This window comes from Schistocerca serialis, chromosome 3 (genome assembly GCF_023864345.2).
Source record: "Schistocerca serialis cubense isolate TAMUIC-IGC-003099 chromosome 3, iqSchSeri2.2, whole genome shotgun sequence".
In the NCBI taxonomy this organism is placed as follows: Eukaryota; Metazoa; Arthropoda; class Insecta; order Orthoptera; family Acrididae; genus Schistocerca; species Schistocerca serialis.
The window spans coordinates 382,741,130-382,813,218 of NC_064640.1; positions in this window are offsets into that span (position 1 = coordinate 382,741,130).

Consider the following 72,089-nt stretch of genomic DNA (forward strand, 5'->3'; position numbering starts at 1 on the left):
TATCATCTACAACAGTCCGACCCCTTGTATTCACTGTCATCAATCATCCTTCTAAGATGAAGGTTTCTCGGGTCTCCAGCCTGGTAGTAGCATTGATATCTCGCGACATTTCGGGAAGTGTCATACTACTCATCTTCTGGCGAAGTATCGAGATTCGCAGAGAGCGGGCTATTTATATGCGCGGTCACCCCCCCCCCCCCCCCCGCCACTAGACCTCGGGTGGCTGCGGTAGACCAGCGGCGTGCGCGCGGTGGTGGGGATGGCGGTCGCCCCCGGCGGCCGCGTTCGGTTCTCGGTGTAAGCATTCTGTCTGCGTCCGCGGTGGAGGACGTTGACGGGTGCGCTCACGACGGATTGCTGCTATCGCAGGGTTCCATGCTGCGCTGAGTTGGTATCCCTCATTTCTGTTGACCAGATTTTCGTGAATCCTTATTTCTATGGATTCTTTCATAACGCTTTCCCAGAAGCCAGATGCTCGGCACAGTACCTTCGAAAATGCGAAGCTTTTACCGTTGTTGAATCTATGCACAGCATTTGCACGTTTGTCATGGATATGTTGTTAATGCTTCATTTTTGTTGAGCAGACGTGTTTTGTATGAAGCGAATCGCTGAGGAAAATAAATTATAAGTGGCGGTTCATTCAGTGTGCTAGGTAGAAAGGAAGCGTCCCGTTAATTAACAGTTGCAATTCAGTAGCAGTTCAGCTCCATAAATAAGTGGTCAGCGTGAATGAGATTTTCACTCTGCAGCGGAGGGTTCTCTTATATGAAACTTCCTGGCAGATGCAAACTGCGTGCGAGACCGAGACTCAAACTCGGGACCTTTGCATTTCGCGGGCAAGTGCTCTACCGACTGAGCTACCCAAGCACGACTCACGACCCATCCTCACTTGCCCCCGAAGGCAAAGGTCCCGAGTCCGAGTCTCGGTCTGGTACACAGTTTTAACCTGCCAGGAAGTTTCAAGTGGTCAGCGTGTCTGTTAAGTGGACGACACAGTTCCGATTCCCGGTATTGCCAGGAATGTTTCGTTGGTGGGAGGGCTGGTACGGGGAGCACTCAGCCTCGTGATGTTAGTTGAGGTAGCTGCTCTGATATCTGAGGAGCTGTCAACGGCAGGGAGAGCGGTGTGTTGATCCTATGTCCTTCCATACCGCATTCGAATGTCTCCATTGGTCGAGGACGATACTTAAGTGCCCATCAGGGAAAGTATACGAAGCTGTTTTTTATTCAGCTGCGTGGTTTTCGTTTTACTAGAGAAACCGTAACTGGTCCGAAGACGATTCTCTCAGGAAGGTAATTTCTGGACAAATGTTGACTCCAGAGTTCAGCTAACAGCAAGAAAAATTTGTCCGCCACGAAGCTGTCCGCAATATGGAAAGGCATCTCCACTGTTTTGAAGAGTAGATCGTTGGTCGTTGTTGAAGGCACGGTTCCAACGCAGATTTTAACGAAGTTGTACTGTATTTTGTGTGAATTTGTTAGTGCTAACTTGACGCCACCGCCACAAGGGATCACACTATAATGTAATTGAGGTAGCTCCACCGATCGATAGAGGGGGAGCATTGTGGCGGGATCCGCACCCCATAACGAGAACGCCAATGCTCTGACAACGTTCACTACTTAGCGTAACCTCGGAAAGAGGAAGCAAGATGCTGCCACACCACATCAACTGTCAGAAGTGAATCGTAGATTAGTCCCAGCTATCGTGATATGGAAGTTGAGGATTTATGAAGTATCACTATTTGTAAGGACACATACTACAGTCCGGCTCTTGATTTTTCCCAAGATTAGCTTAGACGTCTCACTTCAGTTGACTCCTATTTCGATTTATACATGAGTGGTGTATCTATATCTGCTTAACTATCGAGGTAACGAGTGAGGAGAACTCGACACAATGTCACATTATGGCCACTAAAAGCCTTCGTAATAGCCATACCTTCAAATCCATTTCTCTGATTTTTCACTTACCTTGGCACCACAGTCGTATTTTTTCTATGAAGTGATATTAATAGAGTTTTGACGGTAGTAAAACTGGGACGAAACAATGAAGCACTGTCTTTTGCTCGCCTTTCCTACAACATTACCTATGTGATCGTTCCAATTTCATTTTTCGTAATTGTATATTCCTAAGTTCCTCACTTAATTCTGGTTCTGCAAATTTTGCAAGCAAGATGTTTCTCGATAGTTGATGTCTGTCTTCAAGCATCTGCCAGTTCAGTTTCTTGAGCAATGCTGCTCTTCTTTCTATAAATTCAGTACCTCCAGCTATTTCTATTTGGTACGTGTCCTACGTACTTGAGCATCATTTTAGAACAGTAGTACGAGTATCTTGTATGGACTCCGCCTTCCTGCTAAAATATGATACAATGAAAGTGACATTTATTTCCAATCCATCTCAAGCGAGAGGAACAGTTGATACCGAGTGTTTGGTCGAAGTAACCAGGGACGACAGACGCACTTCATTCCAAAGGCATCTGATGAATTTCACGTCGAGAATGTAATCAGACGCATTCGCTCATCCATAAACTTTCAGTCGTCGAGTTTCATCGCACACTAGAGGGTGCCCCAATAGCTGATTATGCGAAGAATATGTCGTGATGTCCGCCGTAATTCTGAGCGTGCAACACCATTACATCTCGAAGAACTTCATTTGCTTTTCGTAGGACAGTATTCTGCGGCCTCAAAAATTCAACACAGTGTTTTGCGTTGCTCGCACTTCTTCTGGCGCTGACTCAATTTATATTGTATATGACGCATCACGCCTGAAGGATCGTTCTGTTCACACACCTATGGTACGCCAGCGGTTTTTAAGTGTATATGGAGGTATTAGTTTTGAAGCTCTTGATTATAGAAACGCACTTAAAGCAGCTGATGACACACAAATGAGTTATTAAATATTAACCAGTCAACTTAAAATTTTTAAGCAGTTGAGTTGGTAAAATGCCTTTAATGAACAAAAAAAAAAAATGTCGCTCAGTCGTACATTCAGGAAAAATTTGTGTGCTATGAACTGCATCAGTCACACGAATGTTATTTGAAATGGCATTCTACGGTACTTTAAAAGCAAGAACAGCGTTCCTTTTACAAATTTTGTAACGAAATATCACGTCCACCTAATCGTAAAAACAATTCGCTGTTTTTGTTGTTTTCAGGTATACGTAGAGCGGTAATGATAGCTTAATTATGCTGTAAACTTGTTCTCTGGGTGAAAATAGTGAAGAAGTCATTTTCCGGCGAAAATTGTTCAAATGGCTCTGAGCACTATGGGACTCAACTGCTGAGGTCATTAGTCCCCTAGAACTTAGAACTAGTTAAACCTAAGTAACCTAAGGACATCACAAACATCCATGCCCGAGGCAGGATTCGAACCTGCGACCGTAGCGGTCTTACGGTTCCAGACTGCAGAGCCTTTAACCGCACGGCCACTTCGGCCGGCGCGAAAATTGTCATCTCAGTAAACTGTGGTATATATATGCAACTTCAAACACAGCCCGTTCGCATGGTATGGAGGACAGAGACACTCCTCGGTGATGAATGTACATGAAAAACTTACTTTTTCTTCACTCAGTATTTTTCGCGAAGTGGATTTTAAATGCGAGCATTATTTACTGCATCGTACGCTGCTCAGAGAGAGAAAGAGAGAGAGAGAGAGAGAGAGAGAGAGAGAGAGAGAGAGAGAAGGAAAGAGAGAGCGACTAGGGGTGGGGAGGTATAACGAGAAGAGTGCTAATGCAGAGACTGACGAAGTGTGTGCGTGGAGGAGCGCAGTTAATCTCAGCTGAATTGCCACTTCATTATGGCCAGCTCACCGTTTACGGAAAAACTTGGCTGTCTGCAGACGGTCACCTGGCACACGCCCAGATGAAAGCAGGGCCGCGCAGTCATTTAACGTGCGAGTTTTCATCGCGCCACGTGTGCGCGTTACAGACGCGTCGTTCCAAGGCGTCTTTGGAACCCACAGCACCTTTGGAAACGAACAGTACGACATCCTGCCCTTCATCCTCGTGTTTTTGCGGCGTGTGAATAAAGATTCCAACGTAAAATGCACATCACCGAACGAGTTTCTCTGCGAATAGAAACGAGATTGCTACACAGATAAAAAGCCTTTAAACACTGCCTAGAACGAGGAGACGCAATAGTGAAGACTCTTTAATCGTGTTGCATGTATTCAAAGATTTTCCCACGCGTTCAGATAGTTTTCTGATCGTGCTATTCAAAAATGGCTCTGAGCACTATGGGACTTAACATCTATGGTCATCAGTCCCCTAGGACTTAGAACTACTTAAACCTAACTAACCTAAGGACATCACACAACACCCATAATCGTGCTATTATAATTAGGTATTATTTCATAAACGAAAAAACTTCGCACTCTCTCTAGCGATCTAGAACGTTATCATCTAAACGCCGAACGGTATTCAACTGAGATGGGTAACCTCACGCACGGTGTTGGCCGGTTAGACGTCAGCTCTTCGGCCTAGAAAAATGCGTCCGCAGCGACTCCCTTCACATCGTGCTGTACGTCTAACAACTACGCGACAGATACCCTTCTTTGACTGAAGTTGTTGTTGTTGTTGTTGTTGTTGTTGTGGTCTTCAGTCCTGAGACTGGTTTGATGCAGGTCTCCATGCTACTCTATCCTGTGCAAACTTCTTCATCTCCCAATACCTACTGCAACCTACATCCTTCTGAATCGGCCTTTTGTATTCATCTCTTGGCCTCCCTCTACGATTTTTACCCTCCACGCTGCTCTCCAATAATAAATTGGTGATCCGTTGATGCCTCAGAATATGCCCTACCAACCGGTCCATTCTTCTTGTCAAGTTGTGACACAAACTCCTCTTCTCCCCAATTCTATTCAATACCTCCTCATAAGTTATGTGATCTACCCATCTAATCTTCAGCATTCTTCTGTAACACCACAATTTGAAAGCTTCTCTTCTCTTCTTGTCCAAACTATTTATCGTCCACGTTTCACTTCCATACATGGCTACACTCCATACAAATACTTTCAGAAACGACTTTCTGGCACTTAAATCAATACTGGATGTTAACAAATTTCTCTTCTTCAGAAACGCTTTCCTTGCCATTGCCTGTCTACATTTTATATCCTCTCTACTTCGACCATCATCAGTTATTTTGCTCCCCAAATATCAAAACTCCTTTACTACTTTAAGTGTGTCATTTCCTAACCTAATTCCCTCAGCATCACCTGACTGTAATAAAAAGTCTAAAATAAATAAGTCAAATGACTTTGAAACGTCGCAAAGTACAGCAGAACCCTACATTCGATTTCCCAATGCTATATATTCAACAAGTATGAAGGTAGGAACTGGAAGTAAATTTTAACTTTTGTTTCCATCCCTTCGAAAATCGAAACTTTTGGCTCATTTTTGTAGTTGTGTAAAAAGATAGATCTTCAACATATCCAGGAACGCGAGTGCAGTAATTTATTGCTGCGCAAGAACAGGCAGTAAGCCTTTTCTCGGGAAAAGGTGCAAAACACATGAAGCTTTGGAGAGTCTCTCTGCACGTCGAAAATGGTGCGTGCCTGGTGTGTATCCCATATTGTACGTTGTTACTGTTCACTCTTCCATATAAATGGAATGTAGCCTCATTGTTGAACCCGATATGTGAATGGAAGTTGTTATCTTCATCTTTACGTCCACAATCAATTCATTAAGCGCAACATACCTTTACCATCACCAACATAAAAAGCTTGTAGTAATCGAATTCTGCATGGTTTGGAACACAAACATCGCAGCTAAACACGCCAGACACACAAGGAATGATTATAGTCCGATTAAAATTACTGGGTAGTAAACACTTCACTGGCTAGCGCTAGTTTCGTCCAGTCAGAGCGCTGAACATGACGCCTGACCCGTTCGCTGTTGCCAGGCTCCCACAAAAGGTGGTCAGTTCACTTTGTACGGCTTTCTTCCTACTTGTATTTGGATCCGGAATCCTTTATCTGCCCCTTTAATTTCGTATTTCATCACACACAACAGCCACGTACACACACACACACACACACACACACACACACACACACACACACACACACACACAACGATGCTAACTGTATACAAGCGTTCCATACGCAGCACTGACTAAACACTGCTGGATGCATCCGCACTAGACGCGATTCAGGGTCACATATACAGTTTTTATAATCACAGTGATCGGCTTACGTCAGAAACTTTACGCAACGATATTACGTGAAACCAAAGTTTTGAAGACTGTAAGACATCGTTGCTATTTGGGTATCAGTTATAAATATTACACCGTTATCCACCGTGTCGTAGTGCAGTGGTTAGCGCATTACCTCTCGTGTAGAAGGTCATGTGTTTGAAACTCGTGAAACACCGCGGGGTTTTATTTTCTATTTTTACAGCTAATCAAAAGACTTTCAATATTATTTTTATTCGGTTAGTTCATTAAAATTTTTTTTAATCTTAATACTTTGTCGCAGCATTTTCATTATCGTATAGAATTATTGATTTGCTCTTATTTTTCTTCCTATCATTCCTTTTTCATTTGGAATCTGCCGATATCTCCTATAATCTACAACGATGTGCCAACCAGCATTACTGGTCGGTTGGTAAGATTGCAGGCAACCAATGAATGATAGCAAGAGATTACAATTTGAATTTCAGCACTGAAACTGAAATTTTTCCGTCTTGAGTCTGCTCATAAAGGTTAGCTTTAATCTGCTTGAACAAAGCGAGCGGTATTTTAGTTCTGCCGCTGATTTCTAACCGCCGTTTTCTCGGATACATTCCGCATCACGACGATGTAGTTAGGTTTGAATATGAGTTTAAATTAAGGGCTACAACACGCGTCGTCTGCCGAAGTTCAGTCATTGGGCGCTTAAAATCAGCTGTCGACAGAGTGCCCGCATCTCGTGGTCGTGCGGTATCATTCTCGCTTCCCACGCCCGGGTTCCCGGGTTCGATTCCCGGCGGGGTCAGGGATTTTCTCTGCCTCGTGATGGCTGGGTGTTGTGTGCTGTCCTTAGGTTAGTTAGGTTTAAGTAGTTCTAAGTTCTAGGGTACTGATGACCATAGATGATAAGTCCCATAGTGCTGAGAGCCATTTGAACCATTTGTCGACAGAGTATCTCGCATTTCTACTTCTTCATCTACATCTACATGTTGATGTAGATTTCCTCCGTACCTTGCAGCGACTGCTTCCAACACTGCTCCACGTCATACATTAACAGCATTTGTGAAGTGACACGTCGTGTTTGTGTGTGGCGTATAACCGTGTGGCAGCCGGCAGCCGTTGCAGTAACGCTGTAGCGGCCACTAACAGGCGTCAACTGTCAATTAATTTTAATCAAACTACAATTTTCGGCTGCCACGACTGAAAGGCTTCTGTAGGGTATGTGAAAAAATCTGTTAAATGTGCTCTACGTCATGAAAGAGCTAAGACGTCGACCTACGGATTTTCCCTTACATAAGTAACTAATGCCTTGAAACCACTAATGCATCTTTGAATTCTTTGAGCTGTAAGAGGTCCAGTGCTGTTCTACCGACTAAAATTACACCACACAGTTGTAACTGAATTCTGCTTGTTGAAATGGTGATTGCTTAACTTCTTTTGTTGTTGTGTTGTCGTGTTAATGACTAGACGCATTATGTCTAATGAATGAGCGAGCCAATGAGCTAGCCAGATGCACCACGGAGAGCTCTACCGGGAAACTCAGAAGAGACAACTGAAACCTGGCACGACGGTAAAGTCTTAGTTTCGATACTCAAGTCAAAATTCACCCGAAGTTTCTGTCTTCATTTATGTAGAAGGTATAGTTTCCTGACATCCTATTAATCTTCGCGAAAAACTCTGTATTAGAATCTAAGATTAATAAGTTTCCAGCTCATAAATAAGTAATTTGGATAACAAGGTTCAGAGACCAAGAAACAAAAGACGACGAAAACGTAAGGCAAACAAGAAATAGCGTTGTGAACACGAGATTCCGTTTACATATTTGAGTACAAAACGAAAACATTGGAGGCAGTATCGAACTTCTCGTAAGCACTCTCTGTCTCCTGTAACAGCTGGCACAGCTCCCATGAAACGAAAACACCAATAAGATTAGCAACACCGCGCGTACGTCTAAAAACTTCAGTCCATAGAACAGGAATCTGTGTATACTATCTCATCTGAAAAAAAATACTTTCTTCAATGTACATTCTTTTTATCGAATTAACGAGCTTTACAAAATTAACTTCGTTGCACGTTGAGTGAAAAATGGGATAAAAATACGGTTATTATATTCATTGAATTAGGTATTCTGCAACCCATTGCTGTAGTACAGTGGTATACCACAGGCCAGGCGAGAAGTTATATTCCACATGTAAGAGTACAAATAAAATTAGGGTTATTACGATATCTGTTGATAACTTGCTCATGTAACACAACGCGTAGATTGGAATGTAGCAACCCCCATGGGTTATCTTGACCCACGTACCGACATCTGGATTTATGAGTGTTAGTCTGAGTCGTGGGTCAACCGGAATGTGTGATTCAGACCATTTCAGCTGTTTAGTCGAATGCAGGAGCAATTCGTAATATTTGCCTCAGAAACACTAGTCTCAAATGTCAAAAAAACTAGGTACAACAAAGTGTACACGTTTTTCTCACAATTATCATACATAACGGTACTGCCGAAAAGGGAATTAAGTGAAAGAATCCTGTAACAGACAAACATTTAGTATCTGTAATGAGCACGCACGCATCTGGTGTACACTTAATGACGCATCATTTTGAAATACCAGTTCAGTTCCATAGTAAAATAAATGGTTCAAATGGCTCTGAGCACTATGGGAGTTAACTTCTGAGGTCATCAGTCCCCTAGAACTTAGAACTACTTAAACCTAACTAACCTAAGGACATCACACACACCTATGCCCGAGGCAGGATTCGAACCTGCGACCGCAGCGATCGCGCGGTTCCAGTTTGTAGCGCCTAGAACCGCTCGGCCACTCCGGCTGGCAGGTCCATAGTCAGAAATTGAGATTTGGGGACATTCCACTTTGCTGACATTGGCTATATCCTAGAGGACAAGGTTTGCCATTGCTTTTTTCCAACCTTTTGTCAGGTGTCAAGCGTGCAGCTGTGTCGTGTGAATGACCGTGATTAGTGCTTCTGCAACGCCGTGTTGTGTTTGTGTTGATGAAGGAAAGGAAGATGGGGAACCCAGAGCTGGCACGTAGCATTAAGGACGCTGTTAAGTTTAATGAATCGTCCAATGGACAAATTACCACACACTGTCGCATGCCGTCACTCCATGTGATCTACTTACAATTTAATAGAGGATACTGGCGCGAAGTCTAACGATCACGACTTGTTTGCCACTCCCTGTCTTCTCGATGCCGCCAAAATACTGGCGGCGAAAATTTCTTCCGCCACCAGGAATCTGAACGCCTGCCTCAGAATCAAGTGTTACTACACAAGTGTGCGTTAGTGAGCTCGGTTACGGAAGTGAATTATGTGAAATAATGTCTAGAAAATGAGTACATGGTGGATATAGCAGAAGAGCTAGGGGAATCCTTGTAAACCAAGCAACATAAGTCTTCGTCCCATGTGTCGTGTCCTCTATATTCCGCAGGCCACTTCGCGCTGTGGCCGAGAGGTTCTAGGCGCTTAAGTCTGGAACCGCGCGACCTCTACGGTTGCAGGTTCGAATCCTGCCTCGGGCATGGATGTGTGTGATGTCCTTAGGTTAGTTAGGTTTAAGTAGTTCTAAGTTGTAGGGGACTGATGTCCTCAGACGTTAAGTCCCATAGTGCTCCGAGCCATTTGAGCCATTTGAACTTCGAGGTGGAGGGTACTACTGGTATCGCCACCATTTCCCCCTTTCTTGTTCAATGCATGGGAACGACGACTGTCGAAATACCTCCGAATAAGCTCTACTGCCTCTGATTCCCTTGTCGTGGTCATTTCGCAAGTCATATGTGCCAGGAAGTAATATGCTGCCTGACTCTTCTTCGAATGTATGCTTTCTCAGTTTCAACAATAAACGTCTTCCTGATACACACCGCCTGTCATGCAGCTTCGGTTACTGGGGTTTGTACAGTACTTCCGTGACATTCTCGAACTGGCTAAACGAACCAGTGTCGAGTATGTACACCTACATTGAATCCTATCTCTTCTGTTAATGGTACGCGGTAAGGTTCGAAGAATGATGAGCAACACTCAAAAGTCGGTCTCAGAATGTTTTGTAAGCCATTTCCTTATCGAGTGAATTAATTTTTTTAATATTCTGAAAATGAATCTCAGACTGATATTCGACTGAAAGAAAATGCGGAAGCTCACTTATTAACAAACAAATAGAAAACCCGATATATAAGGTGTTAAAAAGAACTATTCCATGTCTTGAGATATCGTAGGATGGACGAAAGCAAGAGCAAAACGCCCGATTGGCTTATGTGCACGTTGTTGAATATCGTTAGATGATTCATGTTCACAGAAACCAGAAAGATTGCCTTCACATGGTTGTATGTTATGTTATATACCTACGTACTCATACGCAGCTATAACAAAGATTAAACTGAGTGTGTTTCGAAAGTGTGATGTAGATTACATAACTTTAAGGCGAGCCAATTTTGTTCTCCATTGTGACACCGCCGTAACACACACGGAGAGCAGTGCACGTTAGCGCGCTTCTTCCAGGATAGGAGACACGCCGGTTTTAAATGACCGCACGCAATATCCATTTTCCTCTGTGACAAATCAAGATTATTTAAATGTTTGATTAGAATAACAAATTTTGTTAAATGTAACGATTTCTAAACAACAAAAGTTCTTGTAAAAAGAAATTATTAAAAGTTTTTGTGTAACACTAGAGAATGTTAAACTTTTCATCATTTTATATATCACCTGCATCTGTGTGAGTAATATCCGAACAAGTTGCGGGCCGTTTCATCTGTGGTCGCGACATTTACTTTTCAAGTGACTGTAGTATGAGAAACTAAAAACAGGTTAGTGATAAAATAAATAACAGCAGAGCAATAATACGTGTCACGTTATTCCTAAAGGTGACAGTAACGGACTGTATGTTGTAGTAAGCCTTCGTTCATCCATCAGAAGAATGGGATAAATCTGTACTTATTCAATTCTTATTCGGTAACCGAGAAAAGATTTTTATGTTTCATCTCTCGAACGTGAAGTGGAAGTGTAAGACAATTTCCAAAATTTTTGAAACGTAGCACCACATCTTCATCTTCAGCTCGGCCGTATTTTCCGTAAAGAGTGTCGGTGCTGATTTATGAAACTTTTGTTGACAGAGTAGTGTCAAATGGCTGCAAGCAATGTCTTTTGCACAACGCTGTTAACACTTCTTGTACGGAAATTCTTTCAATTTCAGTTTATCAAAAGGAAACAATTACACATGAAGGGAAGTTTGTTCTAGGACAATCATTTATCCTGTAATAGGTATTATGGTTCTCATAGAATTCAGAGATTACTGTAATTCGGCAAATGATTCTTCCTTAACAACATGATGCTGTTGAAGTGACAGTATTGTATTCTCTCAATAGAAAGAATCAGCATTCAGGTGTCGATCTGGTCGTACTTCTATGAAATATCTTTACCTTCGTATCGAGAAGGACTCTTATTTGGTCAGCAAACTCCAGTGGATGACGCTAAAAAAATGAACGCCAAAGTATCAAATTACTTTAAGGATTACTCATAAAATGTCGATAATCGCCTTTACAAAGAAATTGTAGAACTTATTAGCTTTCACTTTCATTCTGAGTAATGACTACGGCTGCAAATTTAGAGAAATTTGTTTTCATAAATGTCGTGCAGACTTGGCTCTTCCCGTGGGTCATCTGCGGTACGACGAATCTTTAAAATCCCATAAATCTTGGGAATGATAGGGAAGGAAATCAAACCGCTCATCCCCAGAAACAATCCCAGCATTTGGTTTAAGAGATCTCGATATATTCCGAAAATCCTAAGTCAGGATGTCTGGATGCGCATTGAAACCACCGTCCTGCCGGACACGAGTCCAGTGTGTATGCGCACGGCGCGACAGGAGGAGGAGAGGGGAGTAACAGTATTAATACAAATGTCAAACTTTTAGGGTGGCTTGCGTGGTGCCAATGTAGATAGACATCTATATAGTTGAGTTTCGACTGTAAAAATAATACACTGCCGGAAAAAAGAATTGTACACCTGGAAAGACGAAGTCGGTTTTGATGCAATGACGGCATGTGCCACCTGGGGGATGGTAGATCAATTGATAATGGTTTCAACGTCGTCCGCCAACAAATAGGATAGTGTCATAACTACCAGCGCTCACAGGCAGAACGCTCAGTGCGGTGCAAACGTGTCAAGTAAGCACGCCACCATGCCACGTACAAGCACTCGTGCTTCCTACAGCCAACTAAGCGAGTTTGAAAGAAGCCTTCTGACTGTCGGGATGGCCCTCTCAAAGAATTGCTAGACAAGATCGACGTGCTGCGTCAGTTGCGCACTGATGCTGGTATTAGTGGTCAGGTGCACCCGTAGACGAGGGTCTGGACCTCCACGCAGCGCATACGCCCGAGAGGATCGTCGGATCGTAGGGCAGCAGTGGTAGATCGTACAGCTACCAGAGCACAGATAAGAGGGCTGGTGAGCCCAGATGTGGTAACAGGAACTGTTGGGAACCGGCTTTTAGCAGTACGACTACGGGCAAGCACACTTCTAGCCCGTATTCCATTCACCCCACAGCACTGACGTGCACGGCTTAACAGCAGCCTTCAGAAGATCGCTTGGAAGACGAAATGGCGAGCCGTTGTCTTCAAATGCTGTCTTTTCGCAGAGGATGGTCGTTTGCGCATACGACGTAGCTCTGGTAAACGCTGTCTTGTACAGCGCATTCGTCCAAGACACACTCGACCCACCGCTGACCTTACGATCGGTGGTGCGATAAGTTACAACTCTCGTTCACCTTTGGCGTTTCTGGATGATAAGCCAACCAGTGCTCGGTACGTGCAAAATGTTGGTGGACCCGTTCATTTGCCTTTTATGCAACAGCAAGGTGATGTGCTGTTCCAACAGGATAATGCTCACCAACACAATGTCCGTGCAACTCGCGTGCTCTGCAAGGCGTGCAGCAACTTCCTTGGCCAGCACGATGTTCGGAATTGTCTCCAGTTGAGTATTTGTGGGATCTGGTGGGAAGAGAAGTGACTTACGCGACTCGTCAGCCAACAACTCTTACAAAACTACATGACCAGTTCTAGTAGGCGTGGCATTACGTATTCCAGGACAGTATCCGCCATCTGTACGATTGACTCGATGCCAGTCAGAACCTCTATTGCCACCAGTGGAGGCTACACCATGACTAATAAGGGCGTTTCAGCATGGGTTGATACCTCATACCCGCTTGTGCTACTAATCTACGCTACTGACCATTAAAATTGCAACACCACGAAGATGACGTGCTACAGACGCGAAATTTAGCCGACAGGAAGAAGATGCTCTGATATGCAAATGATTAGCTTTTCAGAGCATTCACACAAGGTTAGCGCCGGTGGCGACACCTACAACGTGCTGACATGAGGAAACTTTCCAACCGATTTCTCATACACAAACACCAGTTGACCGGCGTTGCCTGGTGAAACGTTGTTGTGATGCCTCGTGTAAGGAGGAGAAATGCTTACCATCACGTTTCCGACTTTGATAAAGGTCGGATGGTTGCCTATCGCGATTGCGGGTTATCGTATCGCGCCATTGCTGCTCGAGTTGGTCGAGATCCAATGACTGTTAGCAGAATATGGAATCGGTGGGTGCAGGAGGGTAATACGGAACGCCGTGCTGGATCCCAACGGCCTCGTGTCACTAGCAGTCGAGATGACAGGCATCTTATCAGCATGGCTGTAACGGATCGTGCAGCGAAGTCTCGACCCCTGAGTTAATAGATGGGTACGTTTGCAAGACAACAACCATCTGCACGAACAGTTCGACGACGTTTGCAGCAGCGTGGACTATCAGCTAGGAGACCATGGCTGCCGTTTCCCTTGACGCTGCATCACAGACAGGAGCACGACGAACCTGGGTGCACGAACGGCAAAACGTCATTTTTTCGGATGAATCCAGGTTCTGTTTACAGCATCATGATGGACACATCCGTGTTTGGCGACATCGCGGTGAACGCACATTGGAAGTGTGTATTCGTCATCGCCATACTGGCGTATCACCCGGCGAGATGGTATGGGGTGCCATTGGTTACAAGTCTCGGTCACCTCTTGTTCGCATTGACGGCACTTTGAACAGTGGACGTTACATTTCAGATTTGTTACGACTCGTGACTCTACCCTTCATTCGATCCCGGCGAAACCCTACATTTCAGCAGGATAATGCACTACCGCATGTTGCAGGTCCTTTACGGGCCTTTCAGGATACAGAAAATGTTCGACTGCTGCCCTGGCCAGCACACTCTCCAGATCTCTCACCAATTGAAAACGTCTGGTCAATAGTGGCCGAGCAACTGGCTCGTCACAATACGCCAGTCACCACTCTTGATGAACTGTGGTATCGTGTTGAATCTGCCTTGGCAACTGTACCTGTACACGCCATCCAAGCTCTGTTTGACTCAATTCCCAGGCGTATCAAGGCAGTCATTACGGCCAGAGGTGATTGTTCTGGGTACTAATTTCTCAGGATCTATGCACCCGAACTGCGTGAAAATGTAATCACATGTCAGTTCTAGTATGGTATATTTGTCCAATGAATACCCGTTAATCATCTGCATGTCTTCTTGGTGTAGCAATTTTAACGGCCAGTAGTGTATAAATGTAATCATTTCATGTGCTCCATATGTACTGTTGCAACAATAAATCTTGAGTGAATGTGAAACCGGCAGTGTGTTACACTATTTACATTGTATTTACATAAATTACTGAGGAATTATGTCTATCTCGCGCTCGCTTCCTCTGCTGCTAGATTCATTACTTATAATTTTTTAGTGCAAGACTGAATTGGAAGCTGAGTAGAAATATCCTAATTAGAGATGTAAAACTATCATAGGCTACCGTAAATTATCATACGTAAACATGGACTACTGTAGTTTTCCTAGTAGCCTTGGTCAGATAAGACCCTCCCCACGTTACCTGTACATTATGTGCGATGCATTCCTATTGAGCGTTGCCTGATATCGATCGGTTTATTCATATATGCGATGAATGTCTTACTACATTCTTCTAGAAATCGGAGGCGTTGAACTGTCTAGAAACTGAGCGATGATATAAAAAAGGCTGCTCAACCTATGGAACTTTTTTGTTCTAGATAGTTATGCTCTTCTCTGTCACTTAAAAACAAACACTATTTATAGCAAAAATTAAACTGTTAATGTTTAATTCAGGTTTTATTCGAAAACTGTTGATTTTTAGAGTGAAACACAGGGATACTGTAACAAAAATGAAAAAAGTACAAACTTATCACATAGCGCTAGAAATGCAATGTCCTGAAGAGAAGAGGTAAAACAAAAAGATCAATGGAAAACAATCATGTATCGAACATCGCTTCAAAACTTCATCGAGCTTACATAAAATATGTTTCTGTTATCTAGAAACAACATTTACATCTATAAAGAATAACAGGAATTTCGCGCCTTTGATCATGATGAAGAACGTTCTGTTGAGTACAAAGTAACAACTATAACTGTAAGTATATATCTTCCTTCTTTAATTTATTATCTTATGAGATGTGTCCATGTAACCAACTCAAGGGTAGACTGTCATTTATGACGATATAAACGTAGGGACAACAAACATCAAATCCACGAGCGGAGAAAATATCCGCCCCGGCCGGGAATCGAATCTTGGTCACTTCGCTTAACAATGCGTCACGCTGACCGCGCAGCTACTGAGACACTTCTTTATATTTGTGCATGTAAACCACACTTTTATCAAAGAAGTTGCTTTGGTTGCATAAAATCGCAGAAGTTACCGGAGCAAGTAACACATATTACTTATAAAATGTAATTTATATTCTATAGAGATACAAAATACACAATGGACTAACACTGAAAGATGTGCGTTTCCAATTATGTGCAAAACAAACAATCAAACAAGAAGACGGGTCCCTGTTTCTCTCTTACACATTCATTTATATTTATTTCCCTGTCAATGCTACCATTGCTACCGGTCATTCTACCATTTACTACGTCATTTATGTACTGTGCCAAAACTACCAAACAGTACAATTGGTACCGCGCAACTGTAATTTTAATTAATAGTCATGCAAAGAGTTGTGGGCAACCGTAGCTGAAGTAATCCATATCTGACAAATAAACTAGTTTCAGCTGTGTGGGGAAACTTTATTTATTGGAATACGAAAGGTTTCGTAATATCAGAGCACATCCTCAGCTGCACATATGTCGCTAAAAGATGAAGCCCATGATATGGGCAGGAGGGGGACTCAACCTTATCTAAATGAAATGTTGTTACCCGCAATAAGCAGGGCGTCACGAATCAATTTCACCAGCTGAAAAAACTGGCATGTTAAAACTGAGTTAAAGACGTATCAGGAAGCGGTGGACAATAGCCAGATAATCCCCGAAGCCCCATCCCCCGGGCTCCATTTTTATTGTGTAAGGATCGTCAGCGGGCTGTATCGCGTAACTAGAATTGTCATATGGATACAAGCATACATGAAACAAAACTTCGAAGCACCCTTTTACCCCTATATTTCGGTTGTGGAGATTTTTTTTAACTAGCCACTCTAAGGAGTTTTTTATTATTTGTCCGTAACATGTGTTACATTTTGTAATATTTTCGACCAGTAGTATTTTCTCGATCTCGTGTAACTGTTGCCGTACAGTTTAACAACATAACGATTTTGTAGCCTACGTTTCCACTACTCAACACTAAATTCTTAATTTCGTTTGAATTCAGTGACACTACTTTTTGTCATTTGAATTAGACAAAAGTAACGAAACTGAAAGAAAGTAAAAATACCGAAAATAAAGCTAAAACATAAAGTTAAGAGAAAATGATCGTATGAGCTTACTCAGTACGTGAAACTCAATACATGTAAAGGTCATGTCACCAATAGTCTGCTAGCCTCATGGATATCTCGGGATGAGTCCCGTAATCCTGTAGTGAGAGGCCAACCGGCCGTGTTTACACGCCTTGCTTTTCAATTGCAGCATATTTCTTGGGTACTTTTACGAAAAATTTATTACTCTACTGTACGTTTCGAATGAAATTAAACAAGTACATAGCGCCATTTCTAAAAAAAAAAAAAAAAAAAAAAAAAAAAAAAAAAAAAAAAAAAAAAAAAAAAAAAAAAAAAGATACGTGTTTCAATACATCGGTTGATATAGGAGTTACGAGAATTAGCCCTGTAACTAACTTAGAGACTCTCACAGCACTGTCATTTGCCCAAATCCAGTTTCGTTATCTTGATGTGTTCAGCCAATAAATGGGATATTACATCTTACGCGATTCGCGCTGGATATCTTGTTATCTGCCGTGTTGACAGTTTTTGCAAATGTTTCGTATATTAATGCAGTTTGCTAAGGCCATAAAGTGGCTTTCTGTTTCCCAAACTAAGTATCTACCAAAGTATTGAAGTATTGCATGAAATGTAGTGGTTCACAGCACCTCTGGAAATAAGCATGCAAATTTACTGCATATTCCTTTTCCTGGAATACTATATCGAGATTGGGAACGTCTAGCACTCCTTTTTAAGGTACCTACTGCGGTTCTATTTAATTCGTACGAAATTACAAAAAGAACATGATATCCCATAGTCGTACTCCACGTGACACTTTCATATCAAACAGTATCTCCTTCACACGGATAGACATGAAAAAAGCCTGATCTTCGAAATAGTAGCAAATAAAATTAATAGTTAATACAATGATCAGATACGACCCACATATACACTATTTGATCAGAAGTATCCGGACATCCCCACGCAATGCGGAATTGAGTAGTAATACACTCCTGGAAATGGAAAAAAGAACACATTGACACCGGTGTGTCAGACCCACCATACTTGCTCCGGACACTGCGAGAGGGCTGTACAAGCAATGATCACACGCACGGCACAGCGGACACACCAGGAACCGCGGTGTTGGCCGTCGAATGGCGCTAGCTGCGCAGCATTTGTGCACCGCCGCCGTCAGTGTCAGCCAGTTTGCCGTGGCATACGGAGCTCCATCGCAGTCTTTAACACTGGTAGCATGCCGCGACAGCGTGGACGTGAACCGTATGTGCAGTTGACGGACTTTGAGCGAGGGCGTATAGTGGCCATGCGGGAGGACGGGTGGACGTACCGCCGAATTGCTCAACACGTGGGGCGTGAGGTCTCCACAGTACATCGATGTTGTCGCCAGTGGTCGGCGGAAGGTGCACGTGCCCGTCGACCTGGGACCGGACCGCAGCGACGCACGGAAGCACGCCAAGACCGTAGGATCCTACGCAGTGCCGTAGGGGACTGCACCGCCACTTCCCAGCAAATTAGGGACACTGTTGCTCCTGGGGTATCGGCGAGGACCATTCGCAACCGTCTCCATGAAGCTGGGCTACGTTCCCGCACACCGTTAGGCCGTCTTCCGCTCACGCCCCAACATCGTGCAGCCCGCCTCCAGTGGTGTCGCGACAGGCGTGAATGGAGGGACGAATGGAGACGTGTCGTCTTCAGCGATGAGAGTCGCTTCTGCCTTGGTGCCAATGATGGTCGTATGCGTGTTTGGCGCCGTGCAGGTGAGCGCCACAATCAGGACTGCATACGACCGAGGCACACAGGGCCAACACCCGGCATCATGGTGTGGGGAGCGATCTCCTACACTGGCCGTACACCACTGGTGATCGTCGAGGGGACACTGAATAGTGCACGGTACATCCAAACCGTCATCGAACCCATCGTTCTACCATTCCTAGACCGGCAAGGGAACTTGCAGTTCCAACAGGACAATGCACGTCCGCATGTATCCCGTGCCACCCAACGTGCTCTAGAAGGTGTACGTCAACTACCCTGGCCAGCAAGATCTCCGGATCTGTCCCCCATTGAGCATGTTTGGGACTGGATGAAGCGTCGTCTCACGCGGTCTGCACGTCCAGCACGAACGCTGGTCCAACTGAGGCGGCAGGTGGAAATGGCATGGCAAGCCGTTCCACAGGACTACATCCAGCATCTCTACGATCGTCTCCATGGGAGAATAGCAGCCTGCATTGCTGCGAAAGGTGGATATACACTGTACTAGTGCCGACATTGTGCATGCTCTGTTGCCTGTGTCTATGTGCCTGTGGTTCTGTCAGTGTGATCATGTGATGTATCTGACCCCAGGAATGTGTCAATAAAGTTTCCCCTTCCTGGGACAATGAATTCACGGTGTTCTTATTTCAATTTCCAGGAGTGTATCACGAGAGGCGGATTTGTCAGTATAAAAGGAGGCGGGGAACATTACGTCGTCAGTAGAGAAACACTAATAGAAGAATGGGTCTATCAGGAGGGGTCAGTGAATTAGAACGTAATCTAGTCATTAGATGTTACCTGAGTAACAAATCCTCCAGGGACATTTCAACCCTTCTAAAGATGCCAAAATCGACTGGTGGTGATAGGATTGTGAAGTGGAAACGCCAGGCAACAACCGCAACTAAACCAATACGAGGCAAGCCCCAGATACTGACGGACAGGGTACGTCGTGCATTGTGGAGTATATTTGTAAAGAATCACATGAAATCAGAGGAAGGACTGACTCATAACTTACAAAGTGCCACCAGCAGTTCAGCTAGTACCATGACTGTGAGCAGAAAGTTAAAAATAACGGGTTACAATGATCGAGCAGCTTCTCGTAAGTCATACATTTCTGTGGTCGATGCTAAGCGACCCTTGAGGTGGTGTAAAGACCACTGGACAGTGGATGACTGGAAACGAGTGATGAATCTCGCTGTACCCTGTAGCAATCCGATCGTAGGATTTTAGTTGGAGAATGCCTGATGCACAGAACCTGCCACCAAGTGTAGTACAAACAGTGAGGTACGAAGGAGGTGGTGTAATTGTACGAGGGTGTTTCTCATCGTTGTGGTGTGGTCTCATTTTGTCGCTTTAGAAAATACTAAATGTGCAAGGACTTGAACATAATTTTACAGCATTGCGTACTGCCCACAGTAGAGGAACAGTATGAAGGTGATGGTTTATTGTATCAATATGACAACGCACACTGTCATAAAGCAGTGTCTGTGCGAAAATGGTTTGTGGACAATGACATACCCGAAGTTGGCTCCGCCGGCCCGAACTTGAGGATGAGTAAGAACGTCGACTTCGCTCCATAGCCCAGCGTCCTACACCACTACCTTTTCTAGTTTCGATCCTCGAGAAATGACGGCCTACCAATCCTCCACAGGAAACTTGAGGCCGTCAAAAAAGGCGAGGAGTGGACACTTTTCACATTATCGTCCACTGATAGATGTCCAGATGATTTTGATAAGATAATGTATGCTTAAAAGCAGTAATCACTCTGTTCTTTTTCTTGTTCCAATTTATATATTTATCGCTAACATATAAATACAGTTGGTTCAGGACACGCAGTGATACACATACAAAATCCAACATTTTTCTTTCTGGCAGATTTAATGTTATTTACAGAAGTAAAGAACATAGTACAACGAATGTCAGAGTGAAACTGTATATTAAAATGCGTATGAACTGAACTACTGAACGGAATAATATTGCTCGTCCAGATGACTTTTTTTCGTGGCTTAACTCTTCAGTCTCTGCATTTTTCGCAGCAGTAAACTAGTGGGTCTCTCCTATCTAAGAGACTATTAGCCAGCTGGCAGGAGACGAACTGGAGCAATCTGCTCCCACCCACCCTGGAAAATTCCTCTGGTGTCATAATGAATACCTACAAGATACAAATACGGGTTTGATAACCGTTTTATAATCAGTCAGTTAAAATAATGTCGTTCCTACAGTAGCCCCCGATGACATAAACAAAGCCGTTCATCGTTCGGAAAAATGAATAACGCCAGTAGATTGTAGCATTTCAACACAAATCATGAACACAGGAGGAAAAGTAGGGCAAAAGGGACTTCTAGCTATACATGCAATTGTGTGCGGATTAAGCCAATTCTCAAAAACTCCAACAACATTGCTGTTGACAGTATAATACATTACAGTAAAATACTCGCATAAAATACGTCAGTAGTTAACTCTGTTTGGATACAAAGATATCATTGTATCCTCTACGATAATATACAGTGTAAAATAATTTTTCAGAAATTAAACCTAGAAAGGCAGTCTCATTCTCATCAAAGATTTCTTATAAATTTTAGCAACACACGCACACTGCTAAGCCAGATTTAAAAATTATGTCATGGATTTGTATCGGTCTAAGGGTGCACAAAAGTATGTGCGAGGATCTTGCCAGTAGACTGACAGGGGCGATGTTCTTCAACTCAGTTGTTAAACAATAGTGACATATTTATGTACAACAAAACCAGTAGAATAATGCAATTGAAATAAAGTTGCCTTGCAACCACAGTCAATTCCGAATCCGAAGGTATGGTCGTCAAAGAAGTACAACACTTAGAACTTAAAGCATAACTGAAAGTAAGAACATAATTGAACTCCTGGACGAAGAGTGCAGCTATTTATTGAACATCGAATATTCCATACTGCTCATACAGACAGTGAATATTCTAGAATATAAAAACATTAGAAACATAAGATATTTCAATAGCATTCTAGAAACGATAAATACTAAATAACATATAATGGCCGGCCGGGGTGGCCAAGCGGTTCTAGGCGCTACAGTCTGGAACCGCGCGAACGCTACGGTAGTAGGTTCGAATCCTGCTTCGCGCATGGGTGTGTGTGATGTCCTTAGGTTAGTTGGGTTTAAGTAGTTCCCAGTACTAGGGGACTGGTGACCTTAGAAGTTAAGTCACATAGCGCTCAGAGCCATTTGAACCATTTTGAACATATAATTGGTAGCGGTCATGATTGAACTGGTGGTCCACAGCAAACTTTGTTATAGCCAACCATCTCTCCATTTCCCCTTGTATCCCTTCTTTGCTAACCAATAATCACTACGCCACATTGCGTGAACCAGAGTTCGCGGAATTACTGCCTCTGCTACGTGACGAATGACCCGCTGTTTCGTAAGTTCTCATTGGAGCCGACTATAGCACCTTCTATCTAGATCTTGTCAATGGTTCTCTGCATGGTGGAGTAGCGGATCTTCGCGTTATGGTCGTCTTGTTACATCCTCTTTACTACTATGAGCATCGAAGGTACCCTTGACGACGAATCTTCACGATCGTCCAGTAGCTCTTCAGTTTTCTTGAACCTCGCGTCATCTATCTGCGCCTCACGACTGTAGTAGGGCTTTATACGGAAGACGTCTGTGCTCTTTCTTGAAGAAGCGTTATGATCGACTACTTACTATGTGATGTACGGCAAACGACGAAGGATACGATATGGCCCAAAGTAATGCTTTAGTAATTTTTGTAATAGTCCTAATTATAGTACTGCTTTCTGCATATGTGTAAGAAGCCAAACTAAGTCTCCTAGGTTGTAACGCACTGGTTCGTACTTGGCATTGTACCACTCTCGTTCCTTATCCTGGGAGTCGAGGCTCTCTTGCATCATCAGCACTCATGTGAGGGGTTTGATATAGTAACCCTGAACATCATGAAACAGAAAGAACAATGTGAACCATGAAGCGCCGTGCTTCGCTGTGTTGTATGCGAAGGCAACGACAGATTATATTGTATCCCAGTTTCATTGTCCGACATCAAGAGCATATCTGCCAGTGACCTATTATTAACATGTTTATACGCCAGTCCTCCGTGAATAGTATGCACCTGTCATCCTGTGGGTGACGTCGCAACATAATGTTACCTCTGATACTGGTTTCGACTGCAATAGTCAGTGGAGACTATTATCCATCGTTAGCAATTCGTCGATTTCGGGAACCCCCACAAGAGGTCTATTCCAGTTCTGTTGAATGGCGCTGCTACAGGAGGGATTAGTACCGGATGCCCCAGTGGTAATTGCGGTATATTCATCTGGCGTTGGCATAGCCTTAAACTGATAGAGGCCATCTGGAGTTATGAAGGCATTCTCTTCCCAATCAGCCTCGAATACTTCGATGTACCAGTAGCCTTTCTGCATGTCTGTAGTTGAGATATACTTTGTTCCTTTCACCCATTCTAGGATTCCATCAGTGTGCTGCGAAGGACAGACATCTTTCTTCGTGATTTTGTTTAGCCATCAGTAGTCGACGCAGAAACACCATATGCCACGCTTCTTCACAAGGAGCACAAGAGGGGACCAAAGTGTGGCAGCCACTGCCAAATGTAGATGTTGGCATGCGGTGGAGGAATGTAGGATGTGGATGGAAACTGTCAGGATGCGCCATATTAAATCTCGGCCGTGATCTTCAAATGTTTTATTATTCCCAGTTGCAGTGCCGTGTTCCTCTCTGTCTATGTCACAGGGTCCCACAATGCCGAGGACGCCATTTTGCTGTCAGCAAAACAGCTTGGTGTGGAAGGGCTACTTCAGTGACTCGTGCAACGTACTGCGGCATGCTGGCTGTGTACAGCAGTGGTGTTTTGAGGACATCAGGATGCGCCGGCAGCCGACTCAGCAGCCTCCATCCCCGTTGCCTCAGCGCCCCTCGTTGGGAGCTGCAGGGTGGCCTGCTGCGTGCTTCTTCAACATCATGATTAAGATCGCGGTGACAGCAAGCGCCTATGATTTGACACCCAAATCTACGGCCCTCACCTCAGGATGCTTCTGGCGTGTGCTGGAAGCCAACAAGACTGCCCGTGGTAGCGAGCCATCGACTGGCCCGGCATTGGCTGGCTATGGACCCCGATTTGGCCTCAGAGGGTCGAACTAGCGACCTGCCGTGGACTGGAACGCTGCTGGTGCTGTGTGTAGTCGGTGGTGTGAGAAGCCCCACCGTCCAGGAGAGCTGCCACACGTGAATCCCCTTCATTAGAAAACTGGTACCTATTTATACGTGGCTGTGCGCCTCTGTTTTGCTAATGCGCCACTCCGAGTCATGTATTCATAACACCTAGGTTAGGCCAGTGGGCCCCTTCTTCCAATAATTTGAGCCAAACAAACCACTGCGTTTACTCTTCTTAGCGGTTCTACGGCCATGTGGCCTCCATTCTACTTTGCAACCGCTGGTTAGCCTAACTTACTGTCAACAGGCAAGTTCCTGGCTGTAACTTGTGTGTAACTAGCTTAAACGGTGGTACCACTACATTATTCTCCCCTTTGGGAAGACCCGATCCCCGGGTCAGCCTCTAACTACTCTTAAACTTGTTTGGGTCGGCACGTACTTATGACATATTTACTACTACTATTAGAAAACTTAGATGTGGTTCAAAAATGGCTCTGAGCACTATGGAACTTAACATCTGAGGTCATCTGTCCCATAGAACTTAGAACTACTTAAACCTAACTAACCTAAGGACATCACACACATCCATACCCGAGGCAGGATTCTAACCTGCGACCGGAGCAATGGCGCGGTTCCAGACTGAAGCGCCTAGAACCGCTCAGCCACACTGGCCGGCTACTTAGATGTGGTCTAGTGCTCTTAAAACGTAAAAATTCCTTACTAGATGACCACTCCACTTAATGCTCAATCAACCCCTTACCTACCTGTCTTACGCCCTTGGTATCCAATCCACTGGGATTTGGACCACTGTCGGTTCTCTCTTGGAATTGGGTCCCTGCCTGATGAGAATGAAAACAACACACAACAAAGTTAAGGCTGCGATGGCACTTGGCACAGAGGTGCTCAAAACGATCGTTACTTGTCGTTGCCTTTCCCTATATTGAGCAACATGCTGCACAGGCTGTCTGGCTGATATGCACCTCTCTTGCTCTGAAATGAACTGGTTTATGGATATCAACAGACCTGGCTCCAGAGTTTGATTTAAGAAGGTACGTATTTTACATTTGCTACTTTCAGTACAATCGTTTTTTAATCACAGAACGTAGTCATCTTTAGGTGATGGCGATGAGCATCCGACATCAAATAAAAAGAAGCCCCTGAATCGTCTAGCGCCCGGATAGCTCGGCCGTCTGTGATGACGTCAATGAGATTTCCTAAGATCTTGGTGACTGCCGAACATGGAGGACTTTCTTCTGTGGCGACCTCACCACCAGAGATGGTCGTATGCCCTAAGTTTCCTGAATTCAGCAGCTAGGGAAGCGGCTGCCACCTCTGTACGACGACGTGAAAGGGCTACAGTGAGTTGGGTAGCAACCTCGTGCAAGGTACGGCGATGGAATTCGTCCTACAGGTCGGCTGTAGCCTTCTGCAGCGTTTTCTCCATCCTCTAAATGTCTATTTATATTTTTTTTCTGCGATGCGTTTTGCATGGAGGGGGAGCTGGTAAAAAATGGAAGTCAGCGTTTGGCGTTATTGGCCGGGAGGACCCTGGCGGGGCAGGTCCGGCCGCCTTGGTGCAGGTCTTATTACATTCGACGCCACATTGGACGAACTGCGTGCCGGATGGGGATGAAATGATGATGAAGACGACACAACACCCCGTGCCTGAGCGGAGAAAATCTCCGACCCAGCCGGGAATCGAACTCGGGTCCGTAGGCAGGCAATCCATCACGCCGACCACTCAGCTATCGGGGCGGACGGGGAGCTGGTTGTACGTGCGTTGATAGGTTGCTGGGTTCTCGCTTGACGGATGTGGCCTAAGATGGAGTTGGCTAAGTCGATTCTTCGTGGCGCGTTCGACTAGTGACGGCGATTGATGCCAAAGATTAATACGCCTCTTCTTCGACATTCTCCTTCAGACGTTTGGGGTCTACTTTCATGGCTGTTGTGTAATTAGTACCCTGTCGGACGTTTCTGGCTGCCATACTTTGCTCTGCCTCTTCCCTTACTACCTGACTTACGAGAGAGGCGAGCTCATGGTGGTTTTCCACAGCTGCCATAAGGACCGTTTTAGCAGACGGTCATACCTCTTTCTTCTGACTTCTTTTTTTCCCTCCATTCGCTGGTACCACTTGACGATTTCCTCTTTCGTGACACCTCTTAGCAGGAGAGCTTGATAGGTATCTTCTGCGACTCCTTTCACCATGTGAAGGCTGAGATTTTGCCAGCTTCTGTCATATTTGGCTTTGCGGTGTGCCTTAGAGCCAAAACATTCTGTGTGTACGACTTTTTCATTTCCCCATGACGTTAGGTCTTGTTCAACAATTGGTCTTCCGCTCACCATACTTGGCGCTGATTGTTGCCTCAACGGGATTTTCAGTTAGGCCTGGAATTTGACCAAGCTGTTGAGCTCCTCTTCATTGTTCCCAAACCACTGCTGGGCTGTGCCGCCCATAAAAATGTACACATTTGCCAAACACGTCATGTCAACCCAACTGTTGTCCTCGGAGAGTTGGTAGAATCCTTTCATTCGTTTCGTCTAGCCCTAACCAGCGTCTCCTGAAGGATGCCCGATGTGCTCCTTGTATTCTGGTTCCTATCCATGTAGGCGATAGCCTTAACGTTGCCTAATTAGAGCCACGGTGAAGTACATGTTTTCAAGTACCCGTCGGCTGTACCAATGTCACATCGAAACCACAGTAAAGTCCAAATCCTGAGGCAGGGCCCTTAGTAAAGCACAACACTTAGACCTGAAAACACGGTTACTACTGACACTAGCGTAAGCCGGAACAAAACTGAACTCCAGGACCGGAGTGCAGCTATTTGTACAAACATCGAATATTCCAGAACGCGGGTATTTATACAGACATCCGTAATTCCAGAATATACAAACGTTCCAAACATATTTCACGAATATTCCAGAAACTATAAATACTAAATAACAAATATTATGGAAGTATTCGCTAAAGGTGAGCTCTTTTAACGTCAGTTTTATTAGGTATAAATATACTACCTATTCTTGACACATGAAAATTTGTGGCGGACCGCGACTCGAACCCACATTTCCCGCTTATCGCATACGATCGCCTTAACAATTTCGGCTATCCATGTACGCACCGCGAAGCGTTCAGAGCCTCCGTACGCCATACTGTCTACATTCCCCTATGATTGCACATTACGTGACTCCCGTAACAGGAGATTGAGACCACAATGAAATAAGAGCAGTGTGAGTACCGTCGTTTTGTCCATCGAGGCATGTGTCAAGAACAGGGAGTGTATCTATATCTAATACAGCTGACGTCAAAAGAAGTGGCCTTCAGCGAATAATTCCGCAACTTTTACTACAGCTGTCGGTCGTCAACAATATCTGTTCCTTCAGACATGCATGTCTGAAGGAACAGACATTGTAGGTTAAATAAAAAATAATTGTTGGGGTAACATCCGAAATGGTGATCCGCAGAACGCCAGTCAGCGATGCTAACCACTACACCACCCTGTCTTCATCATAACTTGCTGCAATACAATAAAACATTATTGCTTTTAAAGATATTCCCATAACAACACGCAAGGCGATAATGCGGTTGGAGGTATGATGTTGATGGCAATGCTATTTTTGTTAAGTCCATTGAAATTAGGTCCAAGTAATTGTCGTAGTGGAAGGAAAGCAGAATGTAAGAATGGGGGTCAGTGCGGATGGATCGATAACGATGGACTGGAAACAGTGAGGAGCGATGTGGGTATATAGCGTTTAGGAGTGTGGGAGGAAAGGGCATGGTGACAGGGCTGTAGCTGGCAAGATAGGTAAACCATTCAAAGTAAATAACACTACTCTTCCTTTGAAAATTTTACAGCTAATGCCCATCCCAAGCTCGAGAGTTTGATGATGTAGCTAGTGATCTCGCGGTAGGCGGCAAGTTAAACCTTAGTCTTCATTTTCTTCCATTCATGTAAGTATGATTGTTGCTAAGTTTACTGTAGGAAATACCCTGCCAATAGTTGAGTGATTATTGGTGGATGTTAGATGTAAAATTTTAATTCATTTAGTTCTGTGACCAAAAGGCTTCCTACCCTACTTGGTAAACAAACAATCACAGACTTCGAACGAAATGCTTCAGATATCACCCCGTATTGTACCAATAGAAAATAAATTACTAATCATAAATCGAAGTCAAAGGACAGCCAAGTAATGAACTTCATTCTGTACATCAAACGCGAGACAAAGCAATATCCGGTTTCCTTGATGTGTGTGTTTCGGAAGGTTCTGAATAAATCAGAAGGTGGATTTGATTTTGCTGTCATAATCAAAATTACATTTTCCTCGCCCTCAAGGCCTCCGTCCGTTGAAGGGAACATTAAGTAATTCCTCAGTTAGCGAAGTTGTTAATTTCTTTGATACTGTCCATTGGCAATTACTGTGTGGCTGATCTCGAGACTTGTGAAGGCTGCCTCCCGTGGAGAAACTTTGTTAGTAGGTGGAGAAAAAACTGGCTGTGGCGGGTGCTTAGCTTATCTGTCGGGGGAGCTGCGGCTGGCTGAGATAAGCGCGGGCCAGGCGATGCGAACGCGCCTCTTGCCTCTTGGCTCTGCCTCTTCCAGCCGGCTGCCACAGCCTGGCTTTCGCCACAATTTATACTCCCCCGCTTCCGCCGCCAGGGAGGGCGCCGCTAACACGAAATATTCCCTTCGCGCTCAGCTGTAACGCCGAGAGCAAGCGGCTCCGCTCCTATTCCTCCTCCGCCGAACGCTTCTCACAACGTCTGCTGCTGTGTCGGGGGAAAGCGTCGCAGATATGCGATACAGTGGCACAAGTTACCGCATGCCAAATCCTGGGTGAGGGGCTGCAGGTGATGTAGAGACTTTCAAAACTAGGAACACACACTACTGGCCCCGCCAGGAAAGATGGTAAATAACAAAACTTTATTTATTAATAGCTTCCAGTAAAATAAAAATACACGATTTAATTGATAGGTGATTTACACACATGTTGGGCTTGTAATTAAGTACACACAGTTGCCATCACTGGCGGCAACAAGGGCTCTAACACGATTGGACGGCAACTCGAATTGGGCCTGGACGGCAGATACGGGAACGTCATTTAATGCTGTATCACCTTTATGTCAGACTTCATCAATCGTAGTCGCTGGCCAGTGGTTGTATGCTAGTCTCTTGGCAATCCTGGAGCAGATGTTTTATATGGGTGAGATATCTAGAGAAAGTGCTTGCGAGGGCTTTAATCGAACACCGTTTGCCCTAGCGTTATCGTGTAGAGTGCTGTCTAAGACAGGACACAGACATCGGCCTTAACAAGTCAGAAATCTAAAGACCGCTGTCAGCTTTGGTAGCCTTACGCACCAGAGGTAATCGTGTCGTGTAGCCTACGCCAGATGCTGAGCCTGTATATGATGAAGAATGCAATTTAGCAATATTCGTTCTCCCAGGTGCCTCCACACAGCAATACGACCATTGTGATATTGTACGCAGAACTGGAATTCGTCTGTGGAGATGATGCAGCGTCCCTTCTGTGTCCAGTTTGTAGTTGGGGGCATCACTGCTGATCCACCATTCCTAGCTGCCACATTAATCCTGTCACATTAATTGTTATCGTGGTGCCCCAGACGTCATCGCACTGTACGTGTGGATACATCTCTAGCTGCAAACAAGCCATATCCTCACTCAAGTTATTATTCGCCAAGGCTAAGTGGTAACCCTCCCATAGCAGCAACTAACCTCGTCGTGTTAGTGGCAAGGAAACATTCACAAGTGTAAATAAACGATTCAGATGAAACTTGGCCGATGTGTAGAGGTGAAAAAATAATGCAATAGGTACTTTTTTTTTGTTTGTCGCCAATTTCACTTCTGAAGGATTAAAAACACACCCCAAAAGGTAATCTGTCGTATTAGGTTTAGAAAATATCCTCGAAATCATGATATACATAAAATATTTTTCATGTAGAAGTTAATACGTAATTAACGATCTTGAAAGTTATGTAATCAACTTTTGTTACAATTTAAGAGTTTGCAAAATACCCCACGACCATTAATTAATTTTGCAAAATGGTAGTTTTTGTTACAACATAAGTTAAAAAAGTTTTCAAGCTACAGACAGCCATGTATAATAAAGCTGGGTCCCGAAATAATATTTCTGAAAAATGTCTTGCACACAATATGCTGTAGGAATATTTTCAATATATCTAATTAAAATACATAAAAATTCATATTATTCCAATTATTTATTTTACTTATATTTGTTTTTTCTTTTACGTTGTTTTTATACATTTTATATTCATGTTTTTATGTTTTATTTTATCGTTTCACATATGTGTATTTTGTTAACTGAAGATAATAAGTACATCACTACGATGATACAAAATCATTACAATTCTGATACTCTGTAATGAAAATCTTAAAGCAGAAAAAGTTTTTCCACCATGCACATAAAATGAAAGAAATATATTCACATGATACACACAACGAAGAACACAATTTGTAGCAAATTCAGCAGGATATCAAATTGTCATGAGTGATCCTCTTAATACCCTGATTTGTGTCAAACGTATTTCAGTACACTGGGAAGCTTTGGCAAAGGAAATTGATAACATACTATTGATTGCAGCTTCATTATATTGTTTGTAAGTGGAGACTCACATCATTCTCATTCTACAGAACAAAATCTGAAAATCTTCTGACAAAGTTCTTCCAACGTCGGAAGCCATATACGTCTCATGGCTGAAACTGTGCCAGGAATCCCTTTGGAATCACCAGATGAATAAGTTTTTTGTCCTAAGGTATGACGCTCTAAACGATTCTGTCGCATTCAAAACCCCAATAATTTAACAATAATACAGATTTTTGTTCCTCACTGGGAAAGAGAACATCCTTAAAATATCTTGGGATCTGGTCATACTTCAGTTTACCAGATTTCGATGCTGTCACAAGGCCATTTGGAGCTTAACCCTAGCGTGCATGCCCTGGGACCAATGGACCCGGAGAGAGTTTCAACTTTTAATTGCTCTATGAAAGACTTAAAACTGATCCCCCACTCATCAGCTATGTTCCCTTGCAATATTTAGCAACGCATTAAAAGTGCTATTAGCAAGTATTCAGGATTAAAATTCGGAAATTCGTCGTAAGGTTTTATGGTTCCTAATCTTACGCACTACTTAACCTAGCTTACGCTAAGGACAACACACTCACGCATGCCTGAGGGAGGGCTCGAACCTCCGACGGGGGGATCCGAGCGGACCGTGACAAGCCACCCTAGACAGCGCGGCTACCACGAGCGGCTGAGATTAAAGAATATAGTCTTTTTAACTTAATAAAACTATTAAAAATGATTTCACCTGTCGTCCAGTGTACTGATAAATCTTAAAACAAAATATTCGTGCATGATGGTATCGAAAAAATACTGGTTTTTATTTAAAATCTCGTGTTGGGCATAACAGTTCCAGTGGACCCAGGGTAAATAAATCTGCAAAAGATATAGGCCATGCATTGCAGGGATTAAAAGAGATTTTCAAATTGTCGGTCCAAACCCACCATTAGCTTCTTTTAAGGGGATACGGAATCACCTATCCCCGCAATGTTAATATATGCCTACTATAGGGAACATTTTCTCACAAACTACTGGAGACAGAGAGGTAAAAATTTTACTGTATGTGCATTCATATGTTACAACAATACTGAAACAACAGTTTATTGTCAAAGTATTTTCTTACAGAGATATTGTACATTTATTCTTAAGTAAATTTTTTCCATCGCTTTTTACTAGACTATCACCCCTAAGTCTTTTGTAAATCAAGTAATTAAAAAATCGTTGTTTCAGTATGTAATAGGGACCTATGTCACTACGTCATAAAAATTTCAGACTTCTAGGTTGGCCAGTACCTGAGATAATGTTCCTAGATGAAGTAAAAAGTAAACTTACGGGAAACGGAGAAAGAAGATTAAAACATTCCTGATCCGTAGCTAATACCCCCTTCACAGTCTTCATAATCATCTTCAAGTCTTCTTTTGGCACCCCTCTGCACCTGTCTTGCTTTTTTCACTAATGTCTTGATTATATTATCAGCATGCCTTAGTCTGTGCTGATCTAAAAAGAACATAGCACGTACCGTACGGGAACCAACACACATACCCAACTTTTGAAGGACCTGGCATTTAGTTATATTTCCAAGATTGAAGGTTGCCACAGCATCATACACACCAAAATGTAGTGTATTAATTCCGACAAACACTGTTTTTGGGAGACGATGCCATATCACACTATTCAAGCACTCGTTGGGGTTCTGCGTTTTTCCGTGAAGACATTTCATCAGAAGACTTCTGTCAGCCAGATCTCTGAAAATGGGCTTTATTTCTGCCATGATGGCTGATGGTAGACTGTAGTGGTGAATGTATTTCTCTCCTGTTGTTAGTCCCCTATTGTATTTACACCAGCTGTTTTCACCTTTGGGGCACAAACCATGTTGTGGATGCTCATCCGTGGATGCGGTGTGGAAATATAAAGCCCATATAGCTCTCCTCATTTCTTCAAGATTGCCTGTATTTTGCCTGATTGCAAGGCCATAGCAGTTCTGAATGTGGTCTATTATGGAATCAGTCAATCTTCCTCTGCCATCCAAGGTTTTCCCATCATCTAGTTTTTTCCCTTTCATAACTGATTTTAACCTTCTCAGCCTGGCACCCATTCTCTTCTGCACATGTCCTATACATTCAAGTTTGCTTATATTTACACTGTTCCCATATGGTTTGCTTTCCAAAACTTCTTTGAATGCTTTAGAGTCACCATCTCCCAGATATTTGACATAGTGAACATTATACCACTGTGAAGAGCGATGAAAAATTTTCTTCACCCCAGCAACCTCCATGCCACCACTACTACCATAATAATTAGCAATACAGTCATCACTGTGTTCATTTTTCAGCCTGCCTGTGCACCTACAGTATTTAGACATTATTGCAACATCAATAACCTTGCCAGTATCAACACTAGTTGCTGTTACAACACCATTGTTGGAGGTGTGGCCCCTTTTCTGCCACGTGCCATCAAACGCCACTGTGAGGTCACGACTGCCGTCATTTTCTTCCACTGCTTCTTCCACAGCAACCTGCATTGACTTCTGTGCTACATCTTCAACTGCAGATCCTAGTACATAATTGTAAGCTTCAAACTTTGAAGGTGCACTTGGAAGATTTAGAACACCACATAGCATATCACCAGCTGCTTTGCCCTTACCAATTGCTCGCAATCCATAAACTAACCTAATATTTACACTATAAAGTTCAGTTTTCTTGTATCCATTATTTACACTTACTGAAACCGAACTTGGAAACTTACAGCTGTATTTACAAACACTGCATATTAAATTAAACTGGGCAGCCAGGCCAACATGGGATTCTACTTTCAGAGAAACGTTTCCATGACATTTTTTGCAGCACAAACTGTTTTCAAGAGCTTCACACAATATATTCGTATCAATGAGTTCAAAAACTTCATTCCCTCTATCAAGTAAATTATATTTCTCTTCCAAATCTCTTAGTTTTTTATGAGAAGCACTGTTTTCATTTGGTGTAAGTTCGTTCGGCAAATCAGTAATAAGTGGATTCACATTTTCCAACAGTGATGATGATGAACTGCTTTGCTTTGCTAATGAATCATTATTTCTTTTCTTTTGCCAGTTCACACGCTTTTTAAATACTTTTGCTTTAGCTCTAGGCATTTTCACTGCGAGAAATGAAGCACTAAATACGAAATAACTCAACAACAACTACTTTCTTATATCACACTGTTTACAAAACAGTCCCGCCACAAAGTCAAAGAGTAACTTGAGGAAACCAGAGAGAAACATTTTCGGGCAACTAGTGTATAAATAGTCGCTGGAAACGGGGATATTTGAATTCATGTCACTTTAAAGGTACTGCCAAAAAGTTCATGGTCAGCCACGAGAGACGTGTATAACTAAAGCGCAATACCCAATCTCACAAATATATAAAAATAAAATAGTTATAATTGTAGTAGAGCTATGTATGATACGTCATTTTAAAGAGGAAACATGGCAGAATATAATACGCCAATAAAAAAAATTCGATTTTTTAACCCAAAATCCGATTCCGTATCCCCTTAAAACTATGTAATGGCTGGTTGTCAGTGTGAGAAAAGTATTTTGTTTTGTTTCATATTGGTTCTCTGTCATGTATTTTATGTGAAGAAATTTCATTCATTTTACATGCATGGTGCAAAAAACGTTACGTTTTAAGCATTTCTTACAGATTATTATTACTGTAACAATTTTAAGTATTCTCAGTTACTTATTATTTTGTATTAGCAAAGTACTTAAGCGTGAAACGGTAAAAAATGTAAAATGTAAAATAACATTTCAAAAACCGGTTTTCTCACAAATGGGTGTATGTGGCTTGATAGCTTCTTTAATTTACGTTTCACGGAAGTTTTCATTTTTCATAACTAAATAATGGTGGTAGCCATTTTCCTAATTTTGATATTATTTTAGAAGTTAATTATACAGTTTCAAAAACGTTGATTACGTACCAACTTTTATATGAAAAAATATATTTTATCTGTCATGGTTTCAAAGATATTCCCTCTAAACTTAATATAGCACATTACCTTTCGGAGTGAGCTTTACCCCTAAAAAGTGAAATTATGCACAAACAAAAAATACTCGAGTAAAGAAATACGTGCGCTAGTCACCGAAGTAGCTTCATGTATTTAAAAGGCTTGTAGTAGTGAGACTGAAACACAACGTTCATTTATTAGTGTCAACAGCTACAAAGAGTAATGAACAACTCAAATGACAAAGGACATGTAGGCGATCAAAATACGATGTTACACACATCAAAAAAAGTATTGCATCACCTCGATTCCGAGAGTCCCTAACCTGTAGAGAGAATTGGAATGGAGATCAATATAAACATCATTTCTGCCCTTTTTATTGCTCATGAAAACCACACATTGCATGTTGTACCACCATATGGTGAGACCTTCAGAGGTGGTGGTCCAGATCGCTGTACACACCGGTACCTATAATGCCCAGTAGCACGTCCGCTTGAATTGATGCATGCCTGTATTCGTCGTGGCATACTATCCACAAGTTCATCAAGGCACTGTTGGTCCTGATTGTCCCACTCTTCAACGTCAATTCGGTGTATAGATCCCTCAAGGTGGTTGGTAGGTCATGTCGTCCATAAACAGCCCATTTCAATCTATCCCAGGCATGTTCGATAGGGTTCATGTCATGCTGCCCACTCCAATCGAGCGTTGTCGTTATCCTGAGGGCAGTCATTCACAAGACGTGCCCTATGGGGGCGCGAATTGTCGTCCATGAAGACGAATGCCCCGCCAGTATGCTGCTGATATGGTTGCACTGTCAGTCGGAGGATGGCATTTATGTATTGTACAGCCGTTAAGGTGCCTTCCATGACCACCAGCGGCGTACGTCAGCCCCACATAATGCCACTCCAAAACAGCAGGGAACCTCCACCTTGCTGCACTCGCTGGACAGGAATTCAGCCTGACCGGGTTGCCTCCATACACGTCTCCGACGGTTGTCTGGTTGAAGGCATATGCGACACTCATCGGTGAACAGATCGTGATGCCAATCCTCAGCAGTCCGTTTGGCATGTTGTTGGGCCCTCTGAACGTTGAGAGTGAAGTTGCGCATCATGCAGCCTATTGCACACAGTTTGAGTCGTAACACGATGTCCTGTGGCTGCACGAAAATAATTATTCATAATGGTGGTGTTGCTATCAGGGTTCTTCCGACCCATAATCCGTAGGTAGTGGTCATTCACTGCAGTAGTAGCCCTTGGGAGGCCAGAGCGAGGCATGCCATCGACAGTTCGTGTTGCTCTGTATCTCCTCCATGTCCGAACAAGATCACTTTGGTTCACTCAGAGACACCTGGACACTTCCCTTGTTGAGAGCTCTCCCTGGCAGAAAGTAACAATGCGGTCACGATCGAACCACGGCATTGACCATCTAGGCATGGTTGAACTGCAGACAGCATGAGCTGTGAGTATTGAAACAAGGCGGTTTCTAGCGCAAAGTACCGTTATCCAAGATGGCGGCCTTGACGTTACAGACACACCCCCAGTGACATGTGGAGGTGACTAGATACATTCGAGTACAGTGCTGTATTACGCCTCCAGATTAGTGCATTTGGACTAGATGTTGGTAGCGGTGTTAAACTTACATGCAATTTCAGAACCCTTAACGAGCTTCTGTAAAGTTTGGAAGGTAGGAGATGATGTACTGGCAGAAGTAAAGCTGTGAGGACGGGGCGTGAGTCGTGCTTGGGTAGCTCAGTTAGTAGAGCACTTGCCCGTGAAAGGCAAAGGTCCCGATTTCGAGTCTCGGTCTGGCACACAGTTTTAATCTGCCAAGAAGTTTCATAATTTATTTCCTTTACAACGTTATATAGTTTTGAGCTGTAATTCTTTGGAGCGTGATATTTTGGATGAGTAGTGCAACATAGTAACAGATTCTTCTACACGACATGGCACTGGTTGGAAAATATGGTGGGCTTTCTCCAAGAGTGTGGACTGCCAATCTGCTTCAATGCGGGACTGAATTCATGGGTATAAGTGACGCAGCGCCAGTCTCTGAACAAGCGCATGCAGCCAGCTTAGCTTCAGCGAAGTGCAGCCAACTGAGAATTGTTGACGTTATTGATGACAAGGATAGCTTAGTAGCTAACTAAATTCAGGTGATCACTTTTTATTTACGTTTGTTGATTTTACCACAGCCAATAGAATTTTTTATTTGTAATATTTTATAGTATGTTGAGGGTAATATTGATATTACTGATGTTATTGGCAATGGCCCCCCATGAACCATGGACCTTGCCGTTGGTGGGGAGGCTTGCATGCCTCAGCGATACAGATGGCCATACCGTAGGTGCAACCACAACGGAGGGGTATCTGTTGAGAGGCCAGACAAACATGTGGTTCCTGAAGAGGGGCAGCAGCCTTTTCAGTAGTTGCAGGGGCAACAGTCCGGATGATTGACTGATCTGGCCTTGTAACATTAACCAAAACGGCGTTGCTGTGCTGGTACTGCGAACGGCTGAAAGCAAGGGGAAACTACAGCCGTAATTTTTCCCGAGGACATGCAGCTTTACTGTATGATTAAATGATGATGGCATCCTCTTGGGTAAAATATTCCGGAGGTAAAATAGTCCCCCATTCGGATCTCCGGGCGGGGACTACTCAAGAGGACGTCGTTATCAGGAGAAAGAAAACTGGCATTCTACGGATCGGAGCGTGGAATGTCAGATCCCTTAATCGGGCAGGTAGGTTAGAAAATTTAAAAAGGGAAATGGATAGGGTAAAGTTAGATATAGTGGGAATTAGTGAAGTTCGGTGGCAGGAGGAACAAGACTTTTGGTCAGGTGATTACAGGTTTATAAATACAAAATCAAATAGGGGTAAGGCAGGAGTAGGTTTAATAATGAATAAAAATAGGAGTGCGGGTTAGCTACTACAAACAGCATAGTGAACGCATTATTGTGGCCAAGATAGATACGAAGCCCATGCCTACTACAGTAGTACAAGTTTATATGCCAACTAGCTCTGCAGATGATGAAGAAATTGATGAAATGTATGACGAGATAAAAGAAATTATTCAGGTAGTGAAGGGAGAAGAAAATTTAATAGTCATGGGTGACTGGAATTCGTCAGTAGGAAAAGGGAGAGAAGGAAACATAGTAGGTGAATATGGATTGGGGGGAAGAAATGAAAGAGGAAGCCGCCTTGTAGAATTTTGCCCAGAGCATAACTTAATCATAGCTAACACTTGGTTCAAGAATCATGAAAGAAGGTTGTATATCTGGAAGAATCCTGGAGATACTAAAAGGTATCAGATAGATTACATAATGGTAAGACAGAGATTTAGGAACCAGGTTTTAAATTGTAAGACATTTCCAGGGGCAGATGTGGATTCTGACCACAATCTATTGGTTATGAACTGCAGATTGAAACTGAAGAAACTGCAAAAAGGCGGGAGTTTAAGGAAATGGGACCTGGATAAACTGAAAGAACCAGAGGTTGTACAGAGTTTCAGGGAGAGCATAAGGGAACAATTGACAGGAATGGGGGAAAGAAATACAGTAGAAAAAGAATAGAAGAAGAATGGGTAGCTCTGAGGGATGAAGTAGTGAAGGCAGCAGAGGATCAAGTAGGTAAAAAGACGAGGGCTAATAGAAATCCTTGGGTAACAGAAGAGATATTGAATTTAATTGATGAAAGGAGAAAATATAAAAATGCAGTAAATGAAGCAGGCAAAAAGGAATACAAACGTCTCAAAAATGAGATCGACAGGAAGTGCAAAATGGCTAAGCAGGGATGGCTAGAGGACAAATGTAAGGATGTAGAGGCTTGTCTCACTAGGGGCAAGATAGATATTGCCTACAGGAAAATTAAAGAGACCTTTGGAGACAAGAGAACCACTTGTATGAATATCAAGAGCTCAGATGGAAACCCAGTTCTAAGCAAAGAAGGGAAAGCAGAAAGGTGGAAGGAGTATATAGAGGGTTTATACAAGGGCGATGTACTTGAGGACAATATTATGGAAATGGAAGAGGATGTAGATGAAGATGAAATAGGAGATAAGATACTGCGTGAAGAGTTTGACGGAGCACTGAAAGACCCGAGTCGAAACAAGGCCCCGGGAGTAGACAACATGCCATTAGAACTACTGATGGCCTTGGGAGAGCCAGTCCTGACAAAACTCTATCATCTGGTGAGCAAGATGTATGAGACAGGCGAAATACCCACAGACTTCAAGACGAATATAATTATTCCAATTCCAAAGAAAGCAGGTGTTGACAGATGTGAAAATTACCGAACTATCAGTTTAATAAATCACAGCTGCAAAATACTAACGCGAATTCTTTACAGACGAATGGAAAAACTGGTAGAAGCGGACCTCGGGGAAGATCAGTTTGGATTCCGTAGAAATGTTGGAACACGTGAGGCAATACTAACCTTACGACTTATCTTAGAAGAAAGATTAAGAAAAGGCAAACCTACGTTTATAGCATTTGTAGACTTAGAGAAAGCTTTTGACAACGTTAACTGGAATACTCTCTTTCAAATTATGAAGGTGGCAGGGGTAAAATACAGGGAGCGAAAGGCTATTTACAATTTGTACAGAAACCAGAGTTATAAGAGTCGAGGGGCATGAAAGGGAAGCAGTGGTTGGGAAAGGAGTGAGACAGGGTTGTAGCCTCTCCCCGATGTTATTCAATCTGTATATTGAGCGAGCAGTAAAGGAAACAAAAGAAAAATTCGGAGTAGGTATTAAAATCCATGGAGAAGAAATAAAAACTTTGAGGTTCGCCGATGACATTGTAATTCTGTCAGAGACAGCAAAGGACTTGGAAGAGCAGTTGAACGGAATGGACAGTGTCTTGAAAGGAGGATATAAGATGAACATCAACAAAAGGAAAACGAGTATAATGGAATGTAGTCAAATTAAATCGGGTGACTTATCTTAGAAGAAAGATTAAGAAAAGGCAAACCTACGTTTATAGCATTTGTAGACTTAGAGAAAGCTTTTGACAACGTTAACTGGAATGCTCTCTTTCAAATTATGAAGGTGGCAGGGGTAAAATACAGGGAGCGAAAGGCTATTTACAATTTGTACAGAAACCAGATGGCAGTTATAAGAGTCGAGGGGCATGAAAGGGAAGCAGTGGTTGGGAAAGGAGTGAGACAGGGTTGTAGCCTCTCCCCGATGTTATTCAATCTGTATATTGAGCGAGCAGTAAAGGAAACAAAAGAAAAATTCGGAGTAGGTATTAAAATCCATGGAGAAGAAATAAAAACTTTGAGGTTCGCCGATGACATTGTAATTCTGTCAGAGACAGCAAAGGACTTGGAAGAGCAGTTGAACGGAATGGACAGTGTCTTGAAAGGAGGATATAAGATGAACAACAAAAGCAAAACGAGGATAATGGAATGTAGTCAAATAAAATCGGGTGATGCTGAGGGAATTAGATTAGGAAATGAGACACTTAAAGTAGTAAAGGAGTTTTGCTATTTAGGGAGTAAAATAACTGATGATGGTCGAAGTAGAGAGGATATAAAATGTAGACTGGCAATGGCAAGAAATCGTTTCTGAAGAAGAGAAATTTGTTAACATCGAGTATAGATTTAAGTGTCAGGAAGTCGTTTCTGAAAGTATTTGTATGGAGTGTAGCCATGTATGGAAGTGAAACATGGACGATAACCAGTTTGGACAAGAAGAGAATAGAAGCTTTCGAAATGTGGTGCTACAGAAGAATGCTGAAGATAAGGTGGGTAGATCACGTAACTAATGAGGAGGTATTGAATAGGATTGGGGAGAAGAGAAGTTTGTGGCACAACTTGACTAGAAGAAGGGATCGGTTGGTAGGACATGTTTTGAGGCATCAAGGGATCACAAATTTAGCATTGGAGGGCAGCGTGGAGGGTAAAAATCGTAGAGGGAGACCAAGAGATGAATACACTAAGCAGATTCAGAAGGATGTAGGTTGCAGTAGGTACTGGGAGATGAAGAAGCTTGCACAGGATAGAGTAGCATGGAGAGCTGCATCAAACCAGTCTCAGGACTGAAGACCACAACAACAACATTGGCAATGGCTGGTCTGAAATTTTTCGTGGCAGCATTTACTGAACCTGACAACTCCACCTTTTCAGTAAAAGCTATGATATGTTTGATACAAAGGTTTGCAACACTGCAAACATCTGTTACAACGTATCATTGACTCTTAAATCTATCTGCCACTCCTCAGCTGTAGTCCTACCTGGCTCTTCCTCTACTATATTTCACATAGCCTCTTTAATTATGACAAGAATAAGAAAGAAATAAAGACTAGTGCCAGATATTGTTGAAATTTTACTCAGAACAAGGAGTTGCTGGATTCAGAAAAATTTCAGTAGTTAAGACATAAATTGAAGCCGTATGTTCCTATACGCAGGAAACAGTTCTATGATTTCTTCAGAATAGCCTAAAATTATTATACTTCTATCTGCCGTCTCGTTAACTACATTGCAAAATAGAATTCGGATCATCATTACCTTATAAGACTTCATTTCTATTCCTCTACTAAGCTGCAAGCTGCTTTTATTCTATGTAAATGAATACAGTAACGAAGAAATATTACGGGAAAGATATAACCATCTCTTCATTGTATGTTAAACCGTGCGTATACTGAACATTATTACAAGTGTCTCTAATTGCTCTTTATTAAAATTAATTTTAGCGTATTGCGATTAGCAACAGTGGTTAGATATTTTATGAATAAAGTTTTCACACTACAGTCAACAAGACAGAATCAAATCGCAGCGATAAATATGGTACTTAATATGTAATAGTCCGTGCCTGAGGCTTCGAGCGCTGTGCAGTGTGTCAAATATTCACTAAAAAAGGTCTGTTAGATCCCTGTTAGTTAGAGGTATGACTATCATTACCTTTAAAAATAATTCGGATATGTTACATGTATTTACGGAATATTCCGTCAGTCCTTAGAAGAACATACACTCCTGGAAATTGAAATAAGAACACCGTGAATTCATTGTCCCAGGAAGGGGAAACTTTATTGACACATTCCTGGGGTCAGATACATCACATGATCACACTGACAGAACCACAGGCACATAGACACAGGCAACAGAGCATGCACAATGTCGGCACTAGTACAGTGTATATCCACCTTTCGCAGCAATGCAGGCTGCTATTCTCCCATGGAGACGATCGTAGAGATGCTGGATGTAGTCCTGTGGAACGGCTTGCCATGCCATTTCCACCTGGCGCCTCAGTTGGACCAGCGTTCGTGCTGGACGTGCAGACCGCGTGAGACGACGCTTCATCCAGTCCCAAACATGCTCAATGGGGGACAGATCCGGAGATCTTGCTGGCCAGGGTAGTTGACTTACACCTTCTAGAGCACGTTGGGTGGCACGGGATACATGCGGACGAGCATTGTCCTGTTGGAACAGCAAGTTCCCTTGCCGGTCTAGGAATGGTAGAACGATGGGTTCGATGACGGTTTGGATGTACCGTGCACTATTCAGTGTCCCCTCGACGATCACCAGTGGTGTACGGCCAGTGTAGGAGATCGCTCCCCACACCATGATGCCGGGTGTTGGCCCTGTGTGCCTCGGTCGTATGCAGTCCTGATTGTGGCGCTCACCTGCACGGCGCCAAACACGCATACGACCATCATTGGCACCAAGGCAGAAGCGACTCTCATCGCTGAAGACGACACGTCTCCATTCGTCCCTCCATTCACGCCTGTCGCGACACCACTGGAGGCGGGCTGCACGATGTTGGGGCGTGAGCGGAAGACGGCCTAACGATGTGCGGGACCGTAGCCCAGCTTCATGGAGACGGTTGCGAATGGTCCTCGCCGATACCCCAGGAGCAACAGTGTCCCTAATTTGCTGGGAAGTGGCGGTGCGGTCCCCTACGGCACTGCGTAGGATCCTACGGTCTTGGCGTGCATCCGTGCGTCGCTGCGGTCCGGTCCCAGGTCGACGGGCACGTGCACCTTCCGCCGACCACTGGCGACAACATCGATGTACTGTGGAGACCTCACGCCCCACGTGTTGAGCAATTCGGCGGTACGTCCACCCGGCCTCCCGCATGCCCACTATACGCCCTCGCTCAGAGTCCGTCAACTGCACATACGGTTCATGTCCACGCTGTCGCGGCATGCTACCAGTGTTAAGACTGCGATGGAGCTCCGTATGCCACGGCAAACTGGCTGACACTGACGGCGGCGGTGCACAAATGCTGCGCAGCTAGCGCCATTCGACGGCCAACACCGCGGTTCCTGGTGTGTCCGCTGTGCCGTGCGTGTGATCATTGCTTGTACAGCCCTCTCGCAGTGTCCGGAGCAAGTATGGTGGGTCTGACACACCGGTGTCAATGTGTTCTTTTTTCCATTTCCAGGAGTGTAGACATTAACAACTTGGGTAAAAGGTATCATTGCTCCATAATACTATTTAATAGGTCGTTATGAACCGGTTTTCGGCTTCTTAGGCCATCGGCAGATAACGTAATACTAAATAGGTAGTCCACACTACATCAGGGAGAATTCATAGTTGTACAAAGATTGCTATATAAAAGTACGTGATATTTTACGACTGTAACGATATAAATGAGAAACATAATTTAAGACCAAATAGGCTTTGTACAAATAAATCTTATAGTACAGTATATTCGAATACTGAAACCATATGAATGTATAAACCAAAAATGTAATACAAATGAGTAATTGCACAGGTTACTGTGTCTTATGGACAGCCTGGCGAATGTGACAAACAGACTGGCTGCTGCTTTAATAAGGGCCATTAAGGACCAGGTCAGAATTCACTGACTGGTGTTTATGAATGACTAGAATTTCAAGTAATGTTGGTTTTCTGCCTTTAGTTCCTTTACAGAGAGCATCCCGTTTCACACCATATGAATGACATTCGTACAGAGTATGTTCAGCAAAGGTGGAATCTTTCTTTTTAAGTTCCCAACTCCTTTTATGCATCTAGTCTAGTAGCTATAGCCGTACCTGATTGACCTAAATATGATATGCCACACAGATTTCAGAAAATTCCATAAATTCCACCGTGTTCTAAAGGTAGAATCTTGTCTTTACTGTTGAACAAAACGTGGGAACATCATTCCTAGCGTAAAAATGTGGAGTATATTTCCTGGATTTTGGTTTCCTAGCAAAAACATGTAGCATGTGGACCCTATTGTTATCAGTATGGTTTTGTGCTGCCTAGGGCGGACAAAAGAGTGCTGTTATCTGTGTCTCTCCTTTTTGCTGAGTATGTTTTCGATCAGTGTGGGACTACAAACATTGATGTATGCTCTTTCTTTAATTATTTCCAATTTAGTTTCAAAATATGGTTTGGTTTGTGGTATAGATAGTAGGCGGTCACCATGGAGTGGAAATCTGCATGTTTGTGTCTTGTGGGAAGCTAGGAACTGGCTGGTATTACTGTGTCTGTTGAGGTTACTGTCCTTAAATAAGATAGGCAAGTCTTACATTATGCTTGTGTTTTGCATCGATACAGTCATAAAACATCACGTATCTTTGTAGAGCAATCATTGTACAGCTATGAATTACCGCTGAAGTGGCGTGAACTAGCTGTTTAGTATTAAGTTATCTGACGATGGCCTAAGAAGCCAAAAGCCTGTTCATACCGAACTATTAAAAGAATATTATTGTGGAACGTTAATACTTCGCATTCAAGTTATTAATGATGTATATCTCTTATGAAGCAGTGTATGAATAATACTGCATTAGACATAAAATGCCAGCAATTATACGTTTCATTGTAAGCTCTAGAAATAGGTTGCTTCAATTCGAACAAATATTACAACAAAAAATGAAAAAGTAATCAGTCATTGTGTGCAACGTGACAGTACAAAATGTGAATTTTGGTAACCGAATAGTTTCCTCAAAATCGGTTGAGGAAGAACTATTTCCGACATGTACACTCTCACCATGCAGTGGTTCAAACGTGTGTGAAATCTTATGGGACTTAACTGCTAAGGTCATCAATCCCTAAGCTTACACACTACTTAACCTAAATTATCCTAAAGACAAACACACCCATGCCCGAGGGAGGACTCGAACCTCCGCCGGGACCAGCCGCACAGTCCATCACTGCAGCGCCTCAGACCGCTCGGCTAATCCCGAGCGGCACCATGCAGTGGTGCCGCTGCGTGGCAGCGCAGCAGTGTTGCGTAAAACGCGCTCTGCAGCGAAGCAGAAAACGCAGGATCATGGACAACTCCGACAAAGCGAATAACTCATTAGATGCTGCACGTCAGCAGGAAGAGGTGAAGTTTGAGGCCTTTCCACACTAATTGCGCCGCGGCCTCTGCAAGCTTTAAAATCATTCGTCATTCTTGTGACACGTGGCGTTTTACGGCGCCTTGAAAGCACAGCGTGTTTTCTTTAATCTTTTCATTTTTTATGTTTTTGCGTTGTTACCATCTGAACACCGAAGACTTTATATCGCATCGCGCCGTCGTGTTTTTGCGCACATGTGCTGTTGTACGGTGAATGTATAAATGACGTCAACACAGGAACTAATTTTTCACAAGTGATTTTGAGGAAACTGTTTGGTAACAAAAATTGGTAGCTTCACATCCTATTGATTTACGTGCATCATGAATCATGGGCACTTCCGAGGAGGAGAGGTCGGCGTACCTACGATACGCATAGTCGTACCGTACGTGCAACCACGACGTAGGGATATTTTTGGATCGGCCAGAGAAACTGGTGAGTCCTGAAGAGGGGTAGCAGCCTCTACAGACGTTGCAGGGGCGATAGTCATGGTGCTTGACCAATCTGGCTTTATAACACTAGCAATCATGGGCTTGTGGTGTCGTTACTGCAAACCACTGAAAGCAAGAGAGACACGACAGTCGTTATTTTTCCTGAGGACACACACCCCACTGTATGGCTTACCGATATCATCCTCTTAGTAAAATATTCCGGTGGTAAAACAATCTCCAATCCGGATTTCCAGGTGGGTACTACTCAGGACGATGTAGTTATCAGGAGAATCAAAACTGGCGTTTTACAGGTCGGAGCGTAAGATGTTAGATACCTTAACCGGGTAGGTAAGTCGGATAATTTTGAAAGACGAATAGATAGATCGAAGCTGGATACAGTGGGAATTAGTGATGTGCGGTGGCAGGAAGAAGAGGACTTCTGCTTAGGTGAATCAAGGGTTATGAATACAAAATAAAACAGACGGTAAACCAGGAGTAGGTGTAATAGTCAATAAGAAGATATGAATGTGACGAAGCTGCTATGAATAGCGTAGTGAACACATCATTGTAGCGAAGATAGACACAAACCATCACCCATCATAGTAGCATAAGTTTATATGCCATCTAGTGACGCAGATTACGAAGAGGTTCAATGAATATGTGATGAGATAAAGAAAATTATTCAGATAGTTAGGGGAGACGGAAATTTTATTAAGTTGCTGGAGTGGCATTCGACAGTAGGAAATTAAAGAGAAGGAAGAAAAGTAGGAAACCATCGACTGGGAGAAATGGATGAAAAAGGAAGCTGTCTTATATAATTATGCGAAGGTCATAATTTAATCATCTCTAACTCGTGGTTGAAGAATCATCTGAGGAGATTTTATGCACAGAAAACTTCTGAAGACACTGGAAGTTTTAAGAGTTATTATGCAATGGTAATACGAAGAATTCTAAGCCATATGCTAAATTCTAATGCATTTCTAGAGTCAGATGTAGAGGCTGAACATAATTTATGAATTATGAACTGTAGATTGAAACTGAAGGGATTACGGAAATGTAGGAAATTCAAGCATTGAACACGTCCGAAAGAACAGACACCACACATTCATATAACTTGATAGGCTGAGCTGGGTAGTGAATCCACCTTCAGTGCAATGTCCAAATACGTCCGACCTCCTGTTGAAAACTCGGAAGAGCGAATATGGAGGGAATGGATAGGAGCTGCCGATAGGTGACGCTCGATGGGAGTGTGGATCGGTCGTGAGGCGAGCCGAGATAGTCCATGCAATTCTGTAAACATTGTGTCTCGGATGGGCACTCGGTTTTCGGCCGTGGTCGCGTGCGGACCGGCTCTGCGCGCTGGATAGCGCTCCGCAGTTGTTTACCTCCGCGTCGCGTGATTTCGTGTTGTGTAGCACCCATTACTACTGCACCTCATGGAGCACTGTTACCGCCAAGCGACACTTAAAGTAACATTCCAAGCCGAACTTGCACGACCACGTGCTTATGAAATTGAACAATTCATTCGCGAAGAGCTACGTCTGAACCCCCAGGAAGTGATAGGTATTCACTTCTCTATCACTGGCAGTATCGTCTATATTAAAAACGACGACGAAGGAAGCAAGTGCTGAGGTAGTTCGACAACACGCACACGGACTCAAGTTCAAGCATTCTGACGGGCATATTGGAGAGGTAACGGTAGATCACGCTGGTTTCAGTCTTCGTATAATTCGGGTCTTTGAGCTCCCTTTCGAAATGCCACAAGGCGCGGTCGTCGAAGCTTTCCAACCCTACGGCTATGTTGTGGGGCACATCGCGGAAAAGTGGCAGACTTTCACGACATACCACGTGTTGAATGGTGTCCGCCAAATCAAAATCGAACTCTCCAAACATGTACCATCCTATCTGCTGATAGGTGGCGTGCGAGCCATCGTTATGTAAGATGGCCAGAGGCGGACGTGTGCCGGTTGCTGACAAGAGGCCATGTTCGGTCAGACTGCCTCCGCTGGCTTTTACTCGAGCTCCCGATCAGTAACTCAGCTCCCAAAGCGACGGTCACTTCTTTACCAGACAGCTACGCCACAGGCGTACGCAGCCCCGATGCGTCACTTCAGGAAGCGCTTGTTCTCCTCTCGCCACTCCACACCGGAAATGACGGTGCTGCCACGGCCTCACCTGTGCCTACCTCTGCTTTTCTTAGACGGGCGCGACCTCGGACATTGAGCGTCCACATTCTGATACAGAACAGCACATCCGAAAGCAGCAGTCGCCCTAAAACCAAAGAAGCGAAGTCAAACGCCATCCGACGACACACTTCTTCATGTGGCATCACAGGCTATGGAGCAGATACAAGACAGTGATCTTTCTTCGAGCGCCCTGACGACAGGAGTGGCCGCTTCTGATGTCCCATCTGAGGCACAATCCCACGAGACAACGATGGGTTCCATGGAGGGAGAGTCCCTGGACCCCGCTACAGCAGCGTCGCCACAACTCGATGATTGCGCCAGTCGCTTGCCACCTGTTCCCATCTACTGGGCTGATGATGTCGACGATGGAGCAGATCGAGATGGTGGCCCTTCCGTCAGGCACCCTGGAGGTGCCTTACCCACCTTCCAACCAGTTATTGCGGCTACAGTGGCTGCGCCGGATGTTACACGCCAGCCGGACATCTCTGTCGGAACATCTGTGCCAATGGTCGGAGCACGCTTACATCATGACGATGAATCTGGCCACCATTCGGGCTTCCCATAAACTCGCTATGTTCCGAGAGAACATTTATGCTGCTGATGTCGACATTGCCCTCCTCCAAGAAGTCATCGTCGCTGATTTCTACGCCCCTACTGGTTACACGCCACACATCCCCCATGCTGCTGACAACGGTAGTGGCGTCGCCATTCTCCTCCGTTCTGGACTCCCTGCTGAAGATGTACTGTACCTTTCTAATGCTAGACGTATGGCTTTTATGCTGTTCGGCGTCCTCATCCTCAATGTATACTCGCCACACGGCTCCAGTCGACGTCGTGACCGACACATCTTCTTTGCTGACGAGCTAACGCCGCTTTTCGAGGGTCCACTGGATGCAATGGTCCTCGGTGACGATTTCATCTCCACACAAGGGCCTGAGGACCAACTTCCACATCATTCCCCACGTGCAGCCCTCTCTGTCATCATCGACAGACTTAAGCTTGATGACACATGGAAAAAGGTTCATGGCATCCGAGCAGGTTTCTCATACTATACGCCGCATTCGTTCAGTCACCTCGACCGTATACACCTCACACGTTCACTTGCTGCCGACACTCGACATGCCGAAGTATGGCCTCTGGCTTTCTCTGACCACGACGCCTACATCTGCGATGTCGTCCTCGCCCGCCAACAGGTGTGGCATAGCCGCGACCTGTGGAAGTAAAACGTTTCCCACCTGACCATCCCCGTTAGCCGAGGGATCGTTGAGGATGCGGGGGCCCTCTGTCGTCGATATCGCCCCTCATACGTATCCATCTTATGTTTGTGGCTATCCTCCGTGAAACCAGTTCTACGAAGGGCACTGTTGGGATATGGCAAAGACTTCAAAGCTTGGCAAGCGAGCACCATGGAGTTTTATCACGCGGTGCTTCGTGACTGCACTTCGATGGCATTCTCTCCTGTCCGTCAGACGATAGTGCATCGTGCTAAAGCGCAGATCACTTCGCTCATGCGACGACGCTTGTAAGGGGCCCTTGTCAGATCGTGCACCCGTGACCATATGCCTCACGAAACGCCTTCGATGTACCATCACAGACGTCGTCGTCGAGCTCTCATCCACGACCTCACCGATGCGGAAGGACGACGATACACTATGCAATGTGCCATTGGTCGTGCTTTCTATTCCAATTTCCGCCGGTTATACGCTGCCGTCCCACATCCCCCGACCGTAATAGAGGAGGTAGCAGCACTGACTGTCAACACCATGCGAGAGAATGTGGCTCAAGAACCTCAGGGACAAGTGACCTCCGATGAAGTCCTAGATGCTATCAAGGTGGCAGCTGCCAACAAGTCCTCTGGACCTGACGATCTCCCGCTCGAATTTTACCAGTGTTTTCGCTATCTTTTGATACCTACTTGGACGTTCGTCTGTCGCGAACTGATGTCACCCAAAACGACGATCCCAGCCACCTTCCCTAAGCCACATGGGCGATAACGGATCTGTGCTTACTGGCCCATCACTCTGCTCAACAGTGACATGACAATTTTTACCCGTTTGTTGGCCTCACGACTCAAGAAGGCAGCAAGATACGTCACCTCCCTTTATCAGACTTTACTGGGTGGTGAGAACAACATCCATACGGCCCTTTGCTGTTACAGGGCCACGATCGCGCTCGCGCTGTCACAACGTTTACATGGCGCATTAGCATCGCTTGACTTCAGTCAGGCATTCGACCGTGTCGACCATACCTTTTTGAAATCGGTCCTTCAACACATAGGTTATCCGGCTCGTATAGTAACAGTGGTAATGCGACTCTTGACCGGCGTGACTTCAAGAATACTCTGTAATCGTCACTTCACCGCGCCTGTAGCGATCGAACGCTCTGTCCGACAGGGTTGCCCACTTTCCACGATACTGTATGCTTTGGCATTAGAGACCCTAATTCAGGGGCTTCGCTAACGCCTGGTGGACTTGACATTGCATGGACACCACTTCTGTTATACAGTCTATGCTGACGATCTAGTTCTCTACCTCCGCAATAAGACGATGCTTGCGCGTCTCTGACTTGGGTGGCGACATATGGGGAGGCATCGGGCAGTTCTCTTAACATTTCCAAATCGAAGGTTCTGCTCATTGGTGAGGGTCTGCCTGAGCGATACGTCACTCCTCTAAGTGTGGACACCAGCATCCGTTGTTTGGGCATTCAAAAATGGTTCAAATGGCTCTGAGCACTATGGGACTCAACTACTGTGGTCATAAGTCCCCTAGAACTTAGAACTACTTAAACCTAACCTAAGGACATCACATACATCCATGTCCGAGGCAGGATTCGAACCTGCGCACGTCGTATGTTGATGGCGATGGGATCCTTTGTCTGTACCGCGATGTTATTTAAAGTTCAATGTTCCTCCCTTGCCCTCCCGCTGGAGCGTGGTGAAGTGAGTTTATTTCATGTGCCAGATAGAGTTACGGCACTTTGTTAGCCCCCAACTGAAAGTCTGGCGTCGCTGCCCAACGAGCCTGACCAGTCTGCTTTTGCATGAATACGCGCCAGTATCCAAGTCAGCCCCAGTCATGCTATTAGACATTCCACCCCCCTTTTATCACTTTCTGCTCTTCTTTCTTGAATTAAGTTATATCCTGCACTCCTTACCTCTTTCACGTATACTCCAGGCAAAGACTGTACACGAAACATTACAAATGTGTCAGTCCCCCAACCCCATCGAACACAAGTTTCCGCAGATCATATGGCATTGTGTGTGGAAAGCCGTGCATGCTCATTATCTCGACACCAGCGTTCAGTGCACCTGATACATCACCGTCAATGGCAAACAGGTCAACCAGTTTCATTTGCACAGCATCCGCCTCACTGACACACCCCTCTGTGTTCACTGTAGTGTAGAGGACATGGACACTAATCGATTCGCATGTGGTGCGTCGTCTGACGTCTGGAGGTTCGCGCAGCGTATCTTGGCTTTCCTTACCCTACAGACACCTGCACAGATCACTTTCCTGACGCTTTTATTCCCGGATGTGATTCACTACTCCGCAACAAAAACTAACGCTGTGAATTGGATGCGCAGTCATACGGTCCGCTACCTTTTTGGCCCCGGCCAGAAATCAGAACTAGGTTATTGGACGTACCTTATCGATCGACACTGTGCACTTGTTCGCAACCCCAGATACAAGCAGTTATTTTCCAATTTTCTACGGAGCGCCTTTCATGATCCGCCTTCCAGCTGGAACGTCCAAGCCATGAGATGCTGATACTTTTTTGCCGACATAATGTTCTGAACGCACTACAAACGGAATCTCCATTACATTTTCGAGAAGACTCGTTTGGGTGATCTGCCAATCGGAAGGCGCTAGCGACTCTTGGAATTCTGATACACAGACTAATTTAATTTAAAAAATTTAAAAAATGAAAGAAATAAAAGAAAATAAAGATATATATACAAAAACGCAAAAAATGGAATAAAATAAACTACCGGAAACAGAAGCCCAGTTACAAGTACTTTCATTTTCATCGCTACTCTCTATGACCTTCCCCCATACTCTCTTCCTTTCCTACACTCTTGTAGTAATAGTTGTTTTGGTATAGACCTAGAGGTGCATTTAATTTTTTTTTTTTTTTTTTTTTTTTTTTTTTTTGCTAGGACACAAGTGCCAGTGGCAAGTAGATTTTTTTGTTTTCCCTTTCCTGTCCAGGTGCAGAAAAAAAGTAGCAGAGAAAAAATGTGGCGCAGTGGTTACCACACTTGCTAAGCAGGAGATCACTGGTTCGAATCTCGATCCGATACACATGTTCCATCGCCACTACCGATTCCGCGTAATGTCCCATTGCAGTTAACAACAGAAATCCCTCCTCTTTCCTTTCTTCCTCTGTTCACCTTTAATTTACATTTTACAACTGTTGACTGAAAAGGTGAAGACCAACAATAACAGACAAATGGGTAGATTCAGAGGGGGAATACTAAAGGCAGCACAGGATCAAATAGAGGATTCCTAGTATAAATCCTTAGATTACGAAGGAGACAGTGAATTTAACTCACGAAAGGAGATAAAATACAAAATTACATCAAATGAAGTAGTGAAAAGAAAAAAGAGAAGGGAAAAAAGTAGGAGACCATCCACTGGGGAAAGGAATGCCATAAAATGCAAAATGGCTGAGAAGGAATGCCTGGAGGTCAAATGCAACTCTGTAGAAGCGTACATCACTAACTGAAAGGTAGATGATTCTTATACGAAAATTAAACATGCTTTTGGAGCAATGAGAAGTAACTGTACGAATATCAAGAGCTGAGATGGCAAGCCAGTACTAAGCAAAGGAGATAAGGCTGAAAGGTGAAAGGAATATACAGGGCTTCCTGGGATTAATGGTCAATATTCAGGGGTATGACAGGAAGGCTTATTTGGAGAAAAGATTCTTATTGATGTATAACATATTCCGAATGTTTCCCGGGATACAGCAATTTTAATGTAAATTTGTTTGTGGGTTAGTGGCGTACACGTATGTCTTTTACCTACCCAGCGCCTCTGACGTTTTATTTCAATCGGACCTACCTCGTCATTTTGAACCTCTTTGCTCGGGATGTCTTTCTGCCATTAAATTAGCCCGCTGAACGCGCAGTTGTCCATGGCGTGTTGTGAGTAAAGTGTGTGAAGTAGGGCGAGGGGGCTGAGAGTGTATCAGAAAGAAGCATCGGTTAACTGTGTTTTTTACACGCGCTGGCTAAAATGCCACCCATTTACACAAACGAAGAATATGCGGAGAAGTTCTGCGATGGTTGTGCTCCTACTGCTGTCAAATAATATCGTCGGTGCTTTCCGACACGTCGGATTCCTGATCGCTGAGAGCTTACCAGAGTTTCCAGCACAATGCGTGAAACAGGTATTTTTCTAAATACCCATTTTTCTTCTGACCGTGTTGTTTAACTATTTGTGCAGGTACAGCAGCACGTTGTTGAATTGGTGCAGCGTAGACCTACTACCAGCACTCGCGGACCTTATGCAAGTAGTAATGACCCATGAAAACGTGAGTGGTGGACATTACATTCGAAAAACTTGTTACCATTTCACATACAGCGAGTTCACATTCTTCACATCGGCGACAATGTCATAATGTCATGTAAATTGAATTTTGTCACCGATTAAACGACAGTCGACATTTCCTTCCATTAACACTATTAACTGATGAAGCCACGTTTGTACGGAATGGAATCAAAAACGTCAACAACACACGTAATAATCATCGATATTCGATGGAAGATCTATACGCTACGGTGGAAACCAATATCCAAGTTTGTTTTTCGATCAGTGTTTGGTGCGGCATGATTGTTAACATATTGATAGATCGAGTCACTTTAGAAGGGCTAATGACGGGACAGACTTACTTGCATTTCTTGGAAAATTCGTTTGTTGAACACCTTCAAGACGTTCATTTGGCCATTCGGAGTGCTGTCTGTGTACTTCCGGCATGACGGAACCTCACCACATTTATCGGACGAGTGAAGGAACATGTCAACTACAGTTACCCTTATCGCTGGATTGGTCATGGTAGTGCAGTTAGCTAGCCACGAAGATCGCCAGGCTTTACGCAAATAGAATTTTCTTTAAGGGGTTGGACGAAGTCTGACGTGTACAAACGAAAGGTGAATACGCTTGATGAAGTTCTTCGTTGCATCATGGACTTTGATGCCCTCACTAGTGAAGTGAAGAGGCACTGAGGCACTCAGACAAGCAACGCAACATGTAGACTGGGAACAACAACAAAATCTAGAAATTTCATGTTAGGAAGTCTTTTCGTAAGGCTTTTCTCCAGAGTTTAGCCATATACAGACGTGAAACGTGGACGAAAAGCAGTTGAGACAAGAAAATTATGCAAGCTTTTGAAATCAGTGCTATAGGAGAGTAAGGAATATCAATTTGATGGGTTGCATAACTGATGAGGAGGTACTGGAAAGAATTAGGAGGAAAACATTTATGGCATGAATTTTTTAATGAATGGGCTAGCTGTCAGAACACATTCTGAGGCATCAAGGAGTAGTCAGCTTGGTAGTGTAGAGACGTCTGAGAGAGTGGTATGAAAATTGCAGAGGAAACCTAGACATGGATACAGCAAGCAGTTTCAAATGGATGTAGGTTGCAGTAGTAATTCAGACAAGACGAGATTTGCACAGTATGAACTAATATAAAGACCTGTAGCGAACCAGTTTTGGAACTGAAGGTTACAACAACAAAAATAGTTTCATGTCGATGCTCGACTATAGACTAGTTATCTTTCCATTATTTGTCACATTTATTATAATTTTCTTCTGTTGCATGTTAGGTCATATGCTGCTGCATTACAAATGTGGCTAACAAATCTAAATTACTTTTACGTCAGAAAATAGAGTTATTTCTATTTCCAGTCTACACTAAACAGCTTTTAAATAGTGGAGGTTAGCTGCGCCGAGCTATGTACATAGCTGCAAACATATATCATCATATATCTAGAGGTATATTTATTTAAGAAACTGGTGGCATCTTTCTGTGTCACGTGTGAAAGCTTTATTCAGAAAATGATATCTAGTAACTGTACTGATAATAATACGTCATCATCAGTCTAAAGAAGGAATAACTACAGGTGAGTTTAATGACGTTCAGTACATGCACAGCTTAATATGAAATGAAGAAACTTTTTTCTTCGTTTTAGTGATGTTAAAAGGTAAGATTTTTTCTTACATTGATTTTAATTAATTAGGTTTAGTTCAGCTTGTACTTCAGTTAAAATCCTTGAACACACTGCACTTTGGTTATTCCGCTGTAACAAATTTTAATATATGCAGAATCATTAATCTGTGATGTTGTTATACATCTAGCTCCTGACAGGGAAATTAGCGCGAAGGGTTTAGAGTAGTCTGATCCAAGCCTGAGAAATGTGCTAATAACTGCCACAGCCCACGGAGCGGCACCAAGACCTTTGCTTCGCGACACATATGGTATCAACGTTTTTAGTACTAGTAGTAGTAGTAGTAGTAGTAGTAGTAGTAGTAGTCGCTGTTGTGTTCTATGTTCAACCGATGACAACCTGCCAGTATCATAATTAAGTTTACCAAGAACCCAATCGTTCGGTAGTCTAACGAAGCTGGAATCAGTAGTTAGAGCAGTAATTAGCTGTCCACCGTCCTCACCGTAGGTAGATGCGCACAAACAGAAACACTTTGTTCGCCATCGGCATGCCCGTTATTGAATGGGAGTTAATACGAAAGTTTGCAATATACAATTAAGGCTCAAGCTGAAGTAGTTTTGTTTCCATTTCCTGGGCCAAAGGAATTGTTGTCAAAATAGGCTGTGGGTCAAATGTGCAGTACGTATCCAGTAGTTAAGAATTACGTGTACTGGCCCGCTAGTGACAGCCAGAAGCCTCGGAAAGGCATTTCGAGCCTTGGTGACGCCATGACTATTCTGGTAAAGAGTATATATTGATTTTGTCGGAACATTCCAAGATGCAATGTGGCTACCACCATCAGAGTAGCCTCCATCCGTGCCCTCGCCTTCATATCTGCCGCAGATGGGGCACTTCGAGACTGACAAAGGCCCTCACATCACGGTATCACCATTTCAGCTGATTTGTAAAAGCAACTTTATTAAGCACCTGTCCGTCCTGTGATTCCGTCCAGCGTCCAACTCTTAGTCTGGAGGAACTTCAGGATCTTCAGAATCAGAATGCCGATGCACAAGGTAATGAAGCCAGTCGACTAATGAAATTTACTCACAGCCTTTATCACCACCGGGTCACTCGCATGCATGGGCAGAGACACCGCACGTTCTTCGACCTGCTGTGCCCGACTCAGCGGGCCCACCACCCATGCACAAATCCTTCTTACAATAATGTTTACCACGTGTAGGCTCGCTCTTCCAGCCAGCCAGCCAGCCAGCGGCCGGCGAGAAGCACAATCAGACATTGGAATCAACTCCAGGCTCAATGAGACGTATCGCTCCCACTCCCACTCGGCAGCCGATTGGGTATGACTCACGCAACCATCCCAGGATCAAGCCTGCCCACCAGCGTGACTGATATTGCTGTAATCTTCGCCCCCGTTTAAGGGACCAATTACGAACAGCCATGGGAACCAACGGAGCTGGAATGTTTTTGGAAACCGTAAATCACCTGTATAAAAATCAACATTGATCCAGCAAATAGAGATGTCGTGAAACTCAACTCCCTGTGTTATTTCGTGACATACACAATGCTGTAGAAATAGGCGCGCACTGCCAGTTAGCGAAAAAGTAACAGCGCACCGAGTATCTGACCACATTTCCAATTGATTTAGGAGTTCCCCACAGTTATAACTCAACATGTTGCTCTTAAAGGGAACTAAATCGACGGGTGTAAACGTAATGTCGGCGGTACCCCAAGTAATCGTGACAGGACCATTACTGATTACGATGTATTTAAATGATCTAGTAGAATGCGTCAGAAGCTCTTTAAGGTTTTCTCACATGATACGGTTGTCTATAATAAGTTAGAAATGCCAGAATACAGTAACGATTTGCAGAAGGACCTACAGAGGATTGATGAATGGTGCAGGAACTGGGAGTGAACCCTAAACATAAATAAATCTAGGATGTTGCGTATATATACGAAATCCACTACTGCACAACTACAAAAAAATGGTTCAAATGGCTCTGAGCACTATGGGACAACATCGGAAGTCATCAGTCCCATAGAACTTAGAACTACTTAAACCTAACTAACCTAAGGACATCACACACATCCATGCCCGAGGCAGGATTCGAACCTGCGACCGTAGCAGTCCCGCGGTTCCTGACTGAAGCACCTAGAACCGCTCGGCCATCGCGGCCGGCTGCACAACTATACTATTGATGACAAATTGCAGAAAACAGCAACCACCGTAAAATAACTAGGAGGATCTATCCGATTCGATCTTAAATGGATTGAGCACATAAAGCCTATTGTAAGAAAATCAGATGCGAGACAGAGATTCATAGGACGGATAGTAATGAAATGTTACTCATTCGCTAAAGAAGTGTTTTACAATGCTCTTGTTCGATAGATTCTTGAGTGCTGTTCATCGATCTAGGATCCTTACCAGGTAGGACTGATAAACTGAGAGAGGAAATCCAACGAAGAGCGGCTTGTTTCGTCACGGGATCGCTTAGTCTGTGCGAGAGTGTTACACATGTGCTTAAGAAACACCAGCGTCAGACGCTACAAGAAAGGCGTTGTGGAGCACGGAGGAGTTTACCACTGAAATATCGAGACAGTGCTTTCGGCGAAGTCGGAGAACATGTCACTTCCTCCCATATATGTCTCGATTAATTACCACAACTAGAAATTTCGAATAATTAGAGCCAATTCAGAGGCTTACCGACAACCATTCTCCCTACGTGACATTTACAAATGGGATAGGGTGGGGGAACTGTTAGAGGTACCAGAGGTACCCTCCGCCACACACAGTCAGTTGTCTTACGGAGTACTGATGTAGATGTAGAATCGCTTCCACTCTCTAAGCCATTTCTGGCTCACACCAAAGTCAGAGACTCCCTTACCAAGCAATCGACGGAGGGTGTACACTCTTAGAGCGATGTACCCGTGGCTGCAGAGCAGTTGCCCCCATCAGAGACTAGGCCAGCACCCACTCCTTTGCAGGCAGCGTCAAATAGTGCCCCAGGAATCTTCGACCGGCCGGCAGTTCCCCACACAGCGCCGACATCCAACACAGCAGAACGGAATGAAGAAATACCACGGGAGCCTTTGACGCGGTTGCAGGACCTCTCCTTTCTCTCCAATTTCAGCAGACGTGCCACATAAAAAGTGGATAGATTTAGTATCCGGCAGTGATTCGAATTCACTGCCCAGCCCAAGTTCTGGTGTGGAGGAAAGCACAGAGATACTTGGGCTTCATACCACAGTCTGTCCACTTACGCGACGGTGTCCATAAATACTGTGGCCCCGCAGTGGTCTGGCATTTCTCTCTATTCTCTAAAGCCTTCGACATGCACCGCTGATAGCATTCGCCGACCACTATGTCTCTACACCTGGGAGTAAGATTGGTTCGATCGGCTTACTCGAATTTCTGTCGTGAAATTTCAAGAGGACACGTTGAAACACTTATCAGTATACGAAAACTGTCTTGAAATCATTCAAAGAGCGATGTCTTTTCCGTAGTCACCTCTCTACTTGTTTACAGGAACAGTAATGTCAACGTATGTTTCTGACAACGACCACGAGAGGCCAAGTGCTATAATGTCGTGATTGGGCAGTGGAGTGATTGAACTTGCCCTTTTTTACGTTTTTCTTTTTCATTACGATCGGTCCCAAGACTTTTTGCTATGTTTTGAACTTTTGTTCCTTCCTTGTTTGCTTCTTGAGTCCCGCCGCCATCAGCCACAGGAACCACCTGTTTGTTTCGCCGGTCTCTGTGTGACAGCCAGTGTGAGGATTGTAAATTGAGTCCTGCCTAAGCTGAGAAAGATAGAAAATTATATACCAGGAATTGTGAAGAATTACTAGTACGAGTGACTCCTGAAAACGTGGAAGTAAATGATATGACCACTGTAACAAAGACATAAAAGACAAAGAAGGACAATATATTCAGGTCCAACATCTCAAGGCCGAAAAGGCTGGAAGCTAGGAGTGAACCACTGACTGGAAGGAAGTATTAAGATTACTAATAGTGACAAAAGATGCAGAATGAAGAGGGATAGATCGTTCATATCAGAGATGATTGAGCCACAAATCATAAACATGGGGGTATCTGAGAAAAAGAAATGATGGATGGATAACGTTTATTTAGAGAGGGACCTTTGCTAAAAACTAATGTTCGTGCCACAGTTTTATCTTGATATGGTTTTATATTTACTTCAGAATGACCTACAATTGCTTTATGTCAAATTTAAATCTAGTCAATGACACTAAAAAGTGAATACGAATTATTGCGCATCGATAATTCAAACAAATCGCCTGTAATTACAATACTATGCCTTATAACTCTAGTCCATCACTTAATACAAGCAGGAATAACTCTACGCAAATAAAATGACTAAAAGAAGTTCTCCATTTCACTCTCATTTAATATCATCGAAAGAAAGAGAAAATATTTTTTTCCTTGAGATTAGACAGTGATGTAATGAACGTTAGTAAACTCTTCTCTACTCAAACGTGCTTTAAACTAGTATCAACACATTACTGCCAATATAAATGTTTTCATAAATATAGCCTATTTTAGCAGCTTCTAGCTCAACAGGATGGGGTCTATCTCTGCTTTTAAGATCTACGAGTGTGTCGATCAGGTTGCAAAAAGATACGAATCTGCCTTCAACGTTAATAGCAGTTTTGTTATGACAGCTACATTTCTTATGTAGCGATGGACGACCTTGGTACACTAGATGTAAATTACCATCGATGTCATTCATTATTCAGAGAAAATTCTAAAAATGGGTCAGTTACGTTTGATACATTACGGTAACGGTGACTAATCACGAAAAGATACATAGTCTATAGCTAAGTAGCGATGTGAGAGTAGGAAATGTGAAATTATTAACTTTTATAGCCGTATAGGTTCTTCAAATATGGTTAAGAAAAATTAGTTCCTCTTAGGACGTGATGAACACACATAATGTGCACGGCGCAGTATATGGCGTGGTCTGCAGAAAATATATTATCTGCACTACTGCGACACACATTGGAGCACGACAGCATCAGTTTAGGCTGCCCCGTAAGACGCAGCATTTTACAAGACACAGTTGCGGTTTTATTTGCTGGGTGGGACGAGCTTGGGCCCATCTTAGATTGGGGAACACCTTCAATGCTCTGCGCTCTGGTGGTCGCATTAGAGGAGGAATGTCTAAGACTTCTAGGAAAAGCAGGTGCCAGCGTGAGAGTATCATATGAAGAATCTGAGGGAAAGTAATTAAACTATGAAAAAAGGAGCTCACAAGGCCATTGTTCGACAGATTCTTTAGCACTGCTCGTCAGTATGGGATCCTTAAGAGTTAAAGTGACAGAGGAGATACGTTAGATAGCCGCTGGGGAAATCAGCATGAACTTAAAATATATTTCATTCCTTATTTCACAATAAATTTAGAAACATTCACAAACAATTCTCAAAACTTCTGTACTCTAACGATAAAATTTCAACCTTATTGCCCGAAGCAGCTGTATCCATGATTTGACCTGGCTGTTCACCTCGAGTTTTAACGTAATTGTAAGTTTCTGGCTTCACTGATAGCGGTGAGACACTATTCATTTGCACAATAAAATTAATCGACATTGGAAAAACAGGGAGACAGTGATAAGATCCAGATACATACATGAAACATGAAAATATCACAGTATAGGAAAAACCAGGGGGGCGAATCCAAGGTATATAGACAGTAACATTGTTAACATTGAGTGTCCCCTGGTGCTACGTCACTGTTGGTGTCTTCATTGATATGACAAGGAAATATTTATAGCAACGATTATTTCCTTACTGTATATATAGATAATAGAACGAGGAAATCCGCCTTATGCAAGACACCTTTTCAGTTTCGTTTTACACAGACGTGTTTCAGCACTTTGTGCTATCTCCAGTGAGTTATTTTATTTTCTTACTGTAAAATTATTGTTACATATTAAACTGTAGAGAAACTTTTAGTATAAAATATTTACAGTTCTTAATGAATAATTATTGGAACTTACAACATCAAAGTCGTGAGTTACACACAAAAAACCTGATGTATACTCGTATCCATTTGTAAATGCATAATAAACTGAAAAATAAAAATTACATTTTGCTGTTTGCAGATGACACGTAGATTGTGTAGCAGACTAGCTATCAAAATAAATACCCAATAGCTTCATATAAGGTATGTAAACTAATGCATACATCCACTCTTTTGCCAGTTAAGCTATAACTAGATCTTCAGACATAATGTTATAAACAACATACAGTTCTGAGGTGTCGTTAATACATATATCAACTGCGAACTGTAAACAAATGATGTATAATATTTCACAATAATTATTCATTCACAACTGTATATATTTTGTACTAAAAGTTTCTCTATAGATTAATATGTAACAATAATGTTACAGTAAGGAAATAAAATAACTCACTGAAGATAGCACAAAAAGTGCTGAAACATGTCTGGGTAAAACGATACTGAAAAGATGTCTTGCATAAGGCGGAACCTCGTTCTATTTTCATAGCGAGCACGTACATAAGAAGAACTGCAACACCACAAGGTGATTATTACTGCATATATTTTGCTGCCCGTGTTTTACACAGAGTGGTCACAAATAGCCTGAAAATCTTGTCAGGGTATCGCAATGTGGGTGTTCGATGAAAAAGTTCGCGAAAGCCGGAGACGGTGGAGATCCCACAGCTGTGCCATCAGTCATCTCATAATATTCATTGCGGTACAGAAAGTATGTTGTCGTTAAGGCATGGCGGAACAGCTGGACGATGTCAGGCAGAAACTGATGGGCTGAAAGGTGCAGTGTGTCTTGCACCGCCACTCTCGTAAAAACTGACGCGACTTGCAGACTGACCATTATGTCATTTGGACCTGTCTTTATTTGCCTGAGCGTCTCAACGAATGACGACGAGTTAACAACGTGGTATCTGCAACGTCCCAGTTGGGGTTCTAATATCCCTACAAGATTTTTTGCCAATCTGCAGGTGGGTGAACTGATTGTACAAACTATAGGTTTCAGAGGAATATTTTCCTTTTGCTTTTTCGGATACCCATAAAGACTGTGAGTGCTGGCACGCGGCATTAATTTCTCCGTCACTTCTTCTGGCACACCGGGGTCCTCTATTAACTGCCATAGCTTTCTGATGATGGCCTCTGTTGGATCACGACTAAACTTTCGATATCTATCGTCTTCTAGTAAGTGCAGCACCTGCTGGTGGTAGTCTTCAGTGTCCAGGACTGCAGTGGCATTTCCTTTATCGACTGGAAAGACAACAAAAACCTCATTTTCACGTAATAAGCGAACGTCATATTGTTCCTCCCGGCTAATAACGGATTTCAGTTGGTTAAGTTACGCTAGGTACGGCTAATATATTCATCCGCGTCGTGCGAGTGATGCCTAAGGCACTGCTCCGTAGAGAGTAGTTTTCCGGCCATCCTCCAGTATAAGAGATATGTTATGCCCTCTTAAAAACAACATAGATGAACCGTGATTTATTTTCAAAGAATATTCTTAAGAATTTATTTTATTTACTAGCGATACATCAAGAACATTAACACATATAATCACACTCTGTAAGCATGGAAGTCGTTGCCAGGGGGTAACTGATGAAATCGTAACCAAATTCCTTTTAACAAATGGGAATTTTATTCACTTTAATAGTGCCTAAAAGCATTTTTTAAAAGAAACAGTTTTAAAATTATAATCAGAAGGCACCCTCTAAATATCCAAGTTACAATTTATTCAGAGGAAGAAAGAAAAAAGTTTTGACTGTATAAGCTTTCGGGCAGAGAACCTTGCCGCTCCCTTTTGGCACGGCCGTAGTTACGACCACTCATAACAGCCTCTGAAAGACTACACTGGAGCAAATCTGCAACGCATCAGATGACTTTAAACTAAGAGTTTTAACAATTTACACAAACTATGCACCCCCCGTAGGAGAGATGGAAATGGTACAAAACACTAGCAAATTAAAATATTAACCTTGCCACCGAAGGTGCAACTTGATATTAACTTCTAAGAAAAGTGTCACGGTGAAAGGGTGGCAACTTCATCTACTAAAATGATCATTTAAATAAAAGCCCATGAAATGCAATCTTATATAAAATTCTACAAGGTTGGCCAAACAATAGTTAAGATGCTCTACAGTACACAGATAACGCCTCTCAAGACCATAGGCAATAATATCAAAGTTTCCAAAGATCAAAACATATTTCAGGTTTTAGGCCGTTACACTCCAAGCAATAAATTCGTTAACACACCAATTCCGACAAACATGACACAGGCAGCTACTAACGTACGGTAGATTGATGGGGAGATTACCGAATAACCCGAACCGCAGGTTGCTCTAACCCGCCCCTACTCCACAAGGGAAAAACGGACCACCCAATTTATAAACAACCACCTTCCCGCGGGTGGGCAAACGGAGAAGAATGGTGGGACGACCTCAAAGCAAAAGCGGCTGGTGACCTCACCAAGAAAACAAGTAGAATTTAACAAGAATAAATCAAACAACATTCCACCAATCACTTAACTTCTAATAAACTGCGATTTCTCGAGAAGACCTGGCGCAGCACCCCCAAATCGCTCTCCCGAACCGTCCGCTGCCAGCCGCTTCAACGGACGCAGGAAGGCGCGCCGATCTCCCGTCTCACGGCGTCGCACCTCGCACCGACCAGACTTACGTCGTGGGTTGACTCCTGTTACTCTCGTGTCGACCGCGAAGTCACTACCCCTCGCTATACGCCGCGGCCCACTGGACTCACGTGGCGACCTCACATGCGCGGACGCTCAAGACGGACAAGTCATCTTGTGTCTCAGTGCGCGACCGACCAACCGATCGATCCAACCGCCAATGACCATTACCTGAGCAAACTCGAGCAGACTGGCGGCCTAACGCACAGACTCAGATGCAGGAACTAAGCCCCGACCGGGCGACCACTCGCTGAGTTCTCTTACTGGCGGAATGGAAAGACTCTCATTTTGCCTGCTTTAAAGGTTGATCTGAACGACAGACAGACACTAACTGCCTAACAAATGCGGACGAGAAACAGACTAGGAAGCTGGGGCGAGAGACTGACCCAGACTGACCGATTGTCGAGCTCATAGCGCCCCTTGAATGCACGTGAACAGGCAACCTTTCCCCTTTCCCACCAGAGGGAGACACCAAGGCTGCGATTGCCGCAGCGGCACCACCTCCAGAAATGGAGGGCGACTACTTCACACAACGTGCTGCGGCGCGCTCTTCAAAACAGCAATTTTTACCACGGCTCAGTAGGTCTTCGAGTTCGTGGCGTGTGCAGTGTTCCCTGGGAATGTGGTAGTATTTAGATAGGTGAAACTGTTAGCACTGTTGCTGAGCGTTATGCACAGCATTCACGACATATCAAACAAAGGGAACTTGAGAAGTCGGCCGCGGCTAAACATTGCCTAAAAAAGAGACGTAAAATACAATTTGAAAAGACAAGAGTTTTGGCTCAAACACCACCATACTGGGATTTTGTTATAAAAGACGGGTCCGAAACTAGAATAAACAGAAACATTTTAAAGAGTGGCTGGGGTTACACAGTATAGAATTGGGGCGGGCTTTGGAAATTGAGCGAATGCGAAGACGTAGGCCTGACGCTTGTAGGGACGCGGGAGCGGCAGTGGCAGTATCAAACGTGGCGCCGGCCCCTATCGCCATCCGACGTCGCTCGGTTCCGCGGCGGGACGGAGTTGCTCAACTGCACTTCTGCGCACGCGTCTCTCTGGGCCCCTCTAGTAGGTTCGGGACCCTGCCATTACATCTGCATAAACGAACACCGTAGCAGCCCCGACAGTCAGTGATTTTACTCCAGATGACGATGGAGCAGGCAGCTCTCGAAAGCTCGAGTGTTTTATTCGAAGTGGCGCGACTTACAGACCGAGAAGCATGCCCCCGTGACAGACTCTGAGGGCACAGACCGCGATCTCGTTTCTGTTGAATTCTGGCTCGTGCTAGTAGACGTTTCACCTTAGTACACAAGGCATTATACGACCTTCACACAAACAGACTACTTTATACCCAGTTTTCTGAATGAGAAACTAGCTATGTAATATTTTCTCATATACAGAGTGCATATAGCGTTAATACTACGTACTTGGTGTGGTTGCATTTAAGTGGAACTTACTGCATATATGAGCACGATGATTTGATGTTTATTATACACACATCAAAAAAAGTATTGCATCACCTTGGTTCCGAGAGTTCCAGAACATCTACAGAAAATTGAAAGTGAGATCAACATAAACATCGTTTCCGTTCTCTTTATTGCTCATGAAAACCACACATTGCATGTTGTGCCACCATACAGGGAGACCTTCAGAGGTGGTGGTCCAGACCACTGTACACACCGGTACCTCTAATACCCAGTAGCACGTCTTCTTGCATTGATGCATGCCTGTATTCGTCGTGGCATACAATGCACAAGTTCATCAAGGCACTGTTGGTCCACATTGTCCCATTCCTCAATGGCGATTCAGCGTAGATCTCTCAGAGTGGTTGGTGGGTCACGTCGTCCAATCTGTGCCAGGCATGTTCGATAGGGTTCATGTCTGGAGAACATGCTGGCCATTCTAGTGGCACAAGATGTAAACGATGAGGGCGCGAATTGTCGTCCATTAAGACGAATGCCTCGCCAATATGCTGCCGATATGGTAGCACTATCGCTCGGAGGATGGTATTCGCATATCGCACAGCCGCTACGGCGACTTCCATGACCACCAGCGGCGTACGTCGGCACCACATAATGCCACACCAAAACAGCAGGTAGCCTCCACCTTGCTGCACTCGCTGGACAGCGTGTCTAAAGTGTTCAGCCTGACCGGGTTGCCTCGAAACACGTCTCCGACGATTGTCTGGTTGAAGGCATATGCGACACTCATTGGAGGAGGGAATGTGATGCCAATCCTGAGTGGTCCATTCGGCATGTTCTTGGGCCTATCTGTACCGGGCTGCATGATGTCGTGATTGCAAAGATGGACCTCGCCATGGACGTCGGGAGTGAAGATGCGCATCATGCAGCCTATTGTGCACAGTTTGTCGTAACTCGACGTCCTGTTGCTGCATAAAAGGCAGTAATCAACATGGCGGCGTTGCTGTCAGGGTTCCTTCGAGCCATAATCTGTAGGTAGCGGTCATCAACTATAATAGAAGCCCTTGGGCGGCCTGAGCGAGGCATGTCATCAACATTTCCTGTCTCTCTGTTATCTCCTCCATGTCCGAACAAGATCGGTTTGATTCACTCCGAGGCGCCTGGACACTTCCCTCATTGAGAGCATTTCCTGGCACGAAGTAACAAGGCGGACACGATCGAACCGCGGTATTGGCCGTCTAGGCATGGCTGAACTACAGAAACACGAGCTGTGTACCTCCTTCGTGGTGGAATGATTGGAACTGATCGGCTTTCGGACCGTCTCCGTCTAATAGGCGCTGCTCGTGCATGGTTGTTTACATCTTTGGGCGGATTTAGTGACATCTCTGAACAGTCAAAGGGAGTGTGTCTGCGATACAGTATCCACAGTCAACTTCTGTCTTCAGGACTTCTGAGAATCGGGTTGATGCAAAACTGTTTTGATGTGTATATATTGGTTTTTTGGTGTTGAAGCTTTTGTACTCTGCAGTGTAATTGATAACAAGTGCCATGAACTGGGAATATTTCTAGTAAACTCTGGTTCTACACTGCCTTACAAATAAAGTAAAGCACCCACCAGATATGGTCGGATCTCAATGTATCTTCGATCACATCTGCATCATCAACGGGTATGTAAATTATTCGAGTTGCAATTCTCTTCGACAAGTGTAACGAACACAAGACTGCATTAGTGTTGTACGTCTCTAGTGTTGTTACCAAGCTTGCTGAGGTATATAAGGAGTTTGTGAACAGTGTCAGATGACGAGTGACCACTGTGAGGACACAGGGTTACCATATACCCGTGAGAGACAGCGTTATCAGCACCTGACAGAGACTGGAAAGGGTGGGTGGTGTACGTTTAACCAGCTGGTAGAATCTTGGTATAAACAGATTCATGGCGCCTTCGGGTATGACACTGGCCCAGTGTTGGACTGCATAGGTATGTGAAGGAGGCAGGCATACACGTCGTCAACGTTCCGGTCGACCAGGTCTGATCACTCCAAGGGTGGATCGCCGTATTGTGCACCAAGCACATCATAAGCCCTTCACATCTGCACCCGCCATCTGAGAATAAGAAACGGCCTTCCTGCAATGTTCTGAGTCAACCCGTATCATTGGTCGGAGACTAGCAGCAGCCGTACTAAGTAGCCGGCCGGTTTGGCCGTGCGGTTCCGGGCGCTTCAGTCTGGAACCGCATGACCGCTACGGTCGCAGGTTCGAATCCTGCCTCGGGCATGGACGTGTGTGATGTCCTTAGGTTAGTTAGGTTTAAGTAGTTCTAAGTTCTAGGGGACTGATGATCACAGATGTTAAGTCCCATAGTGCTCAGAGCCATTTTGAACCGTACTAAGTAGTTACCGTTCCATGTGCATACTACCGTTGACACCACAACACAAACGGCTGCAGTAGTAGTGATGCTGTGACCGCGAAGCGTGAACTGCTGACGAATGACGTCCTATAGTATTCAGCGATGTATCACGGTTCTCCACTACTGATGAATATTGTCGGTTTGTACGGAGGCGACCTGTGGATAGGTCCCAGTATTCGAATCTTTTGGAGTGTCACAACTATGTTATCCTTGGCACGATGGCGTGGGAAGCCATCAGATATAACTTCAGTTCACGGATGGTAACGATAGAGAGAATTGTGAGGGCTCAGCAGTACGTCACAGACATCGTGCGGCCTCTTGTAGTAACGAGTACGCGACCTGTGGAACCAGATCGAACGGCATTTCGATCGTAGCACCAGAATCCAGGATATCAAGAATCCGATACAATAGTTGCGGTCTAAATTGCCTCAGGAGAGGATACAATGGCTTTATGTCACCCTGCGCAACCGAATCAATGCTTGCATTCAGGACAGAGGACGTGCATTGTCATATTGATAAGTGGACTGTTATTTGCAAATCTGATCCGAATTAGCAATCGCAAAAATAACATTACATATCCTTTCAACCTGTGAAGTTTCATTTCATTTCCTCTTTCCTATATGGGTGCTTCACTTTTTTTGACAGGCAGTTTATTCTTCATGATAAGATTTTATTTTTACTTAGTGAAGCTTCAGGTCACGTTCGAGGTGAGATAGTGGAACAAACGGATGTACATGATGGAACAGTGTGATGATGTATCGTTTTCCAGTGGAACAGGATGTCAGACTTATCAGAGACTCCATTTCATCGCATTCTGACATGATAGTACATCAACAACTGTTCTCAGCGCTGGTCTGTTGGTCTGGAGATGCGATGCCCTATTTGATGTCACCATACCAAACTCTGTGACGTGTAGAGAGCAGAAGTACACTTGTGGGAGGCTGTCTTCTGTAGTCTATTGCAAGGAGGTGGCTCTAAGCTGCATGGCTGCTCCTCGATTCCTCTCCATCCTTGAATTGGCGATGATTTTCTGTTATTTGGTGCGTCTGCCTTATTTTACAACATTCGAAACAGCCTTCTTTTTATGTGGACTAGACAGAATACGTTTTGCTATCCTTCATCGCTGTCGATTGTCTCAATTAAATGAACAGTTTTCTGGTAGAACAGGGCAAAACGATCGGTCTCTAGGAAACTCTTGCGGTATACCATAATTTTTCGCGTCGACAGTGATGCTTATGCGGAACCAACGGGGGGAGCAATGTACTGTCTTTAAGTTCCATCGATAAGATTTTCCAGAAGAGATGTTGTGGCAAGTATATACTAGACTCTGCAACTTACCGAGATAAGTCGAACTGTAGTACAACAATGCATCCACGTTCGGGAGGACAAGACATCAGTTCATCTCTTCCCATACAGCTGTCTTCCTTCGTTATAATACAGTGAAATTTAATCACAGCAGTGTGGATGACTGTTTTCTTTTTCGTGAAGTCACAATTGACAGTAGAGATAAATCTGCTGTATTAGTTCGAACGTAGAACGTTCCTGCGTATGTGGATCTGTCTGTCTCGAACGTTTGACACCGCCTGCGTTGCCTGCTACAGCACTGCAACTATCTCTGATTGGCATGAACATGTGATCTCTGTCGCTACCTCCTCAAGCTGCAAATGTAGAGTTCCGGAACGAGTTTCGTCTGAACCAGTCCCTCAGTAACGGATGTTTCACGGTAGATGTTACAAATAAAACATTTTACTGAAGCAGTCGATTATCTATTTTTCCACGACGCTTTTCGATAGTTCACAGTGTCATATTCAGGTGGAGATTTTTGTGGTTACATTGCTGGTGTTAGTGAAGAGCACAGACGCCTTTTCACAGCAGCTGGCCAAGTGTAAGGCAGGTTGTGTTGCATCTTTTGAAGGTAACTAGAGTTGAAAAAAATACTGCGTAATGCCACTTGTTGCATGTGCTATTCCCTATACATTTGTTTACGGTGTTGTTCGAACGGATAGTGGAACAATAAATAAGTGACTGACGCTGTAAACTGTTTTATTAATAATCATCGACGCTCTCTACCCTCAGAATGCCGTCCTTTATGGACGAAATTTTCATGGTAGACAGTAGCGTGATACCCACAACTTGGCATCCTGCGCTGTAGACTGGCTTAGCGGTCAGTCCGAAGTATGTTAGTTTGGGGCGAAAGTGGATGGAATACGTAATCTCTTCTCCTACACATCAAGGGCAGTCTGAACAAGTATTGTTATATCAACGGGTAGTTTATATTATTAAGCAGAAACTTTCCTCCAAGCAACTCCTCGTGTAAGGATTGAGCACGCCAAAGTCTAGATACATGCAGCGAAAAATATGCAAGCATTTTTCGAAGAAGAACAACGGAAGTTTCCATGGACTGCATATTCACCGAGCATGTTTTCAATCTAAAACGTCTGTGGCAATATCAGTCGCTACTTTTTTGTCACTCTCCACCAGCACCACCTGTTGATGCTTCGGGAACTCCAATACAACCCGTATGGAGGGAGGCTCCGCAAATATACAATGGTGTAACAAAAAGCTATGCAGCAAACTTTAAGTGCATAAAGCAGAAGGACGCACGGAATGGGAAAGTACGTTGTGTGGCCATGGGTTCTGAAATACATAATTTCGATGTTACAACTAATTTTTTACAACTCTTCAGTGTGTATTAATCGTGAGAAAAAGGGGCGTGCCGGTGTGCCGGCATACCACGTGAATCTCACTCTTACGTGAAATGTTCAAAATGTCCTTTTGGTTACGTCTGATTAAGTTGTAATTTTTAGGTTTACAGTAATTATTTTGCGTTATAGTTCACAAAAGCAATGTTAACATGGAACTGACGTCATTACTTGTTTTTACGCGTAGCTCACTTCATTGCCTTACTTACTTGTACCATCAACTGATCTTTACGGACATGCATAGTGCATAACTGCTTATTAGAGTTCACCAAAGTCTTGGTGTTCGGTTCATTGCAGTGGCAGAACACAGAAATGTGGAGATGCTCGTTGGATGTATGGGCTACCACAGGGTAATGGCCACTCATCTCATGTATAAGGCGAGATTTCTAGAATAAAGGTGACACGAGACGAGAACGTCTCCAGTAATTCAATGTCGCCTCTGCGAGGATGGGTCGGTGAAACATGCTAGTTGCAATAGATGGGGGAGGGGGGGGCAAGGTGGGGGGGGGGGGCTAGAAGGACTAGAATTCTGCAACCAAAGGAGTCACTTCTTCATGCAGTTGACGACGGTGCCAGTATCAGCCTAAGACAAGTAGTTGCAAAAAGTGATGATCACATGGCTGTCTGGAGAGTGTTGAGAAACCTCGCTGTATCCATACTACTAACAACGAGTGCTGGTATCGTCGGCAGCTGACTTCCCTTGCACGGGTGCACTTCTGTGAAGTGCTTATTCAACAGTGTGCCAACCAATATTTTCTTGGAACTCTGCTGATGAAGAATAAGTCGACGTTTTCTAGTAATCAGACAGTACATTTCCACAATCGGCACGTACGTGCTGATGAGAATACGCGGGAAACTGTTGGTGAACGATTTCAACTTAGACTTTCTGTAATTACTTGGGCTGGGTTTTCTTTATGATTGTTAATGCCTCATATCTTACATTTAGAGTCATCTAACGAACATTCAGTGTTTTCTTAGAGAATATCTTATTAGAAACAGCTCTTTATTAGAGGATATCTCATTAGAAGATGTGTCTTAACGTGTGCGAGAAAACATTCACATCATGCGCGATGGTGCTCCTCCTGATGTCAGTGGTAATGTCCGTCGGCTTTTAAAAAACAGATTCTGTAACAGATAGTCGGTAAAAGGTGAACCAGTCCCTTGGCTCTATGCTGTGTGGATTTCAATCCGTTAGACTTTGTAGAAGGTGCAGACAGTCTTTGTGTCCACAGTGTGGAAGGCTGCGAAGCCATACGCAACTATTCAGGAATGGATAAGCGAAACCAGGGTTCAATGTGAAAACGGGTTGATGTATGTATTTATAACGGAGGGATCATTAAACATTTAATGTGAGAAAGGGTTCCATGTGATATGCTGATATATTATGTTCCACTGTGCGGAGTGAATCTTTCTCATTCTGCAGCGTAGTGTTTTGAAACTTCCTCGAGTATTAGACCTGTGTGCTTGATCGAGACTTTAACCTAGAACCTTGCTAAGCGGTCAGTTCTCTTCTCGACTGACAATCAAGGTTCAGAGACCTGCCCTCGCAGCTTCCCTTTACCAGTTCCTGTTTCCTATTTTTCAAACTTGAGAGGAACTTTCCTGCTTACTTCTGGGGACAGGAATCCTCCAATAAGGGATACCTGGAAGAACAACAAACACTCTGCTAACAATACCTTAGGCTGTGGCTAAACAAGTTCTCTACGGTGTCCCGTTTTTCAGGAGTCCTAGTTCTGTGTGGCAAGTAGAAGCGCTTACGTGAAGTTTGGAAAGTAGGTGACGTGCAGGGGTAGAAGTGAATTGTGAGAACGGGTCATGAGGCGTGCAGGGGTTGTTCAGTCGGTTTATGTGTGTTTTTCACGATTAATCTACTAAGAATATTTGTAGAGACTACAAGTTTTATGGACATGGTCTTTAAACGCATCACTTAGTACGTCTGTGTTTGAGAAACGTGACCATGAAAGTTTGTCACTGGCTGTTTGCGACACTAGTTCATTTTTAATTTCATGCCATGACATTAAGACGCTCCCGTTGCAGGGCAGGGGGCTTCACACGATAATCAAGTATCAAATTCAGAGATCAGGCACACTCCTATTCCCCAAATAACTTTGTATTGTTACGTATCTAATCAGAGACTTTTAATTTCTGTCACATGTATGTTTCTTGATACAGCAATTTTCATAAACATTAGCGTAGGTACGTTTGTCTGCATCTTTAATCATTTGCGCCCTCTATACTCGTGTGTCACGTAAGGGTTACTCCTACCTGTATGCACTTTCATAGCTTTGCTTTTACCTTTTTAACTTTGTTTTTACTAATTCTCTCCTTCATTGGTT